The 71,571-nt window shown below is 41.9% G+C and overlaps 5 protein-coding genes across 6 annotated transcripts; 3 read left to right on the top strand and 2 right to left on the bottom strand.

Moving 5' to 3' along the window:
* Positions 1 to 1,606: 1,606 nt before the first annotated feature.
* LOC148342011 (uncharacterized) lies at positions 1,607 to 6,549 on the bottom strand. The gene is made up of 3 exons (XM_088288026.1): positions 6,524 to 6,549; positions 6,370 to 6,482; positions 1,607 to 3,375 (listed from the first exon to the last, which is right to left on the bottom strand). Exons 1-3 carry the CDS (start codon positions 6,547 to 6,549, stop codon positions 1,637 to 1,639), a joined length of 1,878 nt encoding a protein of 625 aa, XP_088144152.1. The 3' UTR covers positions 1,607 to 1,636.
* A 4,534-nt stretch (positions 6,550 to 11,083) lies between these two features.
* Positions 11,084 to 18,790, top strand: LOC148342010 (uncharacterized). Its single transcript, XM_088288025.1, has 3 exons — positions 11,084 to 11,096; positions 13,411 to 14,153; positions 18,725 to 18,790. The coding sequence occupies exons 1-3, from the start codon at positions 11,084 to 11,086 to the stop codon at positions 18,788 to 18,790; spliced, it is 822 nt and encodes a 273-aa protein (XP_088144151.1).
* A 7,616-nt stretch (positions 18,791 to 26,406) lies between these two features.
* LOC148342009 (uncharacterized) lies at positions 26,407 to 48,025 on the bottom strand. Its single transcript, XM_088288024.1, has 2 exons — positions 47,513 to 48,025; positions 26,407 to 29,074 (listed from the first exon to the last, which is right to left on the bottom strand). Exons 1-2 carry the CDS (start codon positions 48,023 to 48,025, stop codon positions 27,176 to 27,178), a joined length of 2,412 nt encoding a protein of 803 aa, XP_088144150.1. The 3' UTR covers positions 26,407 to 27,175.
* Positions 48,026 to 48,925: 900 nt separating this feature from the next.
* On the top strand, positions 48,926 to 60,771 carry LOC148342008 (uncharacterized). Of its 2 annotated transcripts, XM_088281054.1 has the most exons (3): positions 48,926 to 49,154; positions 49,905 to 50,133; positions 58,256 to 60,771. In XM_088281054.1, exons 2-3 carry the CDS (start codon positions 50,037 to 50,039, stop codon positions 59,227 to 59,229), a joined length of 1,071 nt encoding a protein of 356 aa, XP_088137180.1. In that variant the 5' UTR covers positions 48,926 to 49,154; positions 49,905 to 50,036; the 3' UTR covers positions 59,230 to 60,771. The 2 variants fall into 2 exon arrangements, with proteins under 2 accessions (XP_088137180.1, XP_088137170.1); XM_088281044.1 differs by lacking the exon at positions 49,905 to 50,133.
* A 4,347-nt stretch (positions 60,772 to 65,118) lies between these two features.
* On the top strand, positions 65,119 to 66,850 carry LOC148342007 (uncharacterized; the record flags this gene model as incomplete). The annotated part of the gene is made up of 1 exon (XM_088288023.1): positions 65,119 to 66,850. A coding segment is annotated over one exon (1,092 nt), but the record flags the coding sequence as incomplete, so codon positions are not given.
* Positions 66,851 to 71,571: the final 4,721 nt, after the last annotated feature.

The raw sequence follows: 71,571 nt of genomic DNA, 5'->3' as shown, positions 1-71,571 counted from the left end.
AGGTGTCAGTATTCAGCAACACAGTGTCAACACAGTGTCAATACATTGTGTCACTGTGTCGAAACGATACAGGATGCCTCATCTACCCTTCACTACTTATTTCAATATTTGAGGATTATTTGTCTTTCAATATGTAGTATATTTTGTCTTTGAAGTGTGGGTCCTTGCTGCTTTCCGGAGAGGCAGCCGAGCAAGGCTGGATTGGTGATGGAAAAGAACTGGTTTGAGAAAGATTTTATTCTCGTCACATGCTGATGTCAAAAGAAGTCTCCCCAAAAACGTGTGCGTGTGTGCGCTCCGCACACGTGTGAGCCCCCTCTCAGACATTCCCTTCTTATAGGGAATGCCCAAATAGGACATGAATATCTAATTTTCCCTTGTTGCATATGCATTCCCATCCCGCTAGTCTTCGGGATTTCCCTCCAAAAGTCCCCCAGAGGGAGAGCAGATGCGTCTCCCCGTTGATACGACCAGTCTACTCTTGACCACCTTAAATTACTTCCATACCCTGGAAGGTCACTGACCTGGCGAGAGAATTGCCCCCACCATAAACAATGCTCAGGCATATTTTCTCTCAGGGCAGTATCTGGTTACATCGGAACTTCAGAACCAAGACTGGTCACTTCTTTGAACTTCCCATATCTATAGTAGGTCATTGAAAAATACATGACTTTTTTTTTTAAATTTATTTCAATGTATATTTAAGCTTTCTTATGTAATACTACAATATTTATTCAATTATTTTAATGTGGAATTATATCAATATTAATTTTAACCTTTTTATTTCACACTTGAATATTTCTTAACTTATTTGTTCATTTGAATATGTGTGCAATTTAAATCATTCCATCCCTCCAGCCATTTTCTGCTGCTCATCCAGGGTCGGGTTATTGAATTAATTTAATACTTAAGTATTTTTTATATTTCAATATTTATTTCAAGATTAACTCTTCTCAATGTGTTCAATATTTATAAAATGTTTCTATATTTCTTATTAATTGCATTAAGTCTGAATGTCGTTGATAATTTTACATTTCAATATTTCCAGATTTCATTATATAAGCAATCATAAAGTATAAAAAATATAATATAGCATGAAAAAAGTATTTTGTATATTTGACAAAATTATAGTTTTTCCGAAGTGAGATTCTGCTTCGCAACAAACCCCAAACGCTTGATAGAGCTCAACCTAGAAAGAGAAACCGAGACTATTTGCGTTTCTCTTTCTGGTTCTTTTTAGAGTTCAACTTCTAGTTCAGTTTTTCACCTTTTCACAGCGTAATGAAGGCCAGTTGAGCAAGTGGAACAAGTGATTTCATTGATGATTGTGGAAGGATTTCATAAGCACGGTTTCTTCTCACACCTTTTCCATTAAGTACGATTAAAAAGACAACTGAAAGGCATAATGTTAACAAATGTTATTCAGGCAAAGGCAATTAATTTTATTTACATGTTTGATGTAAACACCAAAACAAACCATCACTCAGACATGATGCTTATTCTGACACTAATCACATTGACTTTGTGTCAATAAAAGAGCTTTGCAAAATTCAATTTCATCATATTTTATTCAAAATCACATTTACATCTTACCACAAAGAGTCGGTTCTTTCATTTTTTTTTCTTTTTTTAATCTTCAAGGATCGCTGCAATTCTCGCCAGCACAATCGTGTCTCTCAGCACTACGTTTAGTGAAGAATTTTTTAGCACAAACACTGCAACTGAATGGCTTTTCAGCACTGTGTGTTATTGTGTGGCTTGTTAAATTTGCCTTTAGAGAGAAACTCTTGCCGCAAACCGAGCAGGAAAAAGGTTTTTCTCCACTGTGTGTTCTTGTGTGGCGTCGTAAATTTGACTTGTCAGAGAAACTCTTGCCACAAACTGAGCATGAAAAAGGTTTTTCTCCAGTGTGTGTTCTTGTGTGTTCTGTTAAATATGTCTTTTTCGAGAAGCATTTTCCACAAACAGAGCAGGAAAAAGGTTTTTCTCCACTGTGTGTTCTTGTGTGTTCTGTTAAATATGTCTTTTTCGAGAAGCATTTTCCACAAACAGAACAGGAAAAAGGTTTTTCTCCACTGTGTGTTCTTGCGTGCCTTGTGAAATGAGAATCATGTGAGAAGCTTTTACCACAATCTGAGCACGAAAAAGGTTTTTCTCCAGTGTGTGTACTTGTGTGGATTGTTAAATGCGACTTACGCAGGAAACTTTTGCCACAAACCGAGCAAGAAAAAGGTTTTTCACCACTGTGTGTTCTTGTGTGGCTTGTTAAATTAGACTTGGCAGAGAAACTCTTGCCACAAACTGAGCATGAAAAAGGTTTTTCTCCACTGTGTGTTCTTGTGTGTTGTGTTAAAGCTCCCTTTTCAGAGAATCCTTTGCCACAAACTGAGCAGGAAAAAGGTTTTTCTCCACTGTGTGTTCTTGCGTGCCTTGTGAAATGAGAATTATGGGAGAATCTTTTACCACAAACTGAGCAAGAAAAAGGTTTTTCTGCAGTGTGTGTTCTTGTATGTTCTGTTAATCGTGACTTTAGAGAAAAGCTTTTCCCACAAACCAAGCAGGAAAATGGTTTTTCTCCAGTGTGTGTTCTTGTGTGGCTTGTTAAACCTTCCTTTTGAGAGAAGCATTTTCCACAAACTGAGCAAGAAAAAGGTTTTTCTCCACTATGTATTGTTGTGTGTTTTATTAAATGTGACTTACCAGAAAATCTCTTGCCACAAACTAAGCAGAAAAAAGGTTTTTCTCCACTGTGTGTTCTTGTGTGGATTGTTAAATAAAACTTTTGAGAGAAGCTTTTACCACAAACCAAGCAGGAAAATTTTTTTTCTCCAGTGTGTGTTCTTGTATGGCTTGTTAAATGCGACATTTGAGAGAAACTCTTGCCACAAACTGAGCAGGAAAAAGGTTTTTCTCCAGTGTGTGTTCTTGTGTGGATTGTTAAATGTGACTTTCGAGAGAAGCTTTTGCGACAAAACGAGCATGAAAATGTTTTTTCTCCACTGTGTGTTCTTGTGTGCGGTTTTAAAGACAGCTTTGAAGTTAATGAGTCAGTGTGACATGCCCTTTCACATTTGCCTTGCCCATCATCATCATCATCATCATCAGGAGAGTGTGATAATGTGTCCTCATTATGTACTTGTGATGGTCCCCATTGGTCTTCATCACCTTCTGTTGTCACGTGACTACTTGAGATGCTGCTTGGAGGCTCCGCCCCTCTGTTGTCCTCACTCTCATCCTTGTTTTCATCTTCAGTCTTGATTGGGACAACGTTCACTGGTGACTTGTTGATCTCCTCCTCCTCCTCTTCCTCCTCCTTTTTGATGTGAGTCAAGTCTGGCTCCTCTTTCACAGAACAGAGATCGTTTTCACAGACGTCTGCAGGACACAAAAAGACAAACACATTTGGTTTGGTCAAGTCAAAGCTCATGCGGCGACTTTGTCTTATATTGTTTCTACCGTGCTACCTTGACTTGTGCCTGCCGCACACGGAGCAATGCGTGCGACCCCAACTTGGACCGGACCATGGGGGTATTTCACAAAATTACGTCCTACGATGTAAACCTCCCTTTAGCAGCACAACTGTGATAAACGAGCATTTTAAACGGAAGCACGTTGCGGCTGATGCCCAATTTCATTTCTGACATAGTCACAGACGTTTCTGGAAGCGAGCTGAAGTCAGCACACACCGGCTATTGTGTGTGTCTGATGGAACACCTGTTGTGGGACCCTTACATATTGATGCAGACCACTGGGGGACATCGCAACATAATGTCATTGATAAAATAGGAATCGTTCAAGTGAAATATGTTTACAAGTATTTCATTTTGCATTTATAGATAGTTTCATCGTGGATACTTTTTGCTTTCATGATAACCTGCATCCCTAAAAGAATTAAAGGGGCCCTGGAATCAGAGTCCCTATTTATTGTATGATTTACGTTTGTTTTTTTTTACCCAAAATGACATTTATCCTGCGAGTAAGTTCCGACATTACCCTTTTTATTTTTATAAAATTTCTGTTTCTAAATAAATTTTAAAACAAAATTACGTTTGAAGAGTAAAAGTTCTTACACATAAATTAAGCAACAACCCTTTCACTCTGACTTTCATGTTGACATATTTGAATAATGACTGTATATTTTAAAGTTATCCAATATGTATTAAAATTAGACACACCATAATATTTTAAGAGTTCACTGAATTATTTTGTACCTGCAATGATGCATAACAGCCATAGCGTGTCAGTAATGAGTAACAAAGTAACACAACACCTCTCATTATTCCGTCATCATCGTCATTTGCAAAAATCACCAGGAACTATGAGATGCAGTCGAGATGCAAACCACCTGGGCCACAGGAACTTTATTACCAGGAACTAAATGTTCCTCGGCTTGTAGTTGGAAAAGGGGGTTGTGACGCTCTCCCTTTTTAAGCCCATAGTAAGCCAAAGAGCAGGTCAGTGACTTCCAGCTTGAAACAGGGATCCATGTTGCGACTCGACCACAAGTCGGATGTGGATGCAAAATGCTTGACATGTCTCCGCTCCCGTCCCGATGTTGTACATATCGGAAGTGCTGTTTGCGGCAAATATTTTCGTACCTCTTGTCGGCTACTTTCATGAGGCGTTTAAATCCTGTCCGCTCCACTGTAACTAGAGGAGCTCTATCTTTAGAGCTATGTGCTCGGCTATCGCGTCCACCTCTGAGACGTTCTCTCGTATGGTGTCGCCTCCGTTATGGGCTGTTGTTACTTGTCCAACCTTGCTCCTCACTTTGAACTTTTAGCACAAGCTCCAAGTCAACAGCATGGTTGTGTTGTGGGTGGTGAAAAAGAAAAGGTTGGACGCGCTGTTTCAGGTGCTTAAGATGCACTTTGTAGTTCATGTTCTTTTGCTTAAACATCGTCTTCATGGAACCCAAAACATTTCCAAACGACAGATGTCCACTTTATTTTCGGGACAACCGCGACAGGAACAATTTCAACTCACGTTACTTCGTCCGCAGCCGTTGTCAGCCGCTTCAGGATTTGAATCGCCAGCTACGAACTCGTCTTGTTTACATTCTTGTTCAGAAGGGAGGAGTCACGTGACTACACGCGCTGTAGCCGTCTTAAAGGGGCATGAGCATCGCCGCAGACAGAAAAGACTTCTTTTTCTTTTTCTTTTTTTTAGACACCGAATTTACCGACATGGGCAAAATGATGCCGGTCATTCTAATAAATTTCGGTAACGGTAAATTTTCGGTTTATCGCCCAGCCCTAACACATAGTATTTTCATGACCCACACTCTCATTCAGAACAAACAGATTCAGTCTGCTCAGGTCAAACTGATGACACCCCAGATAGCACTTCATGGACAAATACAATAAAACACATTCTCCACATAGGCCATAGAAGATACAAACATATCAAGTTGGGGGAGGACGTCACAGGGATGCTATCTCTAATCTCGTTGCACACTTGAGTACAATGACAATAAAGGGATTTCTAATTTCTAATTTCTAATCAAGAAGACCCAAAAATATAATCTGATCTGGGAAAACATACACCACACAATCTGTACACTGACGAGATTACAGGGGAATGTGAGCAGGAGAGACGGAGAGACTGCCTGAGAAGGTCAGCCTTGGACCTGGAACGTGGGCCGGGCCGGGGGAAGGAGCAAGGACGACCGATTCAACCTACATGACCCTTGACATAAAAAGCCTCCTATAAAATGTGAGGCTGGGCTGAGATCAGGGCGCCATTTTTCGATAGTACTCGTCTTGAGTACAGTTTCTCGTCAGATTAAGACAAAGCCGCCCAGATATCTGTATTTGTACTATTTCCTGAACGCCAGAAATTGAAGAAACTAAATATTGGAACTCTATTCAGTTGTTGTTGAGTCTTTATTTGACCCTATTCTTCTTGAGTACAAAAAACGAACACGCATTGGAGGAAGTTTGGCTTTTAAGATTCATTTACTAAATGTTTCTCATTTTCTCGGTGGCTCAACTCCAACAGTGGATATAAAAGTACACTACATCTGTCAGCATAGTTTTGAAACATGATGACGTGACAAACTTAATTTCTTTAACAACATTTAAAAACCTGAATAAGTAAAATGTTAAATAATCAGTTCAAATTTTAAACTGGGAAAAAAAACACGGAGTTGACCCCCCACTAATGGTTATTCTTTGGCATTTATTTTCTGCACTGATTTCATTTGGCAAAAACAAATGTTCAGCAAACCGGCAAGTAAAAGGCAATATTTAAAAATAAAACGCCAATAACCTTGAACGATTTCCCCAAACAACTTAATGTTGTGATGCATATTTCTAACGATAGAAAGTCGTTCTTTCCAAAGCAAATGAGAGTAAGACGGGTACAAACCTGCTTTGTGTAGCACAACAGGAGGCTGCTTGTTAACTTCGCCCAGCAGTTGAAAATGTTGCTCGTTCTCTTCTTTTATTCCACAAAGTTCCTCTTTGTACTTGGGTGTCGTTCTAGCACACATTTTCAAATGATAATTCCAAAAAATCCGCACTTGATCTCTGCTTGGCGATGAGTCATGTGCCTCTTTTCGTTAGCGGCTAGCAAGCTAACAAGCTAAGCTAACTACGCCGAAAAGCATCAACGCGCGAAGATGAGTTATCGGGACACAAAGACTTAATTAATTATGTCGTAGTCCTTTAGAGTAGCACTGGACATTCTGTGAGAAATTTACAGTCAGTTCCACACTAAATCAGAAGAATTTAGCGGTGGACGGTTTTTGTTGCGGTGTGGACGGGTCGGTGGATGTGGTCGAGGTCCTTCGGAAGCTGCGCGCTTGCTTATGACGTCATGCTTTCAGCACGTGTTTTTCAAATATATTTCTTTGCCTCTGTGTATGTTTTTACCCCTGGCTGTTATATTTCAATATATATTCTATATAATATTTTATTTCGGTTGATAAAAAAAAAAAAAACTAAAATAACGCCACATTGGCGCGTAAGATCTGACGTCACTTCCGCCTTTGCCTCGAGAAGCCGCTGCTGCTCCAGCAGTGAGAGGTTTAAGTTTCTCCTCCCGAACTTGCAACAATGCTGTGTTTCACTCGGGCTGCGAGATTGTATGAATATAATGTCTGCAAATACTAGCAGTGCTTCTCAATTATTTCACGCCCGCCCCTCCCAAGAAGAAAAAGATTCGCGCCCCCCCCACCACCAATTTTTTTTCTGTCTTTGTAGATTGATGTTAGATTGTCAATAAAATATCCCTTAACTAAGCTAAATTGCTAAGAAATATAATTTTGAGAATTATTTTTTGTGAGGATCTCGAAACTCAGTACTCTGTTGTGCAAATATTGATGAGATGATAAATATTTACTAATACGTTTTTTTTAAAATCTTTATTCACAGAAGCAAACCAAACACATTTATGAATAGCGAAATCCATGCGATGCATCTAATTTGAAGTACTTAGCACCTGCCATGTCACTCAGGATTTTTTCACGCTTGGGAATCTGATAATGTTCTCTTATATGAAAAAAATCAGTGCCTACCTTCTGCCAGGGAGTTGTGGGAAGCTACTAATACGTACATAATATAGAAAACACAAAAAGAAGAGCCAGGGGGATTTTAAACAAAAATTCTTTGTAAATAACATAAAGCAACAGCTTTAGTATGTTTACTATACGTTTTTTTTAATGGTTACTGTAATGTTAGGTCTTCTATCTTAAGAAGTCACGCAGGCAACGTGATGCTGCAAGCTTGTGTCTCTTTATTTACTGACTTGCATTCTCGTCTATGTGCAGACACACTTGTTCGTCTGGTAACCAAACACACATCGGGCAATACTGCCAACTAGTGGCCAATGATATAACTGCTATCATTACATCTCCCTTTCAAACGTTAAACAATGCCTAAGCTTTTTTTTCATTCTTATTATTTTTTATTATTATTATAATAATTTTGTTTTGTTATCAATTATTTTCACTTCTTAACAATATCTATCCATTTTTTATGACAACAAGCAGCTCTACAACAATTTTAGCAACAATCACACAACATTAAACATTTTCAATCAGCCTGTCCGGTTGTCGTCTAACTCTTGTTGATCTTCGAAGAGGTTCAGTAATCCCAGAAATTGCTGGTGGTTGAGGTCTGTGCTCCTTCGATGTATCCACCTGCTTTGCAGCCTCAGCCGCATCAGAAGATTTCTTACAGTCCTCGGGAACCTTCAGAAGACTCCTCCTGTTCCTCCTCACTCTTTGTCCATGCTTTGTTTCCACAATGTAAGATCTCGGTCCGGCTTCGCTGAGGACAGTCGCTTTTCTGTCCCAACAATGAGGTCTCTCGATCCTTAGTGCTCCTCTAAAGGACGTCGACATATTTCATTAAGTCTTTGTGTCCCGATAAACTCATCTTCGCGTGTTGATACTTTTCGGTGCAGTTAGCTTAGCTTGTAAGCTAGCTAGCCACTAACGAAAAGAGGCACATGACTCATCGCCAAGCAGAGATCAAGGGCGGATTTTTTGGAATTATCATTTGAAAATGTGTGAAATAACGACACCCAAGTACAAAGAGGAACTTTGTGGAATAAAAGAAGAGAACGAGCAACATCATCAACTGCTGGACGAAGTTTGCAACCAGCCTCGTGTTGTGCCACTCAAAGCAGGTTTGTACACGTTTTACTCTCATTTGCTTTGTAAAGAGCGACTTTCTGTCGTTAAAAATATGCATCACAATATTAAGTTGTTTGGGGAAATGCGTTCAAGGTTATTGCCGTTTTATTTTTAATTATTGCCTTTTACTTGTCGGTTTGCTAAACATTTGTTTATGCCAAATAAAATCAGTGCAGAAAATGTATGCCAAAGAATAACCAATAGTGGGGGGTGAACTCCGTGTTTTTTCCCAGTATAAAATTTGAACTGATTATTTAACATTTTACATTTTCTGGTTTTTATATCTTGTTCAAGCAATTCCTTCCGGAAGGAATTCTGCCTGACTCTACAAAATGTGCACACTGTGGCGAAAACATCAATGACGGTCGATCAATTTTGGTGAAGAAAACACAAAATATTAAGTTTTTTTTTTTTTTTTAAAAGTCAAGTAAGTATCGGTCTTTTTCATTTATGAACTTTGTACTGGCTTGGTCGTATGAGAGTCAATGAACCTCTGGTGGCTCTGCACTGTTTTGTGCACGTGTGCATAGTTTCACTTCATCCAAACATTTAAAATACATTTAATGCATCCATCCAGGGTTGCACGGATCTCATCAGTGAACAAGCGCATGCTGCAAGGAATGCATCTGCATCTTTGGCTTACTATGGGCTGAAAAGGGAGTACGCCACAACCCCCTTTTCTACCAACAAGGCCAGGAACATTTTGTTCCCGGTAATAAAGTTCCTGCGCCCCCTGGTCAGCTCCTTAATGGACCCACTCCAGTTCGCATACCAGCCTGGCATCAGTGTGGATGATGCCATCATCTACCTGCTCCACACTTCATTCTCCCACCTGGAGAAGGCGGGGGGCACGGTGAGGATCATGTTCTTTGATTTCTCAAGTGCTTTCAACACCATACAGCCCGCCTTATTGGGAGACAAGCTGGAGGAAGGGTCAGAGCAGACTCTTCCTACTCAGGAGGTTGAGGTCCTTTGGCGTTCGGGGAACACTCCTCAGGAACTTCTATGACTCGGTGGTTTCCTCAGTCATCTTCTATGGAGTGGTCTCCTGGGCAGGAGGCATCTCGGGCCGGGACAAAAAAAGACTGGACAAACTAGTGAGGAGGGCCAGCTCTGTCCTGGGCTCAGTGGGGGGCAGAAGGATGACGGCAAAACTGTCATCAATGCTGGACAAACCAGCCCACCCACTCAATGACACTCTGAGAACACTCCACAGCTCCTTCAGTGATAGACTTTTACACCCTCGCTGTACCAAAGAGAGATTTCGCCGCTCCTTCCTGCCGACTGCTGTCAGACTTTTTAACAAGAACATTGGGTCAGGCCTACAAACGGGCGGGCATTAGTGCAATTGTGCAGTCCTAGGATGCAATATAAACCACTACTGCACTTTCAGCCAAGGGGTACTTTAATATTGACCAATGATGTATTTTGTTTATATTACAGTATTCTTATTACTGTACTTCTATCTCTGCAGTATTTCTACCATTGCAGGATGTTCACTATTACAGTACTTTTATCATTGCAGTACTTTTATCATTACAGTATTTTTCTATCATTGCAGTACTTTTACCATTACAGTACTTTTACTATTACAGTACTTTTACCATTGCAATATTTTTATCATTGCAGTATTTCCAATCATTCAGTAGTTTTTATCATTACAGTGTTTCCCCCTCCGTATAATGGACAAACATTAGGAGTGTTTCCTTACACTTAGATACGTTTATACTGTGTATATTTGCATGCTTTTTATGAATGTCTGCTGCGAATGTTATACATTAACGGCTACATTACGCCGCCGACTCTGTGTGATCTATATCTTTGCTCCTGTAACACCTCAAATTTCCCCATTGTGGGACTAATAAAGGACAACTTATCTTATCTTATCTTTGTACTTGGGTGTCGTTCTTTCACACATTTTCAAACGCCAATCTCAACAAATCCGCACTTGATCTCTGCTTAGCGATAACTCGTGTGCTTCTTTTTGTTAGACGAGAAGAATGAACGGCGTTGTCGTTTTTTAATGTCGTGCTGAATGGATTTCCTGGGTGAAAACTGCAGTCTGTTCAGCACAAAAGTGGAAAAATAGGACACGCCCCGCTGTGATATGATTAGCTGCTGGCTGTGTGGAGCACTGTCATCAATTCATGCGCCCCCCTTAGCATCGCACCGCGCCCCACTATTTGAGAATCACTGTATTAGTTAGTTAAAAAAGAAGAGCTAAATTATAGTTGACGTGTTCATGGTTGTTCTGAAGGTTCGCATGTTTATAGAATCATCCCTTTGAGTTGTGATTAAGAAGGGGATATTTTCCGAACTAATGTTAATTGTGATGGCTTTATGATATACACAGTTATATGGTTAATAATTGTGCATCGTTTGACATTCTGCTGTATTGTTAATACTGTTTGCCTTTGATTGGTGTGGCGCATGTAATGGACAATGTGCTTATTTTGTCGGTTGCGGGATGTCGATGCGCAATCCCGATTGATGACGTGGGAGAATGTGCACTTGAAGAAAGGAGATTGCGCACTTGAGAAGAGAAGGGGAGTGTGCGAGTCGCGGAAGGAGTCAGTTGGAAGGACAGTAAAAACCCGGTTATCGCGGTTAATGGGGACCGAGACCACCCGCTGTTCGGATATGTCACCAATTTTGTGTATTCATAATCATGTTTTTATGCACTATTTGTATCACTAATAATTGCACACACACACACAGACACTCACATTATTGCTTCAGCACATGCACACTCAGCCACTCATTGTTTTGGCACACACACGCTTGCCTAAGTTAAGTTTCGTTTTCCTGAGTTTCACTTTCCATAAGTTTCGTTTTCCTCTGAATAAAAGTCCAAAGGGTTGGGCGAAGAAGTCAGTGAGAGTGCGGGAGATTGAACTGGCAAGACGTCTACTTCACCTCCTGGCTTCTCCTCCCATCCGCGATGGAGAAAAGACAAAACCTTCCCTGGTTATTCCTCTGGTTCTCTCCATTTTAATTCAGTCTAAGAAGGCGTCAGGACCTTTTTAAACCTGACACCCGTGAAAACTGAAAATCCGCGAAGTAGCGGCACACCTTCAAAAATGCTTAAAAAAAATATATATATACAGTGGAACCTCGGTTCTCGAATGACTCTGAGGTCGAACTAATCGGAGTTCGAACAAAAAAAGAGAGAAATTCTTGCTTCGCAGTTCGAACAAACCTCGGAGTTCGAACGCCGGTATGACGCGTGAGTGCGTACGCGAGGGTGGGATGCTGAGCAGCCAATTGACCAATTGTTGTCGCGTGCAGACGTGCTGCGTTTTGCTCTCGCATTTTATATAGGTGTACGAAGTGTTTTAGCCCCTAATCATGCCTTCTAAGAAAGTCAGTGCAAGCAGCAAAGGAATGTTTCGGTGTTTGAACAATTTGCTTTTCGAACAGGGTTCAGGAACGGATTATGGTCGAGAACCGAGGTTCCACTGTGTATATATATATACAGTGGAACCTCGGTTCTCGAACGACTCTGAGGTCGAACTAATTGGAGTTCGAACAAAAAAAATAGAGAAATTCTTGCTTCGTAGTTCGAACAAACATCGGAGTTCGAACGCCGGTATGACGCGTGAGTGCGCACGCGAGGGTGGGATGCTGAGCAGCCAATTGACCAATTGTTGTCGCGTGCGGACGTGCTACGTGCTGGGAAGTGTTTTAGCCCCTAATCATGCCTCCTAAGAAGGTCAGTGCAAGCAACAAAGCTGCTACTAGCGAAAAAAGAAAAGTAGTGCATACAACTATTGCATTTGATTCGGTGTTCGAACAAATCGGTTCTCGAACAGGGTTCTGGAACAGATTATGGTCGAGAACCGAGGTTCCACTGAATATATATATCTCTTTGGCTTACGATGGGCTTAAAAAGGGAGAACGTCACAACCTCCTTTTCTACCAACAAGCCCAGGAATATTTAGTTCTATCTCTTAATGCAAAAAGAAATACTTGTAAACATATTTCGCTTGAAGGATTTCTATTCTATCAATGACATTATGTTGCGATGGCCCCCAGTGGTCCCCATCAATAAGTTAGGGTCCCACAACAGGTGTTCCATCAGACGCACACAAAAGCCTGTGTGTGCTAACTTCAGCTCGCTTCCAGAAACGTCTGTGACTATGTCAGGAATGAAATCGGGCATCAGCCGCAACGTGCTTCCTTTTTAAATGCTCGTTTATCACTGTTGTGCTGCTAAAGGGAGGTTTACATCGTAGGACGTAATTTTGTGAAATGCCCCCATGGTCCGGTCCAAGTTGGGGTCCACGCATTGCTCCGTATGCGGCAGGCACAAGTCAAGGTAGCACGGTAGAAACAATATAAGACAAAGTCGCTGCATGAGGTTTGACTTGACCAAACCAAATTTGTCTTTCTGTGTCCTGCAGACGTCAGTGAAAACGATCTCCTTTATGTAAAAGAGGAGCTAGACTTGACTCACATCAAAAAGGAGGAGGAGGAGGAGGAGATCAACAAGTCACCAGTGAACATTGTCTCTATAAAGACTGAAGATGAAAACAAGGATGAGAGTGAGGACAAGAGAGGGGCGGAGCCTACAAGCATCAGCTCAAGTCATCATGTGACAACAGAAGGTGATGAAGACCACTGGGGGCCATCACAAGTACATAATGAGGACACATTATCAGACGATCATGACGATGATGATGATGATGATGATGATGATGATGATGGGCAAGCCAAAGGTGAAAGGGCATGTCACACTGACTCATTCACTTCAAAGCTGTCTTTAAAAGGGCACGTAAGAACGCACAGTGGAGAAAAACCTTTTTCCTGCTCAGTTTGTGGTAAAAGCTTCCCTCAAAATTCAAGTTTAACAATCCACACAAGAACGCACACTGGAGAAAAACCTTTTTCCTGCTCAGTTTGTGGCAAAAGTTACTCTCGAAAGTCATATTTAATAATTCACACAAGAACACACACTAAAGAAAAAACATTTTCCTGCTTGGTTTGTGGTAAAAGCTTCTCTCAAAATTCAAGTTTAACAATCCACACAAGAACGCACAGTGGAGAAAAACCTTTTTCCTGCTCAGTTTGTGGAAAATGCTTCTCTCAAAATTCAAGTTTAACAATCCACACAAGAACGCACACTGGAGAAAAACCTTTTTCCTGCTCAGTTTGTGGAAAATGCTTCTCTCAAAATTCAAGTTTAACAATCCACACAAGAACGCACACTGGAGAAAAACCTTTTTCCTGCTCAGTTTGTGGCAAAAGTTACTCTCGAAAGTCATATTTAATAATTCACACAAGAACACACACTGGAGAAAAAACATTTTCCTGCTTGGTTTGTGGTAAAAGCTTCTCTCAAAATTCAAGTTTAACAATCCACACAAGAACGCACAGTGGAGAAAAACCTTTTTCCTGCTCAGTTTGTGGAAAATGCTTCTCTCAAAATTCAAGTTTAACAATCCACACAAGAACGCACACTGGAGAAAAACCTCTTTCCTGCTCAGTTTGTGGAAAATGCTTCTCTCATAAGGCAAATTTAACAATCCACACAAGAACACACACTGGAGAAAAAACATTTTCCTGCTTGGTTTGTGGTAAAAGCTTCTCTCAAAAGTTTGATTTAACAATCCACACAACACAGTGGAGAAAAACCTTTTTCCTGCTTAGTTTGTGGCAAAAGTTTCTCTGATAAGTCAAATTTCACAAAACACACAAGAACACATAGTGGAGAAAAACATTTTTCCTGCTCAGTTTGTGCCAAGAGGTTCTCTCAAAAGTCGTATTTACGAAACCACACAAGAACACACACTGGAGACAAGCCATTCAGTTGCAGCGTTTGTGCTAAAAAATTCTCCACTAAACAATATGCGGAGAGTCACAATTGTGCTGGTGAGAAAAGCAGCAATCCTTGAAGCTTAAAAAAAAAGAAAACAAATAACTGAAGGAACTGACTCTTTGTGGTAAGATGTAAATTTTGATTTTGAATAAAATATGATATATTGAATTTTGCAAAGCTTTTTTATTGACATTAAGCCAATGTGATCTGTGCCAGAAGAAGCAATGTGTCTGAGTGATCATGATTTGTTTTGTGTGTTTACATCAAACATGTAAAGGAAATTAATTGCCTTTGCCTGTAACAACATCTGTTAATATTATACTTTTCAGCTGTCTTTTTAATCGTACCTAATGGAAAAGGTGTGAGAAGAAACTGTGCTTATGAAATCGGTGCCTTCCACAATCATCAATAAAATCACTTGTTCCACTTGCTCAACTGGCCTTCATTACGTTGTGAAAAGGTGAAAAACAGATCTAGAAGTTGAACTATAAAAAGAACAAGAAAGAGAAACGCAAATCGTCTCAGTTTCTCTCAAAGGTTTTGGTATGTCAGGAGTTGGCAACTTGATGGCGACTGGAGTCAGCGCTGGTTTTCTCGCTGTGTTTGGCTGGCTCGTATATGTATGGTCCATTGAACAAAACTCAAACTCTTCAAATATTCCCTCACATACATTTAATACAGTGAACCCCCGCTACTTTGCGGTTCACCTTTCGCGGGTTCAGTGCTTCGAGGGTCTAAAAAATATTCGGGAGCATTGTAGTTTCGCCGAGCGGCACAAGGGGGCGCTGAAGCGGTTAGACGGCCGGCGTGCGCCGAAGAGGTGAGTGGACGAAGAAGAGAGTGGCCGAAGAAGAGCAGGTTCCCCCGGACACGATTGGTGGCGACGTACACGATCGGACACCGTGCGTGAGCTCCGAAGGAGACCCGCCGGCGTGTGTGGCTGTCAAGCCGAAGATAAACAACTTCCGCCCGGGCACTCGCGCGGTGACATTTGGCTTCGTTCGGGACCGTGCGTGAGCTCCGAAGGAGACCGGCCGGCGTGCGTGGTAGTTAAGCCGAATAGGAGCACCTTCCGCCCGGGCAACGGCGGAGAGCGAGGCTGTCAGTTATGAATGAATAAATGAATAAATGAAGAATGCCACCTTTCATTTCACTGTCATGATCCGTGCCTGTCATGCCGCGTGTGTTTTTGTTTTTTCAGCTGTGTGGGCGTTCCTCCAGCGATAGTCTCGCGCCATGCCATCAGCTGCTGCGAGATGCGCTGATTACACTGGCTATATTGTGATTATAATAAATATTGTAACGTTGTATAATAAATCAGGCCAATTTGTCCATCAGCGAACGCTTTTATTATTAAGCCAAAAACGGCTGCTGTTGGCCGCAACCACGCCGATCAGAGAGAGAGCAACACAACAACAACATAACGTTCACTCCCCTGCTGCCTTCACAGCCTCCACAGAAAAGAGGAAAACACAGAACCCTTGAACTATTTACAAAGTCGCTACACTATCTTTGTATCACCACCTTTTTTCCGTGTCTGCGTTTGGAGAGTCCTCTTCAATCCTCCAGTTCTGCTGGAGGATCATAACATTCACAGGGCACACCGGACGGCGTACCAGCAGGTAAAAGTCGAAGTAATTGAATAAATACAAAAATAATGGCCGGGGAATAAAAAAATAATAAGTTTTAATATTTGTTTTTTTGTTATAACATGAATTCGCTGGTCAGCTTAATACATATTTTTTAACATTATGCTTTTCAGTTGTCTTTTTAATCGTATTTAATGGAAAAGGTGTGAGAAGAAACTGTGCTTATGAAATCGGTGCCTTCCAGTCATCAATAAAATCACTTGTTCCATTTGCTCAACTGGCTTTCATTACGCAAGCATAAGTTTAAATGTTTTACTTTTTCCGGACATTGGCTTTCTATAAATTTCTAGTCCTTACACGTCAATTGTTGTTTCGGATCCTTTTTTTCTAGCTTTTTACTGTTTGATTTCCCCATGTTTCCCTTAACTGTTCTCCAATCCCTGAACAGGTTGACAATTACTCTGTTTTAGGTAATTCCCAAGCTTCTGCTTCCCAGACAGTTGTTAGTTAAATTTCCCGTTCCAAAATGAGGTTGCAAGCCTCCATGCACATGTTACACAGCTTGAAATGATGGGCCAACTCATCTGCCGTGCAACGTATTTATTTTTCTCCAATCAGCAGCACTTCTCCCTGTCAGGGCACAATAGTAACATTCAGAAATGTTCTTGAAGCGCAGCTTCTCTTGCGTCCTCACAAATTGACTGTTCTTCTGCTACCGTCACACCAAAACCATTTCTATTACAATTTCTGACAATTCTATGACAATGGTTTTATATCTTAGACCACATAACTTGCTGTATTATGTTAGCGAGGAAAACACAATATGCACGTTTAATAACAAAGACTATAACTCAATGAAATATAATTAAATTAAAGGGTTTTAGCTGTTGCTCTTACAATACTTTTTCACATACTGAACTGGTTTAATCTACTTTACTACAGTTGTCTTAAACATTGAGAACTTCAGGATGAACATTGTATATCTTTGTGATGAAACCTAAGAAAAAATAGATTTCTAAAACATTAAATGTGGGCAATGGTTTCCAGCACTGGCTAATGGGTTAGTGCTAATAGAAGCCCACAACATGCACTTTGGAGCTTAGCTTGGCAAAACACTAAGATTAATACTGGCACCTCATGACACAACCTATCCTGTTTCACATTAACTTTGGCCACAACTTCAACTTCTAAACACCTCGCAACGTCAGTTACCAAATTACACATATCATGCTGTATTGTTTCGTCTCCCGCGATCGCGTCGCACAACGTATCCGCCATTGCAAACGTACGTCGTCACGAATCATATTCAAAAACTAATTTATATACACACATCTTCTATCTAACTAGACATCTACAACACCTGCAACGTTTGTGACCATTATCTACTCCTGCTTATCCTTTTTAGCTTATTTACAATAGATTTTACCTGTCAGGGCACAATAGTAACATTCAGAAATGTTCTTGAAGCGTAGCTTCTCTTGCGTCATCACAAATTGACTGTTCTTCTGCTACGGTAGTCAGCGTCGGCTCTGATGAGCAAGGTCCTAGGCACCCTCTGCTGGCGAAGCTAATATTGCACCCTGATAAACATACAGAGACTAAAGTCCTCATGTTCTCATTGGAAAATGACATTCAGCCCAACGACAATAAAATTTCGGGGGGGGCAACCATTTCTATGTATCCATTTATCGCATAGCGCCACACACACTTATTCATTCACACTATTTTTCCCCCTATTTTTCCTTTATTTTCCCTCTTGACTTTTATTTTTCCCTTTTTTTCTTTTTCCCCTTATCTCTCTCTTTTCCCTTATTTCTCTTCCCCTTATTTTTCCCCCTTCAAACGCGCGTGGAGGATACACCCCTGTTATCCTCTATCAGTTTTATAGACTATCTCTGTCTCTTCACGTAACATTGACTAGTATTCTTACGGTTTTACACAGTTTTAAAGACTTACTCTGTCTATTCGTAGTGGAGTCCGCCCTCCAATATCCCCACGGAATTTTGTTGAATTTGTGGCGTGAGCCGTTCTTTAATGAAGTGCGCAACAGCCAGCAACATAACAGCAGCGTAGAGAAACCGGAAGTAAACAGAGTCTTCTTCGCGATACACAAAGTCACAGCATTAAGCAACAGCACCACCCATTGACAAATTACCGTACTACAACACTCCCACTTAATTTTACAATGGTATCTCAAGGTTTTAAACAATTTTACAGAGCTGTGCTCCCTTTTTCAAAAAATGTCAAGACAGGCAAACCAAAAGCACATTTCTCTTTTACAGTGAACTTCAGGAACTCTTTTTCACATTTCTTCAGGAACTCTTTTTTCACGTTTCACACATTTTAACCAATTCAACTGTCAGACACCAACATATATTTAGACTGGAAATAGTCCAATTTCCCTTCTAAGATTTTCAAATCTTTGTTTCGTAAGTGGCTTGGTCAATATATCCGCTTTCATGTCATTTGTTGGACAATATTTGATCTCAATTTGTCCATTCTGTACACATTCACGGATGTAGTGGTATCGAATGTCAATGTGTTTAGTTCTGGAGTGGTCCACAGGATTCTTTGCAATTGCGATTGCTCCTTGGTTGTCCTCCAAAATTCTTATGGACATATCCTTCATCCCAAGATCACTCAGTAATCGTCTCAACCAAACACCTTCTTGTGCAGCTTGACTCAGTGCGACATATTCAGCTTCAGCTGTTGAAAGTGCAACTGTCGCCTGTTTCTTGCTAAGCCAGCTCACGGCTCCTCCACTTCCTAGGAATATATTGCCTGTTGTTGAGCGGCGGTCATCTTGATCACCAGCCCAATCAGCATCAGAGAATCCAATCAAAGTATCTTTGTTTGACTGCTCATACTTGAGAGAAAGGTTTGCTGTCCCTTTCAAGTATCGGAATATCCTCTTCACAGCAGTCAGATGTGCAGCGTCTGGATTTGCGTTGAACTTTGACACAGTGCTCACTGCATGAGCTATGTCTGGTCGTGTGGCCATTGCAGCATACAGCAAACTTCCTACCATTGATTGATAGATTTGTTGATTTACTGGCTTACTGACACCATCGCTTTTCCTTAATTTGACATTGGCATCAGCAGGAGTTGCTACAGGGTTTGCATTGTCCATTCCATATCTCTTGAGTATAGCCTCGATATAATGCTTCTGACTAAGAAAGACACAGTTCTTATCTTTGTCTTGGACCACAGAGATGCCCAGTATGTAGGACAACTCACCCATGTCTTTCATCTTGTAGCGCTCACCGAGGGTCGTTTTCAGCAGGTTCATGTTCTCCTTTGACTGTGTTATCAGAATGAGATCATCCACATACACAGCAAGTATCTCAAGCTCTTCTCTTGATCTAACAAACACACATGAATCAGCTGTACTCTGTTTAAATCCTATTTCCGTCATGAACTCGGTGAAGGCTTTGCTCCAGCAGCGAGGTGACTGCTTCAGTCCATAAATTCATTTTTTCAACTTACATACCAAGTGTTCTTGCCCAGGTTTGACGTATCCCTCTGGTTGCTCCATGTAGATTTCTTCTTCTAAGTGTCCATTGAGGAATGCAGTTACAACGTCCATCTGGTGTACATGTAAATTGTTTTGGATAGCAAAGGACAGTAACGTACGAATTGAGTTGAATCGTACCACTGGTGAAAAGGTTTCATAATAGTCAGTACCAAACAACTGTGAGTAACCTTTGGCGACAAGTCGACACTTGTATCGCTCCAGTTGTCCATCACTAAGATACTTGACTTTGAAAACCCATCTTGATCCGACTGCATTTCTTTCCTTTGGTAAATCCACCAGGTCCCACGTTTCATTTTCCAACAGCGACTCATATTCCAAATCAGCTGCCTCCTGCCATTCCTTTGCATTTGGACTCATCATTGCTTCTTTCATCGTGACTGGTTCCGTCACACAGCATATTTTGGCATGATGATCAACAATAACTGTATCAGCAAACTCATCATATCCATATCTCTTTGGAGCTTTTTTCAGTCGGTCACTTGTTCTAACAGGTGTATCAACAATGACCTCTTGTGTTTCACTCTCATCTTCTTCCATGCTGATTTCAGTCTCTGAGCAGGTTACTTCCACTTGTTCTTTCCAATCAAAGTTGGATTCGTTGAAGATGACATCACGACGAATCAGAATCCTTTTTCGTTCTTCATCGTACATACGGTAGCCCTTTGCATTGTTTGCATATCCCACAAAACGAAGTTTTACAGCCTTTTTGTCCAGTTTGCGTCTATCTTCGTCAGGAATATGTGCATAAGCAATACAGCCAAAAACCCTTATGTGTCTCATGTCAGGTTATATTCCATACCATCTCTTGTAGGGTGTTTCTTGCTTCAAGACAGATGTGGGCAGCCTGTTCTGAATGTAAGCTGCCGTGGCTACAGCCTCTGCCCAGTACATCTTTGGTAACTTTGCATGAGATAGCATGCTTCTAGCAGCTTCAACTAGTGTCCTATTTTTTCTTTCTGCAACACCGTTTTGCTGCGGTGAGTGAGGAACAGTCATTTCATGATGGATGCCTTGATCCTTCAAATATTCTTGAAACTCCTTTGATGTGTACTCACCACCATTGTCAGTTCTCAGTCTTGTGATATTTTGCCCACATTCATTCGAGAATGTTTTCTCAAATTCCTTAAATTTGTAAAGAACTTCATTCTTCTGTTTCATGAAGTATACCTTGCAGCATCTCGAGTAGTCATCAATGAATGTCACAAAATATTTTGCTCCACCAATAGATTCAGTCTGCATGGGACCACAGACATCACTGTGAATGAGCTGCATTCTGCGTTTGGACCGTATTCCTCCAATCGACTTGTATGGCCGTTTGGACAGTTTGCCTTCCACACATCCTTCACAGAATGGAATCTCTGTTTCTGCAGAAAAGTCCACCCCTTTTACTAGATCCTTCAGTTCCTTCAGCTTGGTGGTGTGTCCCAGGCGCTGGTGCCACAGACTAGCTGCGAGTGATGCACCGTGACAGGCGGGTGAATTTCCTTCAACATCCAGCTGATAAAGTCCATCAGCTCTTTGAGTTCCTATTCCATGGAGGATTCCATTTTTTCCACGAATGTAGCAGTGAAATTTCCTGAACTGTACTGTATTTCCCTTTTTGGTAGCAGCTCCCACTGAGAAAAGATTTCCAGATAGCTAAGGAACATACAGAACATCATACATTGTAATCCGTTTTGAATCCCTGTGTTTGAAAGTCATTTCCAAACAGACATTTCCTATTCCAAGGGCATCAACCACCCTGCCGTCACCTAGTTTTACAGTCTGTGCCTTTAAGAACTGGTGGTATTCTTGAAGTATATCTTTATGACATGTCATGTGCTTTGATGCTCCTGAATCAATCAACCATTCACCTTGTTGCGATTTGTCAGTTGAATGTACTTCTTTTGTGACAAAAGCACCTTCTGTTGCATCTTCTTCATCTTCACACATCATGCTTTTAGCTTTGTGAGTTTTCTGCTTATCTTTGCGTTTCCAGCTTGGACAATCACGCTTGATATGACCTTCTTTCCCACATTTGTAACACCTCCACTTGCTCCGTCCTTCTGCTCCCACTGCATTCGAGCTATCCTGCACAGTTGCTTGAAATTGTGTGGACATGGCTGATGCACCACCTGTTACAGCACTAGCATTAACTCGTTTTTGCTCCTCATTTATCAATGCTTGCTGAACAAACTGCAGTGTCAGATTGTCAATCTTTGTTTCTAGTGCAGTGACAATTGTGGCATAACTTGGTGGCAAGCTTCCCAAAAGTGTTACAATTTGGTCTTCCTCTTCAATTACAGCTCCTATTGCTGATAGCTGATCAGTAAGCTCCTTCATTTGTTTTGAATGCTGAGTCAAACGTTCTCCTTCCTTCATTTCACATCGGAAATATGTTTTCTTCAAAGACAGTTTATTTGCCAAGGTATCTCTCTCAAAATGGCCTTTCAGCGTAGTCCACGCCTCTTTGGGATTCTGACAACTTGTTATCAAATACAACTGGGTTGTACTCACATTCAGTGCTATCATGGAGAATGCCTTCTCACTCCGTTTAGTGAATTCAGCCTGTTCGTGGGCGTTAGCATCGGCGGCTAGCGTGTCTGTCTCTGTTAGCATGCCCCACAGTCCTTTAGCCTTTAGCAAGTGCTCCATCTGAAACTTCCACGTTGCCCAATTCTCCGGTCCGCTCAGCTTGTCAATAAACAGCTTCTCATCCATCGTGAAATCCCACGGTACTGTTTATCTCTTACAAATAATTCGAGTAAGCAGCCTTTTTAGCGCCGTTCTGGGCCCATAACCTGTTGAATTTGTGGCGTGAGCCGTTCTTTATTGAAGTGCGCAACAGCCAGCAACATAACAGCAGCGCAGAGAAACCGGAAGTAAACAGTCTTCTTCGCGATACACAAAGTCACAGCATTAAGCAACAGCACCACCCATTGACAAATTACCGTACTACAACAGTAGGTTCATCCACACCGCTATCTGCAGTACAAAGATACCATAATTAAATATTATATAGCGATATAGTTAGTTAATAGTTCCATTGTTTACCTGATGAGAGCTCTGCAATGTTATTAGAAACCTGATCAGGTGCAGCGATGGTTGTCACCCTTCTCGGTGTGATGTCCATGACCACGCGGCGTCTTGTTCTGAGCGTCTTCATTTTTAGAGTAGGTCTGGCTCTTCAGCCGGAAAAATTGGTTTGTCTGTGCAGAGCGTGACTTGGGCTTTGGCTGTATTGAGACTGGGGTCGGGATATGATAGTAGGGGATGTGCTTATTTTTGACAGAAGCGTGATTCTGGGGGGCGGGCGGTGTTGTTTATGCTTACACACACGACCACAACTTGGTGGTCGTCTGTCTGTCCAACTATAGATAAGAAATACGTGAAAACATGTCGAAGCTTGTTGCAAAGATGACTTGGGGATGTCTACAGACAAGATGATGTTCCTCCTTGAAAGGAAAAATAATTGGTAAAACGACCTTAATGATATCTTAGCTTAGCTGCTATTTCTTAACCTAAACGCATGTTGTTTCTTAGCTGTATTCTATTTTCTTAACCTAAATGTATATTGTTTCTTAACCTAACTACATACTATTTCTTAGCTGTACGCTGTTTCTTAGCAGCATGCTATTTATTATATATATATATATATATATATATATATATATATATATATATATATATATATGCTATTTATTATATATATATATATATATATATATTTATATATATATTTATACTATAATATATATCTATAATAATATATAATATTCTAATATCTAATATTTCTTTGCTTACCTGTATAAACTACAAACATGGGGGTTGCCTAGCTGTGTGCTATATTCTTAACCTAGCTGTATTCTATTTCTTAACCAGGCTGGTTGCTATTTTACTCAGCGTATGGACTACAAAAAAGGACTACAAACATGGGGGCTGCCGGCAGTAGGAAGGCTGTGACGTACAGGGAAATAGGAGGGTGCGAGGGGCGGGAGCGGTGGAGACATCACCCTTCATTTTTCTCGTCCGTAGCGGGATAAATGACGGCGTTTGACTGTCCAAATGTAGCCAACAAATACATGTCCAGACATGCAAACATGACTAGGCAGATTTTACAAAAAAGGCAAGGGGTCTGACGACCGGATGTCGACAGTTGCCTGCCACTCACTATCTTTTGAAACACCTTGAGGCTGCTGCAGGCTTGGAGGGTGTCTATGGCCGGCGTCTTGCCCGGACAACCCCCCAAGCCTGCACAATACCATGTTTAAACTTATGTCGCTGGGAATATGTCCAGACATGTTTGCAAAAAGGGCAAATATCAACCGAATAAACATATCATTCAAAGGTAATAACAACGCCTGCTCTTCTCAACTCATATTATTTCACTCGTTTAATTTAATTTTATACATCTACATTATTTAATCAGATATAGCTCATTTCATTGGATGCTTTATATACTTCAGATATTAAAATATGGATGACCTATATCCACCGAATAAACATCTTATTCAAAGGTAAAAACAACGCCTGCTCTTTTCAACTCATATTATTTCACTCGTTTAATTTAATTTTATTTATTTAAATAGAACATTGCATTGGATGCTTTATATACTTCAGATATTAAAATATGAATAACATAAGTACAGTTTGGGTTGGGGACGCACGCACGCAGGGAACACATTGTTTTTAACATAAGAAGCATACAGTTTGGGAGGGGGGCTTGGCCCACACACACACACACACACACACACACAACGTCATCACAATGACAATAAGCGTAATTCTGTAGGCGGGGCCCACTTCGACAAAAGCGTAATTCTGTAGGCGTGGTATTAAACCTTCAAGGGCAGGGAATATGTAAATATTTTTAAATAGGTGGCTGGAGATTGGATAGTTTTAACACAGGGGGCGGGGATAGCGGCCATTTTGGACAAAAGCGTAATTCTGTAGGCGGGGACAAAGAGACAAAAGCGTAATTCTGTAGGCGGGGCTATGACGTCATCAAAATTTAAAAAAGCGTAATTCTATTATCTCTGTGGGTCCTTGCTGCCTTCCGGAGAGGCAGCCGAGCAAGGCTGGATTGGTGATGGAAAAGAACTGGTTCGAAAAAGATTTTTTCTCGTCACATGCTGATATCAAAAGAAGTCTCCCCAAAATCGTGCGAGCCCCCTCTCAGACATTCCCTTCTTATAGGGAATGCCCAAATTGGATATGAATATCTAATTTTCCCTTGTTGCATATGCATTCCCATCACGCTAGTCTTCGGGATTTCCCTCCAAAAGTCCCCCAGAGGGAGAGCAGATGCGTCTCCCCTTTGATACGACCAGTCTACTCGTGACCACCTTAAATTACTTCCATACCCTGGAAGGTCACTGAGCTGGCGAGAGAATTGCCCCCACCATAAACAATGCTCAGGCCTATTTTCTCTCAGGGCAGTATCTGGTTACATCGGAACTTCAGAACCAAGACTGGTCACTTCTGTGAGCTCCAGTCCCTTCATAGTTTCATAAAGAGAATTACTTCCCATATCTATAGGCCATTTAAAAATACACGACTTTTTTTTTCATTTATTTCAATTTATATTTAAGCTTGCTTATGTAATACAATATTTATTCAATTATTTTAATATGTAAAATTATCAACAATTTAAACCTTTTTATTTCACACTTGAATATTTCTTAACATATTTGTTCTTTTGAATATGTGTGCAATTTAAATTTAAATAAATCCATCCAGCCATTTTCTGCCGCTCATCCAGGGTCGGGTTATTGAATTAATTTTTTAGTATTTTTTATAATTCAATATTTATTTCAAGATCAGGACTCTTCTCAATGAGTTCAATATTTATAAAATGTTTCTATATTTGTGATTAAATGAATTAAGTCTGTATGTGGTTTCCAATTTTACATTTTAATATTTTCCTATTTCACTATATAAATACAGTGGAACCTCGGTTCTCGACCATAATCCGTTCCTGAACCCTGTTCGAAAAGCGAATTGTTCGAACACCGAAACCATTCCTTTGCTGCTTGCACTGACTTTCTTTGGAGGCATGATTAGAGGCTAAAACACTTCGTACACCTTTATAAAACGCGAGAGCAAAACGCAGCACGTCCGCACGCGACAACAGTTGGTCACAAAGAGAGCAAGAGAGCGATCTTCACCCGTACGCCGCTCAGCATCCCACCCTCGCGTACGCACTCACGCGTCATACCGACGTTCGAACTCCGATGTTTGTTCGAACTGCGAAGCAAGAATTTCTCTATTTTTTTGTTCGGACTCCAATTTGTTTGAACTCAGAGTCGTTCGTAATCCAATGTATAAAAATATAATAAAGCATGAAAAAAAATATTTGGTATATTTGACAAAATGATAGTTTTTTTCCGAAGTGAAATTTTGCTTAGCAACAAACCGCTTGATAGACCTCAACCTAGAAAGAAGAAATGTATTCAGAAAGCGTAATATTAAATGTATGTGAGGGGATATTTGAAGAGTTTGAGTTTTGTTCAATGGACCATACATATACAAGCCAGCCAAACACAGCGAGAAAACCAGCGCTGACTCCAGTCGCCATCAAGTTGCCAACTCCTGACATACCAAAACCTTTCAGAGAAACTGAGACTATTCACGCTTCTCTTTCTTGTTATTTTTCGAGTTCAACTTCTAGTTCAGTTTTTCACCTTTTCACAGCGTAATGAAGGCCAGTTGAGCAAGTGATTTTATTGATGATTGTGGAAAGCAGCGATTTCATAAGCACCGTTTCTTCTCACACCTTTTCCATTAAGTACGATTAAAAAGACAACTGAAAAGCATAACGTTAACAAATGTTATTCCAGGCAAAGGCAATTAATTTTATTTACATGTTTGATGTTGTTAGAATAATATTTGGAGGTTATTATACATTTGCCATGACGCAACTTTATTTCAATACATGGTGCACATATCATGTTGCAAATTAGTGTAGTGGACTATGCTTGAGTGTTTACAGTCAGAGTGGAGGTACAGGAGGAAACCTTTACTGCAGAGAGGTGTCTGCAATTGGCAGGGCGGTGGCACTTCTTCAGAAGTGAGGATGAAGTAAACAACGTCGTGATGAGTCCTGATAAAGAAGTTGGCCTCAAAGTCTGAAGCAAGCAACATCGTGCTAGGTCCTGATAAGAGATGCTGACGTCAAAGTCAGCTGCGACCCACGACGGCACGCTCATGATAAACCGGACTAAACCAGCTTTTGAGAAGACGAACTGTACCACCCTTGAATGTAATCTGATTTCTCGAAGTTATAAAAGGGAATGTATGAAAAACATCGAGGAACAGAAGGGAGATGAAGTTGCCAAATAAACTTTGTTAACCTTTCTGTCTCCACTTGGGCTGCGTGTCTCTCCTTTCAGCTATGAACCCTATATGTCAAATTGGCGAACCTGACAGATGTAAACACCAAAACAAATGATCATCACTCAGACACATTGGTTCTTCTGGCACTGATCACATTGGCTAAATGTTCATAAAAAAGCTTTGCAAAATTGAATTTATCACATTTTATTCAAAATCACATTTACATCTTACCACAAAGAGTCAGTTCCATCAGTTTTTTGTTTTATTTTTTTTAAGCTTCAAGGATCGCTGCTATTCTCACCAGCACAATTGTGACTCTCAGCACCCTGTTTAGTGGAGAATTTTTTAGCACAAACGCTGCAACTGAATGGCTTGTCTCCACTGTGCGTTCTTATGTGGATTCGTAAATTTGACTTTACAGAGAAGCTTTTGCCACAAACTGAGCAGGAAAAGGGTTTTTCTCCACTGTGTGTTCTTGAGTGGATCCGTAAATGCAACTTTCGAGAGAAACTCTTGCCACAAATTGAGCAGAAAAAAGGGTTTTCTCCACTATGTGTTCTTGTGTGACTTGTTAAATGTGCCTTTTGAGAGAATCCTTTGCCACAAATTGAGCAGGAAAAAGCGTTTTCTCCACTATGTGTTCTTGTGTGCCTTGTTAAATGTGCATTTTGAGAGAATCCTTTGCCACAAACTGAGCAGGAAAAGGGTTTTTCTCCACTATGTGTTGCTGTGTGTTTTATTAAATTAAACTTTCTCGAGAAGCATTTTCCACAAACTGAGCAGGAAAACGGTTTTTCACCACTGTGTGTTCTTGTGTGATATGATAAAGTTGACTTTACAGAAAAGCTTATGCCACAAACTGAGCAGGAACATGGTTTTTCTCCACTGTGTGTTCTTGTGTGGATTGTTAAATGCAACTTTCGAGAGAAACTCTTGCCACAAATTGAGCAGGAAAAAGGGTTTTCTCCACTGAGTGTTCTTGTGTGCCTTGTTAAATGTGCATTTTGAGAGAATCCTTTGCCACAAACTGAGCAGGAAAAGGGTTTTTCTCCACTATGTGTTGTTGAGTGACTTGTTAACGTTGCATTTTGAGAGATTTTGCCACAAACTGAGCAAGAAAAAGGCTTTTCTCCACTGTGTGTTCTTGTGTGGATTGTTAAATGTGACTTTCGAGAGAAACTCTTGCCACAAACTGAGCAGGAAAGGGGTTTTTCTCCACTATGTGTTGTTGTGTGTTTTATTAAATTAAACTTTTTCGAGAAGCATTTTCCACAAACTGAGCAGGAAAAGGGTTTTTCTCCACTGTGTGTTCTTGTGTGGATTGTTAAATGCGACTTTTGAGAGAAACTCTTGCCACAAATTGAGCAAGAATAAGGCTTTTCTCCACTGTGTGTTCTTGTGTGGCTTGTTAAATTTGCCTTATGAGAGAAGCATTTTCCACAAACTGAACAGGAAAAGGGTTTTTCTCCATTGTGTGTTCTTGTGTGGATTGTTAAATGCGACTTTTGAGAGAAACTCTTGCCACAAATTGAACAAGAAAAAGGCTTTTCTCCACTGTGTGTTCTTGTGTGTTCTGTTAAATGTGACTTTTGAGAGAAACTTTTTCCGCAAACTGAGCAGGAAAAATGTTTTCCTCCACTGTGTATTGTTGTGTGTTTTATTAAATATGACTTTAAAAAAAAGCTTTTGCCACAAACTGAGCAGGAAAAAGGCTTCTCTTCGCTGTGTGTTCTTGCGTGCCTTGTTAATTGTGACTTTCGAGAGAAGCTTTTGCGACAAAATGAGCATGAAAATGTTTTTTCTCCACTGTGTGTTCTTGTGTGCCCTTTTAAAGACAGCTTTGAAGTTAATGAGTCAGTGTGACATGCCCTTTCACCTTTAGCTTGCCCATCATCATTGTCATGAGTGTCTGATAATGTGTCCTCATTATGTGCTTGTGATGGCCCCCAGTGGTCTTCATCACCTTCTGTTGTCACGTGATGACTTGAACTGCTGTTTGTAGGCTCCGCCCCTCTGTTGTCCTCACTCTCATCCTTGTTTTCAACTTCAGTCTTTATAGGGACAACGTTCAGTGGTGACTTGTTGATCTGCTCCTCCTCCTCCTCCTTTTTGATGTGAGTCAAGTCTGGCTCATCTTTCACAGAACGGAGATCGTTTTCACTGACATCTGTAGGACACAGAAAGACAAACACACATTTGGTTTGGTCAAGTCAAACCTCAGGCGGCGACTTTGTCTTATTTTCTACCGTGCTACCTTGACTTGTGCCTGCCGCATACGGAGCAATGCGTGCGACCCCGATTTGGACCGGACCATGGGGACATTTCACAAAATTACGTCCTACGATGTAAACCTCCCTTTAGCAGCACAGCTGTGATAAACGAGCATTTAAAAAGGAAGCATGTTGTGGCTGATGCCCGATTTCATTCCTGACATAGTCACAGACGTTTCTGGAATATGTATTCAAATTCAACTATGACACCATAATATTTTAAGAGTTCACTGAATTATTTTGGAACTGCAATGATGCTTAACAGCCATAGGGTGTCAGTAATGAGTAACAAAGTAACACAACATTGTCATTTGCATAAATTACCAGGAACTATGAATTGCGGGGGAGATGCAAACCACCTGGGCCACAGGAACTTTATGACCGGGAACTAAATGTTCCTGGCCTTGTTGGTAGAAAAGGGGGTTGTGACGTTCTCCCTTTTTAAGCCCATTGTAAGCCAAAGATGCAGATGCATTTCTTGCAGCATGGGCTTGTTCACCGATGAGATCCGTGCAACCCTGGGTGGATGCATTCAATGTATTTTAAATGTTTGGATGAGGTGAAACTATGCAAACGTGCACAAAACAGTGCAGGGCCACCCGAGGTTCTTTGACTCTCACCCGACCAAGACAGTACAAGGTTCATAAATAAAAAAAGACCGATACGTACATATTTTGTGTTTTATTCACTAAAATTGATCAACTGCCATTGATGTTTTCGCCGCAGTGTGCACATTGTTTAGAGTCAGGCAGAATTCTTTCCGTAAGGAATTGCTTCAACAAGATATAAAAACCAGAAAATGTAAAATGTTAAATAATCAGTTCAAATTTGATACTGGGAAAAACATTTTAGTGAGTTTACCCCCCACTAATGGTTTTTCTTTGGCATTTATTTCCTGCACTGATTTCATTTGGCATCAACAAATGTTCAGCAGACCTGCAAGTAAAAGGCAATATTTAAAAATAAAACGGCAATAACCTTGAACGCATTTCCACAAACAAATTAATGTTGTGACGCATATTCCGAACGATAGAAAGTCGTTCTTTACAAAGCAAATGAGAGTAAAACGTGTACAAACCTGCTTTGTGTAGCACAACACGAGGCTGCTCGCAACCTTCGCCCAGAAGTTGAAGATGTTGCTCGTTCTCTTCTTTTATTCCACAAAGTTCCTCTTTGTTCTTGGGTGTTGTTCTTTCACACATTTTCAAATGATAATTCCAAAAAATCCGCCCTTGATCTCTGCTTGGCGATGAGTCATGTGCCTCTTTTCGTTAGCGGCTAGCTAGCTAACAAGCTAAGCTAACTACGCCGAAAAGCATCAACGCGCGAAGATGAGGTTATCGGCACACAAAGACTTAATGAATTATGTCGTGGTACTTTAGAGTAGCACTGGACATCCTATGAGAAAATTACAGTCAGTTCCACACTAAATGAGAAGAATTTAGCGGTGGACTGTTTTTGTTCCGGTGTGGACGGGTCGGTGGATGTGGTCGAGGTCCTTCGGAAGCTGCGCGCTTGCTAATGACGTCATGCTTTAAGCACGTATTTTTCAAATATATTTCTTTGCCTCTGTGTTTGTTTTTACCCCTGGCTGTTCTATTTCAATATATATTTTATATAATATTTTAAATCGGTTGATAAAAAAAAAAAACTAAATTAACGCCACATTGGCGAGTCGGCTCCTACGTCACTTCCGCCGATGCCTCGAGAAGCCGCTGCTGCAACAGCAGTGGGACGTTTACGTTTCTCCTACCGAACGAAGCAACAATGCTGTGGTTCACTCGGGCTGCAAGATTGTATGAATATGATGTCTGCATATACTAGCAGTGCCTCTCAGTTATTTCACGCCCGCCCCTTCCAAGAAGAAAAAGATTCGCTCCCCACCACCACCAATTTTTTTCTGTCTTTGTATATTGATGTTAGATTGTCAATAAAATATCCATAAACTAAGCTAAATTGATAAGAAATATAATTTTGAGAACTATTATTGTGAGGATCTCGAAACTCGGTACTCTGTTTTGCAAATATTGATGAGATGATAAATATTTACTCATAGTTTTTGGATAACTTTATTGACATTTGCAAACCAAACACAGTTATTAATACGTACATAATATAGAAAAGACAAAAAGAAGAGACAGGGGGATTTTAAACAAAAATTCTTTGTAAATAACATAAAGCAACAGCTTTAGTATGTTTACGATACGTTTTTTTAAAAAACAATTTTATGGTTACTATACGTTTTTTTTTAATGGTTACTGTAATGTTCCGTCTTCTATCTTAAGAAGTCACGCAGGTCCAGTGATGCTGCAAGCTTGTGTCTCTTTATTTATTGACTTGCATTCTCGTCTATGTGCGTACACACGAGTTCGTCTGGTGACCACACACACATCAGGCAATACTGCTAACTAGTGACTAATGATATAACGGCTATCATTACATCTCCCTTTCAAACGTTAATCAATGCCTATGCCTTTTTTTTAATAAAGCTTTTTTATTTTATAATTATTATTATAATAATTTTGTTTTGTTCGCAATTATTTTCACTTCTTTTCAATATCTACCCATTTTTTTCTGACAACAAGCAGCTCTACAACAATTTTAGCAACAATAACACAACATTAAACATTTTCAATCAGCCTGTCCGGTTGTCGTCTAACTCTTGTTGATCTTCGCAGAGGTTCAGTCATCCCAGAAGTTGCTGGTGGTTTTGGTCTGTGCTCCTTCGATGTATCCACCTGCTTTGCAGCCTCAGCCTTATCAGAAGATTTCTTACAGTTCCCGGGAACCTTCAGCAAACTCCTCCTGTTCCTCCTCACTCTTTGTCCATCCTTTGTTTCCACAATGTAAGATCTCGGTTCGGCTTCGCTGAGGACAGTCGCTTTTCTGTCCCAACAATTAGGTCCCTCAATCCTTACAGTGTCTTTCTCAGAAAGAGGTTCCAGATGTTTTGTAGCTCTGTCATATGCAATTTTCTGTTTGAGTTTGAGCATTCTCTTATTTTCAAACCAAATGTTGTTGTCATGTCCTTGTGGTATTTGTGGAAGCGTGGTGCGAAGCTTACGGCACATGAGTAGGTCAGCAGGCGAAGAAGCTCCACACTACAGAGGTGCAGCTCTGTAACTCAATAGGGCAAGGTAAGGATCAGATGCATCATCCTTGGCCTTCCTTAGCAGTCTCTTGATGATTTGCACTCCCTTCTCAGCCTGGCCATTTGCCTGTCGGTATAAAGGGCTTGAAGTGATGATGTGAGCCTCAGCCTCCTCCGCCGTAACGCAGTCCTTGATGTCACTGTTATGGTGCGGCGCTCGGGATAACGCATCAGCAAGCACGATGTATTTTCCAGGCGTGTATATTAGCTCAAAATCATAGCGCTGCAATGTCATCATCATGCGTTGAATTCTGGGCGTCATGTCATTGAGATTTTTCTTCCTAATTGAAATCAGTGGCTTATGATCAGTCTCTGCTATGAATGTGGGCAGTCCATAAACATACGTGTGAAATTTGCCAAATCCAAACACTAGACCCAGTGACTCCTTTTCGATCTGAGCAGAGCGTTTTTCAGTCTCTGACATTGACCTGGATGCATCGGCTACAGGTTGCCATGTGTCTCTCGCCTTTTGCAGCCGTACGGCACCTAGCCCATCTTTCGACGCATCCGTGGAAATTTTGGTTGGTTTTGATGGATCAAAGGAGGCAAGGACTGGCTCAGCTGTCACAGTTCTCTTTAGATCTTGCCATTCTTCGTCATGTTTTGTTGTCCACTCAAAGACTATGTTGTGATGCAGCAGCAAACTTAGGGACTTTGTTCTTGAAGAGAGGTTTGGAATGAACTTGCCCAGGAAGTTTATCATCCCCATTGCTCGCAGAAGTCACTTTTTCTCAGTTGGAAATGGCATGTCCAGTATTGCTTGCACTTTGGTTCTGCCTGGCACCACTCCATCTGCCGTGAGCTTGTCTCCCAAGAATGTCAATTCTGTAACTCCAAACAGACATTTCTCTCGTTTTAGTTTAAGTCCATTCATTTTAACTCTTTGTAGCAGTTCCTCAAGTCTCTCATTGTGTTCTTGTTCCGTGTTTCCCCAGACAACCAAATCATCAATGTACACACGGGTTCCTTCCAGACCTTCTATGATTGACTCCATAGCTCTGTGAAAGATCTCAGGCGCAGACTTTATGCCAAATGGCAGTCTCAGAAAACAGAAACGCCCAAATGGTGTGTTGAAGGTGGTGTACCTGCTGCTTTCAGTGTCCAGCTTCAGCTGCCAAAATCCATGCGATGCTTCTAATTTGCTGAAGAATTTAGCACCTGCCATGTCACTCAGGATTTCTTCACGCTTGGGAATCTGATAATGTTCTCTTTTAATGTTTTTATTCAGATCTTTGGGGTCGAGGCAAACACGTAACTCTGGGAAGTTCCTCTTTTTAACACACGTGATGGAATTTACCCAGTCGCAGGGTTCTTCCACTTTCTCTATGACTCCGATCGGTGTCATTCTGCTCAGTTCCTTTTTTAATCTCTCTTTGAGAGGGGCTGGAACTCTTCTCGGGGCATGTACTACAGGTTTAGCATCTTCCTTGAGATGTATTTTATAAGTGTAAGGTAGCGTCCCTTGTCCTTTGAAGACAGAAAAGTATTTGTTCACTATACTCTTACTACCTTCACTCTTCAACACTTTGTTGTTCTTATTGACATCCTTGCTGTTGATTTGGTAAATTCTTTTTACCAGTCCAAGCTCTTCAGACGCCTAGTCTCCAAGGATTGACTCCAGTCCACTTGGCACAATTTTGAACGTTAATTTGTGTTGTCTTCCCTTTGCTGTCACTTTTAGCCTACAACATCCCTTTGTTTTGATTGGCTGATTGTTGTAGGTTTTCAATTTCACAGCCTTGTTAGACGGTTGCGATAGCCAATCAGATCACGAGTTGGTTACAGTGAGCCTTCTCGCTGGCCTTATGCTGAGGGTGATGAACGCGTTTTGTGATTGGATACTCACTCGTGAGGGGGCAGCGCAATGCCGAATCAACACACTCGAAAGTCGTAATTGGCGGCCGTTCGAAAATCTAAAATATATTCTTGCTTTTTTTTAACCACAATGGCCGAAGGAGGGAAAAGTGTGGATTTAATTGCAGATACACTTGCAAGGACATTTTCAAGTCGGACCTTTCAAGAGAAGCTATATCGTCCAACACTCACTCAGTGGTGCGTAAGTGTGTTTCTGGATATTATTTGTCCAGCCGTGGTGTCATAAATGATGGTATTTTGATGGGGATTCATTCTAGTAGAACAAAGTAGGACTTCACTGAAGGCACCTTAAATTACTTCCATACCCTGGAAGGTCACTGACCTGGCGAGAGAATTGCCCCCACCATAAACAATGCTCAGGCCTATTTTCTCTCAGGGCAGTATCTGGTTACATCGGAACTTCAGAACCAAGACTGGTCACTTCTGTGAGCTCCAGTCCCTTCATAGTTTCATAAAGAGAGTTACTTCCCATATCTATATTAGGCCATTTAAAAAAAACATGAATTTTTTAAAAATGTATTTCAATGTATATTTAAGCTTGCTGATGTAATACTACAATATTTATTCAATTATTATAATATGCAACATTATATCAATATTAATTTAAACTTTTTCATTTCACTCTTGAATATTTCTTAACATATTTGTTCATTTGAATATGTATGCAATTTAAATTATTCCATCCATCCAGCCATTTTCTGCCGCTCATCCGGGGTCGGGTTATTGAATTAATTTAATACATAAGTATTTTTTATATTTCAATATTTATTTCAATACTGGGACTCTTCTCAATGAGTTCAATATTTATAAAATGTTTCGATATTTCTTCTTAATTGAATTAAGTCTGTATGTGGTTTCCAATTTTAATATTTCCCTATTTAATTATATAACTAATCCAAAGTATAAAAAATATAATATAGCATGAAAAAAGTATTTAGTATATTTGACAAAATTATAGTTTTTCCGAAGTGAGATTCTGTTTAGCAACAAACCCCACACACTTAATAGAGCTCAACCTAGAAAGTGATTTTAGCTCGTCAGAAATTTATTCAGAAAGCGAAATATTAAATATATCTGAGGGGATATTTGAAGAGTTTGAATTTTGTTCAATGGACCATACATATACGAACCAGCCAAACACAGTGAGAAAACCAGCGCTGACTCCAGTCGCCATCAAGTTGCCAACTCCTGACATACCAAAACCTTTGAGAGAAACTGAGACTATTCGCGTTTCTCCTTCTGGCTCTTTTTATCGTTCAACTTCTAGATCAGTTTTTCACCTTTTCACACAGCGTAATGAAGGCCAGTTGAGCAAGTGGAACAAGTGATTTTATTGATGATTGTGGAAGGCACCGATTTCATAAGCACCGTTTCTTCTCACACCTTTCCCATTAAGTACGTTTAAAAAGAAAACTGAAAAGCATAATGTTCACAAATGTTGTTCCATGCAAAGGCAATTAATTTTATTTACATGTTTGATGTAAACACACAAAAAAATCATCACACAAACACATTGATAATTCTGGCTCTGACCCCATTGGCTTAGTGCCAATAAAAGAGCTTTGCAAAATAAAATTTTTCAGATTTTATTCAAAATCTAAATTTACATCTTACCACAAAGAGTCAGTTCCTTCATTTTTTTGTTGTCTTTTTTTAAGCTTCAAGGATCGCTGCTTTTGTCACCAGCACAATTGTGTCTCGCAGCACCCTTTTTAGAAAAGAATTTTTTTGCACAAACGCTGCAACTGAATGGCTTGTCTCCACTGTGTGCTCTTGTGTGGCGTCGTAAATGCGACTTTTGAGAGAAACTCTTGCCACAAATTGAGCAGAAAAAAGGTTTTTCACCAGTGTGTGTTCTTGTGTGTTTTGTGAAACTTGCCTTATGAGAGAAGCTTTTGCCACATACTGAGCAAGAAAAAGGGTTTTCTCCAGTGTGTGTTCTTGTGTGACAAGTTAAATTTGACTTTACAGAGAAGCGTCTACCACAAACTGAGCAGGGAAAAGGGTTTTCTCCAGTGTGCTTTCTTGTGTGGCTTGTTAAACTTGACTTTTGTGAGAAGCATTTTCCACAAACTGAGCAAGAAAAAGGTTTTTCTCCACTGTGTGTTCTTGTGTGTTCTGTTAAACTTGACTTTTGAGAGAAGCATTTTCCACAAACTGAGCAAGAAAAAGGTTTTTCTCCACTGTGCGTTCTTGTGTGCCTTACTAAATGAGACTTCCGAGAGAAGCTTTTGCCACAAACTGAGCAAGAAAAAGGTTTTTCTCCACTGTGCGTTCCTGTGTGCCTTACTAAATGAGACTTCCGAGAGAAGCTTTTGCCGCAAACTGAGCAAGAAAAAGGTTTTTCTCCACTGTGCATTCTTGTGTGGATTGTTAAATCAAACTTTTGATAGAAGCTTTTGCCACATACTGAGCAGGTAAAAGATGTTTCTCCACTGTGTGTTCTTGTGTGGATTGTTAAATGAAACTTTCGAGAGAAGCTTTTGCCACAAACCGAGCAAGAAAAAGGTTTTTCACCACTGTGAGTTTTTCCGTGCCCTTTTAAAGACAGCTTTGAAGTGAATGAGTCAGTGTGACATGCCCTTTCACCTTTGGCTTGCCCATCATCATCATCATCATCATCGTCATGAGCGTCTGATAATGTGTCCTTATTATGTACTTGTGATGGCCCCCAGTGGTCTTCATCACCTTCTGTTATCACGTGATGACTTGAGCTGCTGCTTGTAGGCTCCGCCCCTTTGTTGTCGTCACTCTCATCCTTGTTTTCATCTTCAGTCTTGATAGGGAGAACGTTCACTGGTGACTTGTTGATCTCCTCCTCCTCCTTCTTTTTGATGTGAGTCAAGTCTGGCTCCTCTTTCACAGAAAGGAAATCGTTTTCACTGACGTCTGCAGGACACAATAAGACAAATTTGGTTTGGTCAAGTCAAAGCTCAGGCAACAACTTTGTCTTATTTTCTACCGTGCTACCTTGACTTGTGCCTGCCGCATACGGAGCAATGCGTGGTCCCCAACTTGGACCGGACCATGGGGGCATTTCACAAAATTACGTCCTACGATGTAAACCTCCCTTTCGCAGCACAACTGTGCTCAACGAGCATTTAAAAAGGAAGCACGTTGCAGCTGATGCCCGATTTCATTCCTGACATAGTCACAGACGTTTCTGGAATATGTATTATAATTCAACTAAGATACACCATAATATTTTAAGAGTTCACTGAATTATTTTGGAACTGCAATGATGCTTAACAGCCATAGGGTGTCAGTAATGAGTAATAAAGGAACACAAGACCTCCCACTGATACATCATCATTGACATTTGCATAAATTATCAAGAACTTTGACTTGTGGGGGAGATGCAAACCACCTGGGCCACAGGAACTTTATTACCAGGAAATAAATGTTCCTGGCCTTGTTGGTAGAAAAGGGGGTTGTGGCATACTCCCTTTTTAAGCCCATAGTAAGACAAAGATGCAGATGGATTCCTTGCAGCATGCGCTTGTTCACTGATAAGATCCGTGCAACCTTGGGTGGATGCATTCAATGTATTTTAATTGTTTGGATGAGGTGAAACTATGCACACGTGCACAGAACAGTGCAGGGCCACCCGAGGTTCATTGACCGAGCCAGTAAAAAGTTAATAAATAAATAATACCAATACGTACTTGATTTTTTTAAAAAAAACTTAATATTTTGTGTTTTATTCACTAAAATTGATCAACCGCCATTTACCTTTTCGCGGCAGTGTGCACATTTTTAGTAAGAAATTGCTTGAACAAAATATAAAAACCATAAAATGTAAAATGTTAAATAATCAGTTCAAATTTTATACTGGGAAAAACATGGAGTTCACCCCCCACTATTGGTTATTCTTTGGCAAACGTTTTCCGCACTGATTTCATTTGGCATCAACAAATGTTCAGCAACCCGGCAAGTAAAAGGCAATATTTAAAAAAAAAAAACGGCAATAACCTTGAACGATTTCCCCAAACAACTTAATGTTGTGATGCATATTTTTAAAGATAGAAAGTCGTTCTTTACAAAGCAAATGAGAGTAAAACGTGTACAAACCTGCTTCGTTTTCTTCTTTTATTCCACAAAGTTCCTCTTTGTCCTTGGGTGTCGTTCTTTCGCACATTTTCAAATAATAATTCCAAAAAATCCGCACTTGATCTCTGCTTGGCGATGAGTCATGTGCCTCATTTCGTTAGCGGCTAGCTAGCTAACAAGATAAGCTAACTACGCCGAAAAGCATCAACGCGCGAAGATGAGGTTATCGGGACACAAAGACTTGATGAATTATATCGTAGTCCTTTAGAGTAGCACTGGACATTCTGTGATAAATTTACATTCAGTTATACACTAAATCAGAAGAGTTTAGCGGTGGGTGTTTTTGTTTCGGTGTGGACGGGTCGGTGGATGTGGTCGAGGCCCTTTTTTTTTTTTTGAACAAACTTTATTGAACATTTTGAATAGACAGTACAACAGTATCACAAGTTCACTTCAGGTATTAAACTAACATATACATTTCCTACGTATCACCTTTCCCTTTTTGGGGAGACTTCTTTTGACATCAGCATGTGACAAAAATAACCAAAATGGCTGTGTCAGAGAATTTTTTTCCATCACCAATTCTGCCATGCTCAGCGACCTGTCCGGAGGGAAGCTGAGCCAGACCCACACATCAACAACAAAATATACCAAATTTTTGGCGTCACAAACAGGATTCTTGCTCCATTGATGGTCTCAAGGGTGCTGGGGCGCAGGCGTTCAACAGCCGGCCGGCTGAACTTTAGGTGAGATGCTTTTACTCACAATGGGTGTTGTGCGCCTGTGTCCAAGCGGTCGGGGCTTTTGGGGTCGTTAAAGAGAGCTTGTGCGTGTGGGTCTGCTGGCTGATTGGTCATGGAAAATGTCCCTGTGTTAGTTTCAATTATTGTTTAAACAAGAGGCCTCTATAATGATTAAGACATTAAAAGATGTCAAAGTAACCGCACTGTGAAAGAACATACGAAAATTTATTAAAAAATAAATAAATAAATGAAAAAAAATAATGATAGGAACTATGTAAATGGGGACTAGCGCGGGAGAAATGTGCAGAGGATAAAGAAAAGAAAGGTCTAGTGGTTAAAGAGATGAGAAATAAGAAGTGTAAAACTATAGCTATAGACAACATAGTCGTGAATAAGCTCAGTTTGAGCACAGACCCTGGCCATGGTGTAAATTTTAGCAGGAAAATTATGAGCTGATAACAGAAATAATGAAGAGAAGCACACTTCCACGTATCGTACTGGGCACTTTGTGGCATGGAACACAGTAAGGATCGAGGCGTACCGTTGTGTGGAGGGCCTGGGGCTGAGCCGACAGTTTCGCTGGTACGTAGCAAGAGATACGCTGTTCAGATACGTACCCTATGATTACTCGTGTTCTGGTCGGATAATTCTGTCAGGGTCTTGCCAGCGAAACGCTGGGAAGAAGGTGGCAGGACTCTCCAAACGCGGACACAGGAAAATCAGTTTAACAAAGAGTGTTTATTGATTCACAATAGTGGAAGTCCAATCATCAATTAAGGCAAATATATCTATCTTAGCATTACATCCGTCGATAAATCAGGAGAAAACACAAAGCGCTGGCGGAGAAAAGCTAACACCAGGAAGGAGATAAACGACGGAACGAAAAGCGCTTGCACCGGCAAGGAAAAGGAAAAACGATCAACATAAATAGCTTGCCAAAAGGGCAAGAGGGAAAACCAATTGGAGAAAACGAGGAACAAAAAGAGACCGAGCAATAGCTGGCAAAACGTGGAACACAGAGATCGCAAGAGCAAAAATGCATGAACATGAGAACAATCGATACCAGGGTCATGAACGTGAGCAGTGCAGGAAAATTATCCGACGCCGGGCAGTCAGTGTAGGTGGCTTAAATAGTGTGTGTAATTAGTCAGTGGATGGATGTCAGGTGCGGCGCCGGTGGGCTGGTCTCCCACTCGTGATGACGCGGGCGGAGTCGGTTGTCGGAGGAGATGCCTCTGCTCAGCTGAGAAACATAAACAAAAGTGCACATGGCAGGGAGGTGACGAAAACAACAACAAAACAGGCGTGACCGGCACGGGTCACGACAACTGGGGGAAGCAGTTAATCCAGCAGCCGACGCATGCAGCTCCCATTGCGTCTGCTCTTTCCATTTCCGCTGCTCCTAGGCCAGGTTCTGGTGACGCAGTGCCCACAGCAGGCTTGTTGTCCGCACCTGCCGGTCAACAAGGTCACGTAACAGAAGTAGGGGTGGTTATAGACATGGGTTGTGAGTGGGACGTGCTCTTGCTGTGGGGTCACTGGGTGATGAGCGGTCCAAACCGAGCCACTTCCTGAAATGTGCCATTCTGTGGTCCAGCGCCATGCCTGTCACAAAGAGCTCCTCTAGCACGGGGCGCCATCGCTACCCCCTCCTCCGACAACGCTTCTATGGCTTCCAAATGCACACTTGACGCCTCAACCCGATTGGGAACCCATTCCACGATAGGGGTGCCCGCGGAGCCTCCGCATTCAAGGACTCGCAGGTCTTGGCATTCCGTTGACGACTGATGGACAACAGTTTTTGATGGTGGAACAAGATATTCCACACTTTGCAAGCTTCTTCTGCATATCCCAGTGAGCAACAACACTGTCACGCTTGTGGGACTCTTGAGATTGGCTGAGTCACTGCCATGGACCGAACCCGCACCTGTGAAACAAACACTGGAATTCGAGTGGGACTGAATTTCCAGTTGGACTGAATTTGACTGTGCACATCCGCCGGGGGAAGCATATGTTGTCCTCCGTTCCAGTCGACTGGGCAGCTCTGAGACCAGGGTGGTGCTTCAGCACCCATTACGAATTCCTCTGTTATGGAACATTTTCAGAATTTCTCGGCACTGTGGTAGACAATGAATGGGCCACTCTGAAGCGAAAGCTCTGTTTCCGTCTCTGCCAGAGGGGTCGTGGACCCGGGGTCTCACTGACGTTGTGCTCTGCTCCACCGCGTCTCCAATTTGTTTTTGCTATATCTGCGCCTTCCCCATTTGACAGAGTTAATGCCGGCACAGCTTGGGGGCGAAGGAGGGCATTCTGGCGATGATGGCTGGGATGAGGACTGCACCAGTCTTGGTGCCCTCCACATCCTGGAATGGACTCTTTCCTGTGGAAAATGGATTTCATTGGCCTCTCTGGTGCTCAATATTTGTGTGGAGTGTGTCTGCTTGTTGTATTTCAGGTGAAGTGTAGATGGAGTTGGATGCAGACTGGAATCTCACTTGGAGCAAGCGACGAGGAGGACTCCTATGAGGGTCATAAGATGTGGACGTGATCATCTGAAACAATACTGTTAGCAAGAGCTCGTCGGTGACGAGGGCTTGGCAGCTCTCGAGTGACACGATGTCATCGGATTCTCTTGCTGGAGCGTGGCCTCAACTATGTTTTTGCATATCATTTGACTCGTATTTGTATTTTGTGTGTTTGTTTCTTGTCCTATCATGCCTTTATCACGCTGTGGATTTATTCTGTTCTGTAACGGTGTTCCATCATCCTACTTGCCTTGTGGAAGCAGGTTCACGAGAAAAGTTCAGCGAAGCTTTGATTCCTCCATATGGACTAAACTGGAAAGTGTTACTGCCGGTTTGCTTAAAGATCTAACATTGCGGGGGGAACTCCTTCGTGACCGAGGTGGTTGATTTGGGATTTTTTGGAATTATTGCTGGATTTATGTGTGGTCCTGCAGGAGGTGTGAGTGACACCAGGGAGCAATTTGGCCATACACTTAGTTTTCCTAGTTAAACTACCCTTATGTAGCATGCCTTGAACATGATTTAGGTTTTAGTCAATTAGGTTTCCCAAATTTTAGGCAATGGATTCATATAAAAGGTTGGAATGGGATTTTTGGTGACATGCTGGTGTCGTTTTTGCTTTATCAGGACAAGATTGCCTCGAGGGGGGGGAAATATGTAGTGTATTTTTTTATTCACTCTTATGAACATTTTAGTAATTCTCTTTAACTATGAGGGGATTGGAGACTAAAGAAGTGACCAGTTTTGGTTTTGAAATTCCAATGTGAATGAGATAGTGTCCAGGAGGACAAAAGGCTTGACCAGCTCTAGGTGTGGAGCACTCGAGGTGATAGAAGCAGTCAAGATGGCACCGGAAGGCCACTTCAAAGAGCAACCACATCTGCTCTCGCCGTAGGGAGCTTTGGGGGAAAAATCAAAGACTAGTACAATGAGAATGCATATGCAACAAGGTAAAGTTAGACATTCATGTCCAGTTTGGCCATTCCCGATAAGAAGGAAAGTGAGGGGACACCCTTTCCCTTTTCTCTTTTTTGGGGAGACTTCTTTTGACATCAGCATGTGACGAGAATAAAATCTCTTTCGAACCAAAATGGCTGTGTCAGAGAGGTTCTTACCATCACCAATTCTGTCATGCCCAGCGACCTGTGCGGAGGGAAGCTGAGCCAGACCCACACATCAACCACACAGGTTAATAGAAGGTCACAAAAACATGGACTTCTTAAACAGGAAAACGTGAGTTCAGTGGTAACAGGGTTGTGTCTATGCTGGCAGTTTAGCAGGAAGTCACGAAAACAGATGCACGTCTTGAACCGTGTTTGACAGGAAACCGTTTAGCTCGCATTTAACAGAAGTGTGACCCAAACATTGTGTTGTAAGCTGAAACCGTTCGAACAACAGGAAGCGTGTGGACGGGTGTGATAAAGTCAGTGTTCATGTTTTTCCATTCTTTATGGGTTGTCATATACAAATTTGCTTTGCTGTGCTTCAATAAAACGCCGCACAGGAGCGGGAAAGCTTTTCTCTTTGCCGGACTGCTCCTCGCAAGTGACAAAGACAATCTTGGTTGGGTGATTTATTTGTGCAGGCGTGTCTCGTTTTTGAAAACTTCTTTGACAAATCTTGTTCCTTCTGGAATGATTCAATCTGACTCTAAAAACTGTACACACTGGGGCAAAATGATCAATGGCGGTTGATGAATTTTCGTGGATATAACACAAAGGATTACGTTTTTTAAAAAATCAAGTACGTGTTGGTCTTATTTATGAAAATTTTACTGGCTCGGTCAATGAACCTCGGGTGGCCCTGCACAGTTTTGTGCACATGTGCATAGTTTCACCTCATCCAAACATTTAAAATACATTTAATGCATCCATCCAGGGTTGCACGGATCTCATCAGTGAACAAGCGCATGCTGCAAGGAATGCATCTGCATCTTTGGCTTACTATGGGTTTAAAAAGGGAGAATGTCACAACCCCCTGTTCTACCAGGGCCCCTTTAATTCTTTCAGGTATCCAAATTATAATGGAACCAAAAAGTACCCACGATGAAACTACAGTGGAACCTCGGTTCTCGACCATAATCCGTTCCAGAACCCTGTTCGAAAAGCGAATTGTTCGAACACCGAAACCATTCCTTTGCTGCTTGCACTGACTTTCTTTGGAGGCATGATTAGGGGCTAAAACACTTCGTACACCTATATAAAACGCGAGAGCAAAACGCAGCACGTCCGCACGCGACAACAGTTGGTCACGAAGAGAGAGAGAGAGCGATCTACACCCGTACGCCGTTCAGCATCCCACCCTCGCGTGCGCACTCACGCGTCGTACCGGCGTTCGAACTCCGAGGTTTGTTCGAACTGCGAAGCAAGAATTTCTCTTTTTTTTGTTGGACCTCAGAGTCGTTCGAGAACCGAGGTTCCACTGTATCTCTGAATGCAAAATGAAAAACTTGAAGGATTCCTATTCTATCAATGACATTATGTTGCGATGGCCCCCAGTGGCCCCCATCAATAAGTTAGGGTCCCACAACAGGTGTTCCATCAGACGCACACAATAGCCTGTGTGTGCTAACTTCAGCTCGCTTCCAGAAACGTCTGTGACGATGTCCGGAATGAAATTGGGCATCAGCCGCAACGTGCTTCCTTTTTAAATGCGCGTTTATCACCGTTGTGCTGCGAAAGGGAGGTTTACATCGTAGGACGGAATTTTGTGAAGTGTCCCCATGGTCTGGTCCAAGTTGGGGTCGCATGCATTGCTCCGTGTGCGGCAGGCACAAGGCAAGGTAGTACGGTAGAAACAATATTAGACAAAGTCACCGCTTGAGGTTTGACTTGACCAAACCAAATTTGTCTATTTGTGTCCTACAGACGTCAGTGAAAACGATCTCCGTTCTGTGAAAGAGGAGCCAGACTTGACTCACATCAAAAAGGAGGAGGAGGAGGAGGAGATCAACAAGTCACCAGTGAACGTTCTCCCTATAAAGACTGAAGATGAAAACAAGGATGTGAGTGAGGACAACAGAGGGGCGGAGCCTACAAGCAGCAGCTCAAGTCATCACGTGACAACAGAAGGTGATGCAAACCACTGGGGGCCATCACAAGCACATCGTGAGGACACATCATCAGATGCTCATGACAATGATTCTAATGATGATGATGATGATGATGATGATGGGCAAGCCATAGGTGAAAGGGCACGTCACACTGACTCATTAACTTCAAAGTTGTCTTTAAAACCGCACACAAGAACACACAGTGGAGAAAAAACATTTTCATGCTCATTTTGTCGCAAAAGCTTCTCACAAAAGGCACAATTTATAAGGCACACAAGAACACACAGTGGAGAGAAGCCTTTTTCATGCTCGGTTTGTGGCAAAAGCTTTTCTTTAAAGTCATATTTAATAAAACACACAACAATACACAGTGGAGAAAAACATTTTTCCTGCTCAGTTTGCGGAAAAAGTTTCTCTCAAAAGTCACATTTAACAGAACACACAAGAACACACAGTGGAGAGAAGCCTTTTTCCTGCTCAGTTTGTGGCAAAAGCTTTTCTTTTAAGTCATATTTAAGAAAACACACAACAATACACAGTGGAGAAAACCCTTTTTCCTGCTCAGTTTGTGGAAAACACTTCTCCATAAACTCAAGTTTAACAGAACACTCAAGAACACACAGTGGAGAAAAACCTTTTTTCTGCTCAATTTGTAGGAAAAGTTTCTCTCAAAAGTCACGATTAACAGAACATACAAGAACACACAGTGGTGAAAAACCTTTTTCCTGCTCAATTTGTGGAAAGAATTTCTATCGTAAGTCGCATTTAATAAAACACACAACCATCCATAGTGGAGAAAAACCTTTTTCTTGCTCAGTTTGTGGCAAAATCTTCTCTCAAAAGTCTAATTTAACAATCCACACAAGAAAACACAGTGGAGAAAAACCTTTTTCTTGCTCAGTTTGTGGCAAAAGCTTCTCTCAAAAGTCTAATTTAACAATCCACTTAAGAACACACAGTGGAGAAAAGCCTTTTTCCTGCTCAGTTTGTGGAAAGAGTTTCTATCGTAAGTCGCTTTTAACGAACCACACAAGAACACACAGTGGAGAAAAGCCATTCAGTTGCAGCGTTTGTGCTAAAAAATTCTTCACTAAACAGGGTGCTGAGAGTCACAATTGTGCTGGTGAGAATTGCAGCAATCCTTGAAGCTTAAAAAAAAAAAAAAAAAAAAAAACGGAAGGAATTGACTCTTTGTGGTAAGATGTAAATGTGATTTTGAATAAAATATGATAAATTTAATTTTGAAAAGCTTTTTTTATTGACATTAAGCCAATGTGATCAGTGCCAGAATAACCATTGTCTCTGAGTGATGATGAGTTGTTTTGTTTTTATATCAAACATTATCAATGAAATTAATTACCTTTTCCTGGAACAACATTTGTTAACGTTATGCTTTTCAGTTGTCTTTTTAATCGTACTTAATGGAAAAGGTGTGAGAAGAAACTGTGCTTATGAAATCGTTGCCTTCCACAATCATCAATAAAATCACTTGTTCCACTTGCTCAACTGGCCTTCATTACGCTGTGTGAAAAGGTGAAAAACTGAACAAGAAGTTGAACTCTAAAAAGAACCAGAAAGAGAAACGCAAATCGTCTCAGTTTCTCTCAAAGGTTTTGGAATGTCAGGAGTTGGCAACTTGATGGCGACTGGAGTCAGCGTTTATTTGTCACCACGGAGGAGATGATCCGCATCACGCAGTTCATTGCTGCTGCTGTCTTAATTGAACCCCGGAGGTTACCTGCCAGCATCCCTGAATTTCACCGGCGGATCTTCAGCTATCCCACGTCTGACCCCAGATTGTTGTGGAATTTTCAGCAGTTAGGGAAGATCAATGAGATAGTCTGGAAAATAAATTGTCTTTTGGGTCAGTCTGCTGAGTGATCTCAATGGGTGCGTGGGAAGATACTGATGCACACAGGAAGATGAAGATTTATTTGACAGGAACTGTGTAATCTTAAAACAAAAATATATTTTTTCTGCGTTGAGCCCACTTATCAGTCAAGGTCGTGTTGTTTTGGCTTCACAAAGAATCCTCTCGTACAAGAAGCGAAAGGCACTTTCTTCAAAAGCAAGTGGCCACAATAAATAACAAAAACCTTACTTGCAAAATAATTGTCCATAATATTAAGATTGAACAAAATAGTGACACAAATATTGAAAAAGTAAACAATGTCACGATTAAACATTGAATACTAAATTATTACTAAAACAGTTCAATGAATCTTGAAATAAATAATGAATCACCGTAGTTTAATGAATACTGAAACGAATAATGAAATATTTAAGTTAGTTAAGTTATAAACACTGAAATCATTTTTTAAGACTCTAACATTTAGAGAATAAAACAGTGATGTATTTTAATTTAAAATTCGCAACCACGTCGCTGGCGACAAACCCTGTAAAAAGGCAAATATGTTGACATAAAGTTTCACTTTATCATGTCAACTGTTAATAATAGAGAAATACATTTGGAATACTGTCCAACCAACAACATGGTGTCAGATGTGAAAACAAAACCAGCAACAAAAGTAAAATTCAATACATCTCTCAAGTTCATATTTGGGAACTAAAATGTTTGTTCATGTGCATACGGTTCAAATCGCACGTTTTTCCAATGTTTAGAAGAAGATAACGATGATTTGCATCGCAAATGGTGACATCTGTCTGTGAGTTGGTGACAGTGCTCCACAAAGCCAGCTCTCTCTCTCTCTTGTAGTTCCGTAGCCGATTCGGCCTTAGAATCCATGAGGTTTCGAATAGAGGAAATCAAAATACGCGTTGACGGGCTGCGTCCCAGATTTCACGAGCACTGTTGTGGGGTAGCTTAAAGATGATCCGCTGACCCCCTGGTGCTTTTTTCCCTTGAATCCGTCCGCTCAGACTTAGGTTCTCGACTTCACCTTTCCTAATTGAATGGCCAAGGAACTTTGTCTGTCTGTTTTGGATTACCCGGATGAGCTCACGATTTCGTCCGACCCGTTGTAAGACTGACTCGTTGGTTTCATGAGTGGTGTATGACACACGTAGCATCCGACGGTACATCCACATTTCAGCAGCTTCTAGATTCTTTGTTGTCTTGGCGTTTAATGTCCAAGACTCGCACCCGTAGAGCAGGATTGACCAGATGAAACATCGTAGAAGTCGGTTCTTAAGATCAAGTGTGAGTTTGCGGTCTGTGAACAAGCTTCTCATTCGGTTGAAACCGTCCTTCGCCAGCGAAATTCTACGTCTAATTTCTTTTTCACAACGGCCATCATGGTTGATGACGGAGCCTAAGTAGTTGAAGCTTCGCACCTGTTCGATCTCTGAGGCCTGACATTGGAGTCTGCAAATGGGCTCTGGTTCACTCTTGGAGATGGTCATGCACTTGGTCTTTTTCTCGTTGGTTTCGAGTCCAAAACGTAGGCTTTCCTCACGTAGTGCGTCAAGGAGCTTCTGGAGCCCCTCTTCCGAATCTGCCATGAGGACGGTGTCGTCAGCGTAACGTATGTTGTTAAGCCTTCGACCACCACACAGAATCCCTATACGTATATACAGTGTATATTCGCATAGGTTTGCTTTTTCTGAATGTCTGCTGCTGTTATACATTAACGGCTACATTACGCCGCCGCCTCTGTGTGATCTATACCTTTGCTGCTGTAACACTGCAAATTTCCCCATTGTGGGAATATGAAAGGACATCTTTATCTTTAAAAACCTTGTGTTGGTGCTTCTTAAATAATTTTCCACACGAGTAAGATTGAACAAAATGGTGAAACAAAAATTTAAAAAGTAAATTTTGTAACAATTAAACATTGAATACTAAATTATTCCTAAAACAGTTCACTAAATCTTATAATTAATAGTGAATTATTGTAGTTTAATGAATACTAAAACGAATAATGAAACATTAAAGTACTTAAATACCGAAATCATTTTCGAACACAATAACAGTTAAGTCATAGAACAGTGACATATTTTAATTTAAAATTCGCAATCACAACCTGGTGAAAAACCCTGTAAAAAGGCAAATATGTTGACATAAAGTATCACTTTATCATGTCAACTGTTAATAAAAGGGAAATGCATTTGGAATACTATCCAACCAACAACATGGTGTCAGATATATAAACAAAACCAGCAACAAAAGTAAAATTCAATACATCTCTCAAGTTCATATTTGGGAACAAAAATGTTTGTTCATGTGCATCTTAGGTTTTTCTCTATGTTTAGAAGAAGATAACAATGATTTGCATCGCAAATGGCGACATCTGTCGGTGAATTGGTGACAGTGCGCCACACAGCCAGCAGCCAATCATATCACAGCGGGGTGTGTCCTGTTCTTCCGCTTTCGTGACGAACAGGAAATCCTTTCTGTGCGACTTTGAAGAACGTCGCTCTTTCATTCGTCTCGTCAAACAAAGAGAAGCACACGAGTTATCGCCAAGCAAAGATCAAGTGCGGATTTTTTGGAATTATCATTTGAAAATGTGTGCAAGAACGACACCCAAGTACAAAGAGGAACTTTGGGGAATAAAAGAAGAGAACGAGCAACATCTTCAACTGCTGGACGAAGTTTGCAAGCAGCCTCGTGTTGTGCTACACAAAGCAGGTTTGTACACGTCTTACTCTCATTTGCTTTGTAAAGAACGACTTTCTATCGTTAAAAATGTGCATCACAACATTAAGTTGTTTGGGGAAATCGTTCAAGGTTATTGGCGTTTTATTTTTTAATCTTGCCTTTTATTTGCAGGTCTGCTGAACATTTGTTGATGCCAAATAAAATCAGTGCAGGAAATAAATGCCAAAGAAAAAACAATAGTGGGGGGTGAACTCCATGTTTTTTCCAGTATAAAATTTGAACTGATTATTTAACATTTTACATTTTCTGGTTTTTATATCTTGTTAAAGCAATTCCTTACGGAAGGAATTCTGCCTGACTCTAAAAAATGTGCACACTGCGGCAAAAACATCAATGGCGGATGATCAATTTTAGTGGATAAAACACAAAATATTAAGTTATTTTAAAAAATCAAGTACGTATTGGTCTTATTTATTTATTAACTTTGTACTGCCTCGGTCAATGAACCTCGTGTGGCCCTGCACTGTTTTGTGCACGTGTGCGTAGTTTCACCCCATCCAAACATTTAAATTACATTTAATGCATCCATCCAGGGTTGCACGGATCTCATCAGTGAACAAGCCCATGCTGCAAGAAATGCATCTGCATCTTTGGCTTACTGTGGTGTTAGAATAATATTAAGAGGTTATTATACATTTGCCGTGATGCAGCTTATTTTAATATGTAGTGCATAAAACATGTTGCAGTTTAATAGAGTGAACTATGCTTGAGTGTTTACAGTTTGAGTGTGGCAGGGCGGTGGCACTTCTTCAGAAGTGCCGATGAAGTAAACAACACCGTGATGAGCCCTGATAAGAAGAAGTTGGCCCCAAAGTCTGACGCAAACAGCATCGTGCTGGGTCCTGATAGAAGATGTTAACGACAAAGTCCGCTGCGACCCATGGCGGCACGCCAATGATAAACCGGACTAAACCAGCTTTTGAGAAGACGAACTGTACCACCCTTGAGTGTAATCTGATTTCTTAAAGTGTAATCTGATTTCCCGATGTTATAAAAGGGAATGTGTGAAAAGCATCGGGGAACAGAGGGGAGATAAAGTTGTCAAATAAACTTTGTTAACCTTTCTGTAGCCACTTGGGCTGCATCTCTCTCTCCTTCCAGCTATGAACCCTATATGTCAAATTGGCGAACCTGACATATGGGCTTAAAAAGGGAGACCGCCACAACCCCCTTTTCGACCAACAAGCCCAGGAACATTTAAAGATAAAGATGAAGATGTCCTTTATTAGTCCCACAATGGGGAAATTTGAAGTGTTACAGCAGCAAAGATACAGATCATACAGAGTCGGCGGCGTAATGTAGCCGTTAATGTGTAACATTAGCAGCAGACATTCATAAAAAGCATGCAAATATACACAGTATAAACGTATCTAAGTGTAAGGAAACACTCCTAATGTTTGTCCATTATACGGAGGGGGAAACGCTGTAATGATAAAAACTACTGAATGATTGAAAATACTGCAATCATAAAAATATTGCAATGATAAAAGTACTGTAATGGTAAGAGTACTGAAATGATAGAAAAGTACTGCATGATAGAAAATACTGCAATGGTAAAAGTACTGTAATCGTAAAAGTACTGCAACGATAGAAAAATACTGCAATGATGAAAGTACTGCAATGGTAAAAGTACTGCAATGGTAAAAGTACTGTAATAGTAAAAGTACCGCAATGATAGAAAAATACTGCAATGATAAAAGTACTGCAATGATAAAAGTACTGTAATAGTGAACATCCTGCAGTGGTAGAAATACTACAGTGATAGAAGTATTGTAATAAGAATACTGTAATGGTAAACAAAATACATCATTGGTCAATATTTAAGTACACCATTGGCTGAAAGTACAGTCGTAGTATATATTGCATCCTAGGACTGCACAATTGCACTAATGCCCTCCCGTTTGTAGGCCTGACCCAATGTTCTTGTTAAAAAGTCTGACAGCAGTTGGCAGGAAGGAGCGGCGAAATCTCTCTTTGGTACAGCGAGGGTGTAAAAGTCTGTCACTGAAGGAGCTGTAAAGTGTTCTCAGAGTGTCATTGAATGGGTGGGCTGGTTTGTCCAGCATTGATGACAGTTTTGCCGTCATCCTTCTGCCCCCCACTGAGTCCACAGAGTCCAGGGAGCAGCCCAGGACAGAGCTGGCCCTCCTCACCAGTTTGTCCAGTCTCTTTTTGTCCCGGCCCGAGATGCCTCCTGCCCAGGAGACCACTCCATAGAAGATGACTGATGAAACCACCGAGTCATAGAAGTTCCTGAGGAGTGTTCCCCGAACGCCAAAGGACCTCAGCCGCCTGAGTAGGAAGAGTCTGCTCTGACCCTTCCTATAGAGAGCGTCTGTGTTGTCGCTCCAGTCCAGTTTATTGTTCAGATGAACACCCAGGTACTTGTAAGTTGAGACCCTCTCAACGTCTGTTCCCTGGATATTCACTGGTGCAGGTGGAGAGTGCCGACGCTTGCGGAAATCCACCACCAGCTCTTTGGATTTCCCAGCGTTGATTTGGAGGCGGTTCTGCTGACACCAGTCCACGAACCCCTGCGTAACCCCTCTGTACTCCCGATCGTCATCGTCAGTGATGAGGCCGACAATCGCAGAGTCATCAGAGAACTTCTGCAGGTGACAGGTTGTGGAATTGTATTTGTAGTCCTAGGTGTAGGGGGTGAACAGGAAGGGAGCCAGCACAGTTCCCTGCGGCGCTCCCGTGCTGCAGAGGAGCACGTCAGACACACAGTCCTGTGTTCTCACGTACTGTGGCCGGTTTGTGAGGTAGTTGTGAATCCATGTGATGAGGTGGTGGGCCACTTCCGCCTGCTCCAGCTTGTCTCCCAATAAGGCGGGCTGGATGGTGTTGAAAGCACTTGAGAAATCAAAGAACATGATCCTCACTGTGCCCCCCGCCTTCTCCAGGTGGAAGAGTGAAGTGTGGAGCAGGTAGATGATAGCATCATCCACACTGATGCCAGGCTGGTATGCAAACTGGAGTGGGTCCATTGAGGAGCTGACCAGGGGGCGCAGATGGACGAGGACCAGTCTCTCCAGGGTCTTCATCAGATGAGACGTCAGCGCCACTGGTCTGAAGTTGTTGAGCTCCTTCGGATGGGGTGTCTTTGGAACCGGAACCAGGCAGGATGTTTTCCACAGCTGGGGGACTCTGCCCAGCTTCAAGCTCAGGTTGAACATGTGCTGGATGATTCCACACAGCTGGTCTGCGCAGGATTTGAGGAGCTGGGAGCTGATCCCATCTGGGCCTGCCGCCTTCCTCGCCTTCATCTTCCTCAGCTGGTTCTTCACCTGAGATGTTGTGAGGAACAAGGCTGAGCAGGAGGAAGTGGTGGTTGTCTGATGAGGCTGGGAACTGGAGCCTGTGGAGAGAGAGAGGGGGAGAGAGGGTCTTGTTCGCAATGGCAGGAGGGGTGGGTGGGGGCTGCATCAGGGAAGCCTGAGCGGGGTCAGACATTTGATCAAACCTATTGAAAAATAGGTTCAACTCATTTGCCCACTGAAGCCCCCCCCCCTTCTGGGTCTTACCTGGTTGTCCGTGGCCTGAGATGGTCTTCAGGCCCCTCCAGACATCCCTGGCATTGTTCCGCTGCAGTTGTTCTTCCATCCGCATCCTGTAGGACTTTTTCCCCTCTCGGATCCTCCTTCTCAGCTGACGCTGCACTCTCTTCAGCTCGTCCTTGTCGCCTGAAACAAAAGCCCTCTTTTTCTCCTTCAGGAGAGCTTTAATGTCCGGTGTGATCCAGGGTTTGTTGTTGGAGAAACATCTTACAGTCCTGGTGGGAATGGTGTTCTCCATGCAGAAGTTAATATAGTCTGTAACTGTGTCTGTTAGACCATTAATGTCCTCACCGTGAGCTTCGCTGAATACCTCCCACACAAGTTGTGTTGAAACAGTCCTTCAAGGCCTCCTCGGCTTCTCCGGACCATCGCTGAACTGTGCGTGTCACAGCTGGCTGCCTGCGGACGAGAGGTTTGTACACAGGCAGGAGAGCAACCAAGTTGTGGTCAGCTTTGCCCAGCGGGGGGAGGGGCAGTGACGTGTACACCTCCTTGGTGTTGGCATAGAAGAGGTCCAATATTTTATTGTCTCTGGTTTGGCATGTTACATATTGTGTGAATGAAGGCAGAGAGGAGGAAGGAGAAGCATGATTGAAGTCACCAGAGATAAGGAACAAGGCATTTGGGTGCTGTGTTTGTAGCCTGCTCACAGCTGCATTCAGGACATCACAGGCTGTCTCACCGTTAGCAGAGGGAGGCACGTAAGCCGCCACCGCGATCACATGACTGAACTCTCGCGGTAAATAGACCGGACGCATGCTAACAGCTATCATCTCAATGTCCCGATTGCAAAGTTGATCCCTGGCTGCACGCAGACGTCCCCGACGCTAGCATCCAGCTGGCCGGGCGCTCGCTACATCGCGCGGATCGGACGAGGGACACCGGTAAGAGGAGGGGCGGGGGGCTCTGTGTTTACGTGCATGAGAACTGGTGCGGCGATAGCACGATCGTCGAGAAGCACTCTTCCCCCGACATCGAGTTCATGTCCGTTAAATGCCGGCCTTATTTTCTCCCGAGGGAGCTAACGGTAGTGATTGTCACAGCTGTTTACATCCCTCCCGACGCTAGCACTAGCACGGCGCTCTCGCTACTCGCGTGCGTCATCAATAAACATCAGCGGGCCCACCCTGATGGCGTTCACGTAGTAGCGGGAGACTTTAATAAGGCCAATTTAAAGACTGTACTCCCAGAGTTTCACCAGCATGTCAAGTGCCCAACGAGGGGAGACAACACTCTCGACCATGTGTACTCGAACATCAAGCACGCATACAGAGCCCTCCCACTCGCCCCTCTCGGCCAGTCAGACCACCTGTCCTTGCAGCTCGCACCTGCGTACACCCCTCTCAGGCGCAGATTCAGGCCTACCACAAAGACTGTGAAAACCTGGCGTGACGACGCCATGAGTGAATTACAGGACTGCTTTCATGACACAAACTGGGACCTCTTTGATCATCAGGACCTTGATGTCTACACGCACTGTGTACTGGACTACATCAAGTTCTGCATGGAAACTGTGTCCCAACATAAGACTATACGGACCTTTCCAAATGCGAAGCCCTGGATGTCCAGCAGGGTTCGCTCTCTCCTCAAGGCCCGTGACGCTGCCTTCAGGTCAGGCGACAAAGCCCAGTACAGGGTGGCTCGTGCTGACCTGAGCAAAGGCATCAAGCTAGCCAAGGCAACCTACAAGGGGAGGCTGGAGGCCCACCTTGCCAGTAACAGGCCACGGGAGGTGTGGCAGGGTCTACGGAGCATCACCAACTTCCGTGGCAGCAGCACGACCTCTGTAGACCCGAGTGCATCGCTGGCAGAGGAGCTTAACTGCTTCTTCGCTCGCTTTGACTCGCCCCAACCGTCACACCCCCGCACTTCAAGCTCCAACTCCCCCCCACTCATCGTAGAGGAACACGATGTGAGGCGCGCGCTCCTGGCGGTCAACCCCAGGAAAGCTACTGGACCCGACGGAATACCAGGCAAGGTCCTCAGAGCATGTGCCCACCAACTGTCACATGTTTTCTGCAGGATCTTCAACCGCTCCCTGGCTCAGGCAGTCATCCCCTCCTGCTTGAAAACTTCCACCATTATTCCTGTCCCCAAAAAGTCACCAGCCGTCCACCTGAATGACTACCGTCCTGTTGCTCTCACACCAGTCATTATGAAGTGCTTCGAGAGGCTGGTTCTCCAGCACATCAGGGACTGCCTTCCTCCCACTCTGGACCCCTACCAGTTTGCATACCGGGCTAACAGATCCACTGAGGACGCCATCGACACTGCTCTGCATGTTGTGCTGGGCCACCTGGAACGACAGCAGAGCTATGCAAGGATGCTCTTTGTGGACTACAGCTCGGCATTCAACACGATCATCCCAGACATCCTCGTCGCCAAACTGGACACTCTCGGCCTCCCTGCCCTCACACGCATCTGGATTAAGGACTTTCTGACCAACAGACCCCAGACTGTGTTGCTCGGCCCCTACACGTCCTCCACCCTCATGCTGAGCACCGGTTCCCCCCAAGGATGCGTGCTGAGCCCTCTCCTGTACGCCCTCTACACCTACGACTGCAGCCCGGCCCACGGCAACAACACCATCGTCAAGTTTACTGACGACACGACAGTGGTCGGTCTGATCTCGGAAGGTGACGAGACAGCCTACAGAGAGGAGGTAAAGAGACTGACAACTTGGTGCAAGGACAACAGACTGCACCTTAACTCTGCTAAAACAAAGGAGATTGTCGTCGACTTCAGGAGGAACAAGACGCTGCCGCCCCCCCTCTGCATCGAAGGCGTGTGTGTGGAGAGGGTCCACACGTTCAAGTTCCTGGGAGTACAGATCTCCGATGACCTTTCTTGGAGTCACAACACCACAGCAGTGGTAAAGAAGGTCCGCCAACGTCTGCACTTCCTGAGAGTCCTCAGGAAATTCAACCTGGACAGGAAGCTGCTGCTGGCCTTCTACCACTCGTCCATCGAGAGCCTGCTGACGTACTGTGTCTCCACCTGGTACAGCGGCTGCACTGAGGCGGACAGAGTGAGGCTCCAGAGGACAGTCAAAACAGCGCAAAGGATTATTGGCTGCCCTCTCCCCCCACTGTCGGACATCTACACCGCCCGGTGCCTCAGAAGGGCTCTCAACATCGTCAATGACAATACCCACCCAAACTCACACCTGTTCGACCTGTTGCCCTCTGGCAGGCGCTACAGATGCATCAAATCAAGGACCAATAGACTGAGAAACAGTTTCTTTCCGAGAGCCATCTCCATACTGAACTCTCACACACACACGAGACCACCCTAACCTCGCAAAACAGCATTGTGATGTGTTTCTATATGCCCTATTCAGTACTGAATTCCATTGCACTGTCTTCTTTATTTATCTAATTTATATATTTGTCTGTATTATTGTTGTATTGCACTGGAGAGGGGAGCCCTCTAATCTCGTTGCACACTTGAGTACAATGACAATAAAGGGATTTCTATTTCTATTTCTATTTCTATCATTAACAAACACAGCCAGCCCTCCCCCTTTTCTCTTACCGCTCTCCAGTGTCCTGTCCGCGCGTAGTATTTGGAAGCCGTCCAATTCCACGACGGCGTCCGGCGTTAGCTCTGTTAGCCACGACTCCGTGAACACCAGCAAGCTAGCCTCCCGGACAATCCTCTCGTGCCGGGTTAGCGCTGTTAGCTCGTCCATTTTGTTGGGGAGGGATCGAACATTCCCCATAATAACGGACGGGAGGACGGGGTGATATCGTCTCCTCCTTGCCTGGCGTTTAGCCCCCGCACGACATCCCCGTCTCTTCCTCCTCAGCTCGCGGGGAATATCGGGTCTCGCTCCGGGAGCCCACGCGGGGTTAGCACGGAGTGCTAACAGCTGATCTCTTGTGTACACGATCGATCCGTAGCTCCGAGTTTCGTCTCCGGACACGATCGCGCAAAAAACAGCCCCCAACAGTAGTAAAACCACCGCAAGTTGGATGTCCATTGCTGAGGTGAGGTAAAAATAAAATAAAAAAGGGTAAAGGGAAAAAACACACGAAAAAGGCTCAATAGTGAGCCACGCTGCTGTAAACAGGCAGCCACTCGCGCGGCGCCGGAACCGGAAGATTTTACATTTTCTGGTTTTTATATCTTGTTCAAGCAATGACTTAGGGAAGGAATTCTGCCTGACTCTAAAAAATGTGCACACTGCGGCGAAAACATCAATGGCGGTTGATCAATTTTAGTGGATAAAACGCAAAATATTACGTTAAAAAAAAAACTAGTACGTATTGGTCTTATTTATTTATTAACTTTTTACTGGATTGGTCGGGTGACAGTCAATGGACCTCGGGTGTGTAGTTTCACCCCATCCAAACATTTAAAATACATTGAATGCATCCATCCAGGGTTGCAAGGATCTCATCAATGAACAAACGCATGCTGCAAGGAATGCATCTGCATCTTTGGCTTACTATGGGCTTAAAAGGGAGAACGTCACAAACCCCTTTTCCACCAACAAGTCCAGGAACATTTAGTTCCTGGTTATAAAGTTCCTGTGGCCCAGGTGGTTTGCATCTCCCCCACAACTCAAAGTTCCTGGTAATTTATCCAAATGACAATGATGATGTATCAGTGCGAGGTCTTGTGTTACTTTGTTACTCATTATTGACATTCTATGGCTGTTCAGCATCATTGCAGTTACAAAATAATTCAGTGAACTCTAATAATATTATGGTGTATCTTAGTCTAATTTTAATTCATATTGGATAACTTTTAAATATACATTATTCAAATATGTCAACATGAAAGTCAGAGTGAAAGTTGTTGTTGCTTAATTTATGTGTAGGGATTTTGATTCTTCACACGTAATTTTGTTTAAAAATGTATTTAGAAACAGAAATTTAACAAAAAATCAAAAGGGGAATGTTGGAACGTACTAGCAGGCTAAATGTCATTTTGGGAAAAAACAAAAAAACAAACATAAATCATGGAATAAATAGCGACTATGATGCCAGGGCCCCTTTAATTCTTTTAGGCATACAGATTAGAATGGAAGCAAAAAGTACCCACGATGAAACTATCTCTAAATGCAAAATGAAAAATTTGTAAACATATTTCACTTGAAGGATTTCTATTCTATTAATGACATAATGTTGCGATGGCCCCCAGTGGTCTCCATCAATATGTTAGGGTCCCACAACAGGTGTTCCATCAGACGCACACAATAGCCTGTGTGTGCTAACTTCATCTCGCTTCCAGAAACGTCTGTGACTTTGTCCAGAATGAAATCGGGCATCAGCCGCAACGTGCTTCCTTTTTAAATGCTCGTTTATCACTGTTGTGCTGCAAAAAGGAGGTTTACATCGTAGGACGTAATTTTGTGAAATGCCCCCATGGTCCGGTCCAAGTTGGGGTCGCACACATTGCTCTGTATGCGGCAGGAACAAGTCAAGGTAGCACGTTAGAAAATAGGACAGTCGCCGCATGAGCTTTGACATGACCAAACCAAATTTGTCTTTTTGTGTCCTGCAGACGTCAGTGAAAACGATCTCCGTTCTGTGAAAGAGGAGCCAGACTTGACTCACATCAAAAAGGAGGAGGAGGAGATCAACAAGTCACCAGTGAACGTTGTCCCAATAAAGACTGAAGATGTAAACAAGGATGAGAGTGAGGACAACAGAGGGGCGGAGCCTACAAGCAGCAGTTCAAGTCATCACGTGACAACAGAAGGTGATGAAGACCACTGGGGGCCATCACAAGCACATAATGAGGACACATTATCAGACGCTCATGACAATGATGACGTTGACGATGGGCAAGCTAAAGGTGAAAGGGCATGTCACACTGACTCATTAACTTCAAAGCTGTCTTTAAAACCGCACACAAGAACACACGGTGGAGAAAAACAGTTTTCTTGCTCGGTTTGTGGCAAAAGCTTCCTGCATAAGTCAATGTTAACGATCCACACAAGAACACACAGTGGAGATAAACCTTTTTCATGCTCAGTTTGTGGAAAATGCTTCTCCCAAAAGGGAAATTTAAAAGAACACACAAGAACACACACTGGAGAAAAACCTTTTTCCTGCTCAGTTTGTGGCAAAAGCTTCTCTGGAAAGTCTAATTTAAGAAAACACACAACAATACATAGTGGAGAAAAACCTTTTTCTTGCTCAGTTTGTGGTAAAAGCTTTTCTCTAAAGTCACGATTAACAGAACATACAAAAACACACACTGCACCTCTTTCTTGCTTAGTTTGTGGTAAAAGCTTCTCCCAAAAGCCGCATTTAACAAGCCACACAAGAACACACAGTGGAGAAAAACCTTTTTCCTGCTCAGTTTGTGGAAAATGCTTCTCTGAAAAGTCTACTTTAATTAAACACATAACAACACATAGTGGTGGCAAGCCATTCAGTTGCAGCGTTTGTGCTAAAAAATTCGCCACTAAACGGCTTGCTGAGAGACACGATTGTGATGGCGAGAATATAGGACTGGGCGATATGACCTAAAATCAATATCGCGATAAATTGGGCAATTTTACCTTGATAACGATAAATGCACGATAAATTCCCCCTGAGGACCAAAATCAAAATAAATGCAGGAAATGCATATTAACTGATTTTTTTATTGGCCAACTAGTTCACATTACTTTCAATGAAAAATAAAAGTACAAAAATCATTTGTATAAACATTCCAAATAGCTTGCTTTGCATGATTTGATCAATGTCACAAAGAACAGGAGAAAAAGGGTACCTCTCACAAAATCTTCTCTGCAAATATATTGTGCCGAGATGCTGTAATTCCATTTGCAAAGGCCTAGATTTGTGTAAAGGTATCGTGTAAACAATCTAAATAATGCCATGTGCAAAGGCGCTAGTCGCCTATAAACAAAAGGCTAAATAAAATGAAAAAAATGTCAATGTAATGCCAATGCCAAATAAACGCGTGTGGTTCATCAGGAAAATGCCGTCTCGAGTGGTGCGCAGTCGCCACTTGTCATCTATGTAATGCACATTCAGGCTCAAACAGGGATCCATGTTGTGACTCGACCACAAGTCGGATGTGGATGCAAAATGCTTGACATGTCTCCCGTCCCGATGTTGTCCATATAAGGAAGTGCTGTTTGCGACAAATATTTCCGTGCCTCTTGTTGGCTACTTTCATGAGGCGTTTAAATCCTGTGCGTTCCACTGTAACTAGAGGAGCTCTATCTTTAGCTATGTGCTCGGCTATCGCGTCCACCACCGAGACGTTCTCTCGAATGGTGTCGCCTCCGTTATGGGCTGTTGTCACTTGTCCAACCTTGCTTCTCACTTTGAACTTTTAGCACAAGCTCCAAGTCAACAGCATGGTGTTGTTGTGGGTGGTGAAAAAGAAAAGGTTAGACGCGCTGTTTTGGTGCTTACGACGCACTTTGTAGTTTGTGTTCTTTTGCTTAAACATCGTCTTTATAGAACCCTAAACATTTCCGAACGACAGATGTCGAATTTCTTTTCGGGACAAGCGCGACAGGAACAATTTCAACGAACATTACGTCGTCTTCAGCCGTGTCAGCTGCTTCTAGATTTGAATCGACAGCTACGACCGCGTCGTCAGTTTTCTTTCTTGTTCAGCTGGGTGGAGTCACGTGACTACAGCCGCTCAAGCCGTCTTTCAGGGGCATGAACATAGCTGCAGACTAAAAGGACTTCTTTTTTTTTTAAACACCGAATTAACCGACATGGACAAAATGATTTTATTAAATTTCGATCACGGTAAATTTTCGGTTTATTGCCCAGCCCTACGAGAATAGCAGCGATCCTTGAAGCTTAAAAAGACAAAAAAAAAACCTGAAGGAACTGACTCTTTGTGGTAAGATGTAAATGTGATTTAGAAAATCTGATATATTGAATTTTCAAAGCTCTTTTATTGACACAAGGCCAATGTGATCAGTGCATTGTGTCTGAGTGATGATGATTTTTTTTGTGTTTACATCAAACAGTGTGAGAAGAAACTGTGCTTATGAAATCGGTTCCTTCCACAATCATCAATAAAATCACTTGTTCCACTTGCTCAACTGGCCTTCATTACGCTGTGTGAAAAGGTGAAAAACTGAACTAGAAGTTGAACTATAAAACGAACAAGAAAGAGAAACGCAAATAGTCTCAGTTTCTCTCAATGGCTTTAGTATGTCAGGAGTTGGCAACTTGATGGCGACTGGAGTCAGCGTTTATTTGTCACCACGGACGAGATGATTCGCATCACGCTGTTCGTTGCTGCTGCTGTCTTAATTGAACCCTGGAGGTCACCTGCCAGCTTCCCTGAATTTCACCGGCGGATATTCTGATATCCCACGTCTGACCCCAGATTGTTGTGGAATTTTCAGCGGTAAGGGAAGATCAATGAGATAGTCTGGAAAATAAATTGTCTTTTGGGTCAGTCTGCAGAGTAATCTCAGTGGGAGAAGTGCTGGGAAGATACTGATGCACACAGGAAGATGAAGATTTATTTGACAGGAACTGTGTAATCTTAAAACAAAAAGATACTTTTTCTGCGTTGAGCCTACTTATCAGTCAAGGTCGTGTTGTTTTGGCTTCACAAAGAATCCTCTCGTACAAGAAGCGAAAGGCACTTTCTTCAAAAGCAGGTGGCCACAATAAATAACAAAAACCTGACTTGCAAAATAATTTTCCATAATATTAAGATTGAACAAAATAGTGACACAAATATTGAAAAAGTAAATACAGTCACGAGTAAACATTGAATACTAAATTATTACTAAAACAGTTCAATGAATCTTGAAATAAATAATCACCGTAGTTTAATGAATACTGAAACGAATAATGAAATATTTAAGTTAGTGAAGTTATAAACACTGAAATCATTTTTTAAGACTCTAACATTTCGAGAATAAAACAGTGATGTATTTTAATTTAAAATTCGCAACCACGTCGCTGGCGAAAAACCCCGGAAAAAGGCAAATATGTTGACATAAAGTTTCACTTTATCATGTCAACTGTTAATAATAGAGAAATACATTTGGAATACTGTCCAACCAACAACATGGTGTCAGATGTATAAACAAAACCAGCAACAAAAGTAAAATTCAATACATCTCTCAAGTTCATATTTGGGAACTAAAATGTTTCTTCATGTGCATCTTGGGTTTTTCTCTGTTTAGAAGATAACAATGATTTGCATCGCAAATGGTGACATCTGTCGGTGAGTTGGTGACAGTGCTCCACAAAGCCGGCAGCCAATCATATCACAGCGGGGTGTGTCCTGTTCTTCCGCTTTCGTGACGAACAGGAAATCCTTTCAGTGCGACTTTGAAAAACGATGCCATCTTTCATTCGTCTCGTCGAACAAAGAGAAGCACACGAGTTATCGCCAAGCAAAGACCAAGTGCGGATTTGTTGAGATTGGCGTTTGAAAATGTGTGCTAGAATGACACCCAAGTACAAAGAGGAACTTTGTGGAATAAAAGAAGAGAACGAGCAACATCTTCAACTGCTGGACGAAGTTTGCAACCAGCTTCGTGTTGTGCCACACGAAGCAGGTTTGTACACGTTTTACTCTCATTTGCTTTGTAATGAACGACTTTCTATCGTTAAAAATTTGCATCACAACATTAAGTTGTTTGGGGAAATCGTTCAAGGTTATTGCCGTTTTATTTTTAAATATTGCCTTTTACTTGCAGGTCTGCTGAGCAATTGTTTATGTCAAATGTAATCAGTGCAGAAAATAAATGCCAAAGAATAACCATTTGTGGGGGGTAAACTCCGTGTTTTTTTTCCAGTTTAAAATTTGAACTGATTAACATTTTACATATTCCAGTTTTTATATGTTGTTAAAGAAATTAAGTTTGTCATGTCATCATGTTTCAAAACTATGCTGACAGATGTAGTGTATGTTTATATCCACTGTTGGAGTTGAGCCACCGAGAAAATGAGAAACATTTAGTAAATGAATCTTCAAAGCCAAACTTACTCCAATGCGTGTTTGTTTTTTGGACTCAAGAAGAAAAGGGTCAAAAAGGCTCAACAACAGCTGATTAGGGTTGCGATATTTTAGTTTCTTCGATTTCTGGAGTTCAGGAAATAGTATCCGGGCGGCTTTTTCTTATTCTGACGAGAAACTGTACTCAGACGCGTACAATCGAAAAATGGCGCGCTGATCTCAGCCCAGCCTCACATTTTCTAGGAGGTTTTCTTTGTCAAGGGTCATGTAGGTTGAATCGGTCGTCCTTGCTCCTTCCCCCGGTCCACGTTCCACGTCCAAGGCTGACCTTCTCAGGCAGGCGGCAGTCTCTACTTCCCCTGTAATCTTGTCGGTGTGCAGATTGTGTGGTGTATGTTTTCCCAGATCAAATTATGTTTTTTGGTGTTCTTGATAGTGTCCCTGTGACGTCCTCCCCGGCCCAACTTGATATGTTTGTATCTTCTATGGCCTATGTGGAGAATGTGTTTTATTGTATTTGTCCATGAAGTGCTATCTGGTTTGTCATCAGTTTGACATGAGCAGACTGAATCTGTTTGTTCTGAATGAGAGTGTGGGTCGTGAAAATACTATGTGTTCAAGTTTGAGGTCTTACATTTAAACTAAGTCGTATAAATGTAGCATATGAATGCATCAGTAAACACCATGACTACAATCCCAGTCAATCTTATCGATGCACTGTACTTCTACATTCATTTGATAAATGCTTTTTGTTTAATCAATGTTGAACATATTCAGTAAATATGAACCTGCTAAATTAAATAATTGACCTTCTGTCCCGTAAGTGTTTAAAATAATGCCAGCAATCGTAATACAAACCTTCAATATTCATGTCCGGTGTGGCCATTCCCGATAAGAAGGGAAGGCCGGAGAGAGGGGACACCTTTCCCTTTTTTCTTTTTGGGGAGACTTCTTTTGACATCAGCATGTGACGAGAATAAAATCTCTTTCTAACCAAAATGACTGTGTCAGAGAATTTTTTACCATCACCAATTCTGCCATGCTCGGCGACCTGTCCGTAGGGAAGCTGAGCCAGACCCACACATCAACAACAAAATATACCACACAGGTTAATAGAAGGTCACAAAAACATGGACCTCTTAAACAGGAAAACGTGAGTTCAGCGGTAACAGAGTTGTCTATGCTGGCAGTTTAGCAGGAAGCCACAAAAACAGATGCACGTCTTGAACCGTGTTTGACAGGAAACCGTTTAGCTCGCATTTAAAAGAATTGTGACCCAAACATGTCTTGTAAGCTGAAACCGTTCGAACAACAGGAAGAGTGTGGACGGGTGTGATGAAGTCAAAATGTTCATGTTTTTCCATTCTTTATGGTTTGGCATATTCAAATTGCTTTGCTGTGCTTCAATAAAACGCCGCAAAGGAGCGGGAAAGCTTTTCTCTTTGGCGGACTGCTCCTCGCATGTGACAAAGACAATCTTGGCTGGGTGATTTATTTGTGCAGGCGTGTCTCGTTTTTGACAAAAACTTCTCTGACATATCTTGTTCAAGCAATTCCTTCTGGAATGATTCAACCTGACTCTAAAAACTGTACACACTGGGGCAAAATGATCAATGGCGGTTGATGAATTTTCTTGGATATAACACAAAGGATTAAGTTTTTTTAAAAAGTCAAGTATGTATTGGTCTTATTTATGAAAATTTTACTGGCTCGGTCAATGAACCTCGGGTGGCCTTGCATTGTTTTGTGCACGTGTGCATAGTTTCACTTCATCCAAACATTTAAAATACACTTTCTGCATCCACCCAGGGTTGCACGGATCTCATCAGTGAACAAGCGCATGCTGGAAGGAATGCATCTGCATCTTTGTCTTACAATTGGCTTAAAAAGCGAGAACGTCACAACCCCCTTTTCTACCAGGGCCCCTTTAGTTCTTTTAGGTATCCAGATTAGAATGGAAGCAAAAAGTACCCACGATGAAACCATCTCTAAATGAAAAATTAAAAACTTAAAAAGATATTTCACTTGAAGGATTCCTAGTCTATCAATGACATTATGTTGCGATGGCCCCCAGTGGTCTGCATCAATATGTTAGGGTCCCACAACAGGTGTTCCATCAGACGCACACAATAGCCTGTGTGTGCTAACTTAAGCTCGCTTCCAAAAACGTCTGTGACTATGTCAGGAATGAAATCGGGCATCAGCTGCAACGTGCTTCCTTTTTAAATGCTCGTTTATCACAGCTGTGCTGCTAAAGGGAGGTTTACATCGTAGGACGTAATTTAGTGAAATGCCCCCATGGTCCGGTCCAAGTTGGGGTCGCACGCATTGCTCCGTGTGCGGCAGGCACAAGTCAAGGTAGCATGGTAGAAACAATATAAGACAAAGTTGCCGCCTGACCTTTGACTTGACCAAACCAAATTTGTCTTTCTGTGTCCGACAGACGTCAGTGAAAACGATCTCCTTTCTGTGAAAGAGGAGCCAGACTGGACTCACATCAAAAAGGAGGAGGAAGAGGAGGAGATCAACAAGTCACCAGTGAACGTTGTCCCTATAAAGATGAAAACAAGGATGAGAGTGAGGACAACAGAGGGGCGGAGCCTACAGGCAGCAGCTCAAGCCATCACGTGACAACAGAAGTTGATGAAGACCACTGGGGGCCATCACAAGCACATAATGAGGACACATTATCAGACGCTCATGTCGATGATGATGATGATGTGGTTGACGATGGGCAAGCCGAAGGTGAAAGGGCATGTCACACTGACTCCTTAACTTCAAAGTTGTCTTTAAAACCGCACACAAGAACCCACGGGAAAGAAAAACCTCTTTCTTGCTCAGTTTGTGGCAAGAGTTTCTCTTTTAAGTCAGATTTCAAACGGCACACAAGAACACATAGTGGAGAAAAACCCTTTTCCTGCTCAGTTTGTGGCAAAAGTTTCTCTCAAAAGGCACATTTAACAGAACACACAAAAACACACAGTGGAGAGAAGCCTTTTTCCTGCTCAGTTTGTGGCAAAAACTTCTTTCAAAAGTCAAGTTTAAAAAGGCACACAAGAACACACACTGGAGAAAAACCTTTTTCCTGCTCAGTTTGTGGAAAAAGCTTTTCTGTAAAATCAATTTTAACATGTCACACAAAAACACACAGTGGTGAAAACCCTTTTTCCTGCTCAGTTTGTGGGGAAAGATTTTCTTTCAAGTCAAATGTAGTTAAACACACAACAACACATAGTGGAGAAAAACCCTTTTCCTGCTCAGTTTGTGGCAAGAGTTTCTCTCAAAAGTCAAGTTTAAAAAGACACACAAGAACACACACTGGAGAAAAACCTTTTTCCTGCTCAGTTTGTGGTAAAAGCTTCTCTGATAAGTCAACTTTAACATATCACACAAGAACGCACAGTGGTGAAAAACCCTTTTCCTGCTCAGTTTGTGGCAAGAGTTTCTCTCAAAAGTCAAGTTTAAAAAGTCACAAGAACTCACAGTGGAGAAAAGCCTTTTTCCTGCTCAGTTTGTGGGGAAAGATTTTCTTTCAAGTCAAATGTAGTTAAACACACAACAACACATAGTGGAGAAAAACCCTTTTCCTGCTCAGTTTGTGGCAAGAGTTTCTCTCAAAAGTCAAGTTTAAAAAGACACACAAGAACACACACTGGAGAAAAACCTTTTTCCTGCTCAGTTTGTGGTAAAAGCTTCTCTGATAAGTCAACTTTAACATATCACACAAGAACGCACAGTGGAGACAAGCCATTCAGTTGCAGCGTTTGTGCTAAAAAATTCTCCACTAAACAGCATGCGGAGAGTCACAATTGTGCTGGTGAGAATAGCAGCGATCCTTGAAGCTTAAAAAAAAGAAAACAAAAAACAGAAGGAACTGACTCTTTGTGGTAAGATGTAAATTTTGATTTTGAATATAATATGATAAATTGAATTTTGCAAAGCTTTTTTATTGACATTAAGCCAATGTGATCAGTGCCAGAAGAACGATTGTGTCTGAGTGATGATGATTTGTTTTGGTGTTTACATCAAGCATGTAAATAAAATAAATTGCCTTTGCCTGGAATAACATTTTTTAACATTATGCTTTTCAGTTCTTTTTAATCGTACCTAATGGAAAAGTTGTGAGAAGAAACGGTGCTTATGAAATTGCTGCCTTCCACAATCATCAATAAAATGACTTGTTCCACTTGCTCAACTGGCCTTCATTGCTCTAAGAAAAGGTAAAAAACATAAGAAGAAGTTGAACTATAAAAAGAAGAGGAAAGAGAAACGCAAATCGTCTCAGTTTCTCTCAAAGGTTTTGGAATGTCAGGAGTTGGCAATCTGATGGCGACTGGAGTCAGCGTTTATTTGTCACCCCGAAGGAGATGATCCGCATCACGCAGTTTGTTGCTGCTGTTGTTGTTGTTGAGCAACGAGATAATTCGGGCCAATTGTATCTCGTTGTTGCCGGTGTAACCAAGTTAAAAATACTCAAATATTTTTGACTAAATGTTATTCAATTTCTAATAAGTTGTTTGTTGTATTATAATATTTTTGGGGAATGTGCTTGTTATAATAGCCCATGAAACAAATTAGGTACACAGTTTGTGTTGTAATTTTGTGTATTTAGTTTTGTTATTAAAATGAGCGGATCACATCCGGAGGAGGAGCTAGTGAGTGAGAGAGTGAGCGAGGAGTGGGCGAGCGAGAGAGGGACGACGGCGATTGCGGCGGCGATAGGAGAACGAAGGCAGACGAGTGTACAAAAAGTAGACTCTTTGAGTTGGTTAACGAAAGTGTTCAAACCGGACTCTTTTAGAAACCATTAACAGTGATAGAGTTGGTCAGTTTGAGTGGACTACTTGACGTAAGACCTATGTGTTTGGAATTAGCCGTTAGCCCAGTGGCTAATGAGTGGCATGGACTTAGCTCTGCAGTTGGCAACAAGCTAACGCATTAACTAAGGCCTGCGTGGCTGAAGACGTGGACGACGCCGATCGGGACGCCGGGCGGTCAACACTGTGTTGTGGACTGAGAGGACCGGGCCAACATCGCATCGTGGACGTGGAATATATTTTTTGTCTTTCCCTTTTTCTTGCCGGTGGGACCATAGGAGTGAACCTGCTTCATTGGGAGGTATCATTGTTTATTTTCTGCCTTTGGGTGAAGGAGCCATTTTGTTTTAGGCTGCTACGCACACAAGCATCGATCTGGCCAGCAACGTTACTTAACATTGGGGTACGTGACTTTGGTGACTGCCTGCTGCGAGGTAAAGTGACTGGGCCCTTAGATTAATGTTGTGTAGGTGGACCTTTTTTTGTTTAACCTTGTACGGTTTACTAGGCATTCATTTGTGTAACACACCAACTTGAGAGAACATTTTTTTCCCTGCCTTATTTAATTTCTATAAGTAAATGTTTTTGTTTTCTATATAAGCAAGTGTGTTTATTGCCTCCTTGAAAGATTGGGTTATAAATTTGAGTGCTTTTTGAAGTCCAATAATTTTGTACGGTTATTGTCCTCTTAAGAGAGATTAGAAGCGGGGCAACAATTATCAGCCATTTAAGAAAGCAAATTGCCAGATACTACTTTGCAACGATTCAGTAAATGGATGTACATACGATAAACTGTTGAGGGATAGTTATAAAACAAAAGAACCTAGGTTAGCCACCTCTCAATATAGTCACCCCGGCTAGAGAGGCGCTACACCAGGAACTCTTCGTTGGGCCCAACACCTCGTGAAGGTGGCTCCTGTAGTTAGGCTGCTGCTGCTGCTGTTGCTGCGCGTCTGAAGACTGAAATGAAATGAAATATTTAAGTACAGACGCTCCCCTTCATGCGAACATTCGAGTTACGAACAACGGTACATACGAACATATCTGCGCGTATGTCAAACAATGTTCGGAGAAAGATGCTGTAAGTTAGATTTTGTATTGCGCACCTTTTTCCGAGTAGTGCTTCTTTCCGCCGCTAATACCGACGCTTGGCGCTGTGAGAGCTCACCCAGCATCCACCTTGATGGAAAAAAACGAAGAAGAAAACTGTGCAATCATTGTTAGAGCGCTTCTTTCGGCCAGTTTCGAGTAAATCCTCCAAGGAAGATACTTATCAACCCTCATCTTCTTCCTACATTGAAGTTACGAGGAGGAAGTAACTTCTGAAGCCCATTGCGGTGATGACGAAGACCCTTTCATGATATAAAATGCTCCTCTTCCTCCATCATCTCCTAAAGCATCGGGTAAATCTTCCAAAAGTAAGTTAAACTTCATTTTATTTATCTTATTACGTACATGTACTTCCTGTGTGTGTGTTTCTCTCTCTCTAACATTCGTAGTACAGTACTGTAGGTATTCTCTCCATTTTATTAAATGTTTTTTTCAGTACAAACCAATACAGGTTACTTATACAAGCCTTAAACATACTTATATAAACCTTCAATATACTTATATAGGCCTTAAACATAAATTGTAAGACAAAATATAGTGCTGAAGCAACTTACAAATTCAGCTCACGAACGACCGTTCGGAACGTATTCCGTTCGTAAGTTGGGGATCGGCTGTACTTAAATAAACGCTAAAATATTTTTTAACACTCTAACATTTCAGTAATAAAATAGTGAAACATTTCAATTTAAAATTCGCAACTACATACAGAGTAAATTAAATTAATAATAAAATAGAAACATTTACTCAATATTGAACAAATTCAAGAGTCCTAATTTCGAAAGATAAAAATTTTTTAAATAAAATTTTAAGTATTATATTAATTCAATAAATATTTGGGCACATATTTAAATGAACAATTATTTTGACAAATACTCAAGATTGAAATAAAAAGTATTTAAAAATATTTGTATATTTTTTACATGTTAAAATAATTGAATAAACATTGTTGTAATCTCAATCTAAAGCAACGGGGTCAAACTCATTTTTGAGGATGGGCCAAATCATAGTATTGGTTTCCCTCAGCGGGCCGTTACGACGTTACCGCGTACCAAAACAAACCGATGGTTAGCAAGTTTTTAAATCAGAAGCCAGGAAGTAATTGTTTGTTCAACAATTCATTTTAAAGGAGGAGGATTGCTAACAAATGAACGACAATATCTCAGATCTCAATGTTGTTAGAAGTGAAATAAATGTGTTAGAAACAGGAACTTGACACACATGATTTCCCCTTTGCGGGCCACATAAAATCAGGTCGCGGGCCAGATCTGGCCCCCGGGCCTTGAGTTTTACACCTGTGATCTAAAGGATCTAAATCAAGAAGAGCAAAACGTTCTGTTAAAAATAGTGTCTGGGCATTTTTGTTCGTCATGACATGCAATGCACAACTCCGAGTGGTGACGTTTGCTTATTAAAATGAATAAATAAAACAAACAAAAAAGGTTTATCAAAGCATATAGATCTCAAGGGACAATATTATTGAACCAAACAATGATATTTGAAAACAAAAAAATGTTTGGAATGATTACAAAAGCAATAAGAGCAGCATGTTATTTGCAGAAGACCCTTCTATCGACTGTGTTTTTGAGTCCTCCCGGACGTCGTACTGTTGTAAAATGTGATTGGACAGTAAACAGCCAATCAGAATCAGCCCTAGTGTCCGACTCCTGATTGGTTAATAATTGAGGCACAGTTTGCATCGTAAGCATAAAACCGTGGCCGTGTCCAAATTAACAGGCTTCGACCTCCGAAAGCTGCTTTTTCGGCGCGACACCACCGCACGTGGTGTCCAAATTTACGCTGGCCGTGTCCAAATTAACAGGCTTCGACCTCCGAAAGCTGCTTTTTCGGCCGCGTGACGTCTTTTTCGGCGCGGCACAACCGCACGTGGTGTCCAAATTCACGCTGTCACGTACGGCCTTCGAATCCAGCCTTGAAATCGGTATTCGTTTCCGTGGAGACGGCCCCAGAGCCAAGTCTGCTTAGCGCAACACTTACATTACGCCCACACACATTGCTCCGCTGTTCGACGCCGATGTGACGCATTTACGGTGGATTTATATGAATGGATAATCTGCGACGAGCTCCAGATTGAATGAATCGGCGCAAAAAGAATATTTGTATTAAGATTTCATTTTGAACAATGGAACCTGAACTTTTCTTCATTTTATTTCACTTTTTAGTTAACTTACATTTTGTTCTTGAGAGGAGAATCATGCTTTGCCATCGGAAAGTTGTCTTTTATCGAACAAATGAAGTAAGTTACAAATACGTCAACCAGCATTTTCACACTGGAACCAACATTGACAGGAAAATAAGTATATAACGTGATTGTTACAGAGAAACTAAAAATATAGCGAGTAAGATAACTTCAGTAGTACATGTGTTTGCTTCATAATAGAACGAACATCCATCGATCCATCCATCCATTATCCGCCGCTTATCCGGGATCGGGTTGCGGGGGCAGCAGCTTCAGCAGGGAAGCCCAGACTTCCCGCTCCCCAACCACATCTTCCAGCTCTGCCGGAGGGATGCCCAGGCGTTCCCAGGCCAGCTGGGAGACGTAGTCTCTCCAGCCTGTCCTGGGTCGTCCCCTGGGCCTCCTGCCGGTGGGACATGCCCGGAACACCTCACCAAGGAAGCGTCCAGGAGGCATCCTAAACAGATGCCCGAGCCACCTCATCTGGCTCCTCTCTACGTGGAGGAACAGCGGCTCGACACTGAGTCCGAGCTCCTCACCCTATCTCTAAGGGAGAGCCCAGACACCCTGCGGAGGAAACTCATTTCGGTCGCTTGTATCCGAGATCTTGTTCTTTCGGTCGCGACCCACAGCTCGTGACCATAGGTGAGGGTAGGAACAAAGATCGACCGGTAAATCGAGAGCTTCACCTTTTGGCTCAGCTCCCTCTTCACCACGACAGACCGATACAGCGTCCGCATCACAGCGGAGGCTGCACCGATCCGCCTGTCGATCTCTCGCTCCATCCT

Source organism: Idiotropiscis lumnitzeri, chromosome 2 (assembly GCF_059441095.1).
Source record: "Idiotropiscis lumnitzeri isolate Australia: NSW breed Sydney's pygmy pipehorse chromosome 2, RoL_Ilum_1.0, whole genome shotgun sequence".
Classification (NCBI taxonomy): domain Eukaryota; kingdom Metazoa; phylum Chordata; class Actinopteri; order Syngnathiformes; family Syngnathidae; genus Idiotropiscis; species Idiotropiscis lumnitzeri.
The sequence above is the reverse complement of the archived record's forward strand: the minus strand, read 5'-3'. Positions and strand labels throughout refer to the sequence as shown.

Bases quoted from the DNA above. Each gene is read 5' to 3' on its own strand.
- LOC148342011 (XM_088288026.1), bottom strand. From the start codon at position 6,549: ATGACTCATCGCCAAGCAGAGATCAA. The intron at 6,483-6,523 runs GTGCGGATTTTT...AATGTGTGCTAG, and splicing joins CATCGCCAAGCAGAGATCAA to AACGACACCCAAGTACAAAG. The intron at 3,376-6,369 runs GTTTGTACCCGT...TGTGTCCTGCAG, and splicing joins TGTTGTGCTACACAAAGCAG to ACGTCTGTGAAAACGATCTC.
- LOC148342010 (XM_088288025.1), top strand. The intron at 14,154-18,724 runs GCAAATTTAACA...CTTCTTGTGCAG, and splicing joins GAAAATGCTTCTCTCATAAG to CTTGACTCAGTGCGACATAT.
- LOC148342009 (XM_088288024.1), bottom strand. From the start codon at position 48,025: ATGGCAGATTCGGAAGAGGGGCTCCAGAAGCTCCTTGACGCACTACGT. The intron at 29,075-47,512 runs GTAATCCAAAAC...TTTGTCTTTCTG, and splicing joins GAAATCGTGAGCTCATCCGG to TGTCCTACAGATGTCAGTGA.
- LOC148342008 (XM_088281044.1), top strand. From the start codon at position 49,031: ATGTGTGCAAGAACGACACCCAAGTACAAAGAGGAACTTTGGGGAATA. The intron at 49,155-58,255 runs GTTTGTACACGT...TGTGTCCTGCAG, and splicing joins TGTTGTGCTACACAAAGCAG to ACGTCAGTGAAAACGATCTC.